This window comes from Pogona vitticeps, chromosome 2, assembly GCF_051106095.1.
Source record: "Pogona vitticeps strain Pit_001003342236 chromosome 2, PviZW2.1, whole genome shotgun sequence".
Taxonomy (NCBI): domain Eukaryota; kingdom Metazoa; phylum Chordata; class Lepidosauria; order Squamata; family Agamidae; genus Pogona; species Pogona vitticeps.
The window spans coordinates 162,314,899-162,376,140 of record NC_135784.1 but is presented as its reverse complement, the minus strand read 5'-3'; the positions used below and the strand labels follow the sequence as shown (position 1 = coordinate 162,376,140).

The window sequence follows — 61,242 nt, the reverse complement described above, 5'->3', positions numbered from 1 at the left end:
AAGGCTCGGGTCTCTCTGAAAGTTACATTTAACTTATCCTTGCTAATCTTTTTTCTCTAGGGAATTCACTAGACACTTTTTGCAACTCCCATGCAGCCTACAACACAGAGTGTGTTCCTCTCTCTGGTTAAGTTCCAAAGCAGAAACGCTGCGAAAGCAGCTTGGGGTGTAATAATTACTTTCTTAAAATAAGAGAATGAGTGTGATCCCAGAGGGTGCCGCCCAGGTGCAGCGTCATTTCTCTATTTCTGCCTGCGTTAAAAGATTATGCCGTCTCATTTGCGTATTTATTCATTAATACCTAAAGAATATGTTTCACAGTCTGATTGCTAAATGATTTAAGCTCTTCTTTGCCTTTTGTCAGTCTTCGGAGTCAAGGATGATTCAGACAGAAAGCTTCCTGAACTAGCATGAATTAGTACATCTGCAGATACAGTGAGCTCATCTGCATAAATTACTACATTTGCAGTGAGTTCAATTCAGATTCAGTCAGTCTTTGAATGCCAAGCTCAAAAGCAAACCACTGATTTTGACTTAGGTCATTACAGTATTTCATCAGCTTCAGTGGATCAACTCGAAGCACAAGTAAGTCTGAATAATACAGAAGCAACTTTTACAGTTACAGCTATGGCTTCTGTTGTTATTTTTTTACCAAAGGAATTATTTCTACCTGGCTCTCGCTGCTATCTACAGATATGCCAAGCTACTTATTCTCCATTTCAGTGCAATCCAGCAGGAAGACTCAGGATTCTCCATGGAAGATGAAACAGTCCTTAGAGATCCATAGATAAAATCTGCAGAAGGATGGTAGGAGACAATATTCTTGCTCAGGATAAGAATCATGGATGTTATATTCTGGAAAGACATTCTGACAGAGATAAAATATAGGCCATTGTCCGATTAGGAGCAGAACACATCACATAATCTCCCTTTCCTCTCTGGCAGTCTCCCTTTTCCATTCTTTGTCTGATCACAAGATCAGTTGAGTAACAAGAGGGTTGTCAGAGCAGGACGAATGCTTATACACTATCAACTTCTGTTCTGATACTGACTATAGAATATTGCGGCTGGTTTTGGCAGGAAGAATTTGGCGGTGATAATGCCATCTTACAAGGGACGTGGTGGCGCTACGGGCTAAACCGCAGAAGCCTGTGCTGCAGGGTCAAAAGACCAGCAGTCGTAAGATCGAATCCATGCAATGGAGTGAGCTCCCATCGCTTTGTCCCAGCTCCTCGCCAACCTAGCAGTTTGCAAGCATGTAAATGCAAGTAGATAAATAGGTACCACCTCAGTGGGAAGGTAAAACGGCTTTCCCTAGTCACGCTGGCCACGTGCCAATGGAAACTGTCTTCGGACAAGTGCTGGCTCTACAGCTTGAAAACAGGATGAGCACCGCCCCCTAGAGTTGGACACGACTGGACTAAAAATGTCAAGGGGAACCTTTACCTTTACCTTTAATGCCATCTTAAAAGCATCAACCCTCTGTTGCCATTTCTGCTAGTTCCTGTTATTTTTAAAAAATTATAGCTATCTCTCTATAGTCCATCACTGATCCTGACAATGTGATCAAGAAACAAAGCTGGAAACACACAGGGATTCTGCTGCTCATCCCACAATGGATTGAGCTTCTGTGAACATTTTGAACATGCACAGCATTTTTTTCCTGAAGTGTCTCTGGGCCCTAGGAGTGGCTACCTTCCCATTGTACTACCTTTCCCCAAAGGCTGTGTTTCTGGAATGCCAAGCAGGACTCTAAACACTACCTAGGATGAGATCGGATCTGATTTTTTAAAAAAAAAATGCTTGTGAAAATTGATGTAAATGACATATTTTATAGCTGTTATACTTGTAGTAAGTGAATAGATAAAGCAACAGGGACAGACATTCTGTCATGATTTATGGCTTTCCTACACTGTTATGCATATCTTTTGCTTATAATCTTTCATGTTGCAGTAATCCATGTGTGAAAGCAAGTTATTATGTTACAGATTATGACATATACATGAACTAATAGATAAATTTACAAATGTCGTCATGGAGTTTCAAAGGCAGGAGGAACATAGACATGGATTGAGGACATTATGCGCTGTGGGCCGTTGTGAGGGTCCGTTATTCTTCACCTCCCCCGAACCAAATAAAACAGGAGACGTCTTTGAACCAAACAATTTGTCTTCATTTATTAACTGGGGTAAAGGAATGGAAACGTCTATCAACTTGGGAACAAACTTCTCCTGTGGGAGCAACGGCTCGTACAGGGGCACCCAATCTTCATCAAACGGGTTGCTTGACCTCGACGCCCATGGGCCAGCCTGAACCCGGGAGGGTTCTTCGGGTTCGAAGTCATCCGGGTCCGTTGTTAATAATGGGGTTGTCTCTTCATGCCCTGTATATCCCCAGGGTACATGGTTCTCTGCCCTGGTGAAGTCCCAGGGTCCTGGTAACAACCCAGTTTCCTCAACTCCTCTAGATGCCATAGTCTCTTTTCTTCTCTCTCTTTCTCTACTCTCTTCTTCTCCTCAACCAACTTGCGTCGCCACTCTCTGGTCTCCCTTTCTCCCCAGTATGAGGGTCGCACCGTCATTTCTCTCCTTCTCCTCTCCTCCGCCTCCCGCTTAGTGAGTTGCACCTGTTCCCACTTGCCAGTCCAAGGGTCTTGGATGGACACCCATTCCCATCCGCCTTCCTCAACCTTAACCACATAATTCTTCTCTTTTGTGAATCTGATGGTGATGATCATATTCAAAAACAAATGATGATGGGTGAAGATTTTATTTTAATTTTGGAAACCAAATTTAATACATTACATATGTGGGATGAAGGTTTTAAAAATCTGAATTGGAGAGTATGAGAAACTGGCTGATTATTATTATTTTAATATCCTATATCTGGCCAGTTGAAAGATGAGAAAATCAGAAGTAGATAGTGAACATAGAAAAGAGTGGTGAACTGAACAATAGCTCTTAGCCACTGAAATGTTCTACAGTATTTCTTTACAGAGGCAATAGGCTGGGCCAGCCACAGGACAGGTTAGATATCCATTTGAGACTTGATGGTGCCATTTTGTCTGGAATTCAACAAACATCACACAGTTGCTAAGCAACCATGAGACATTTTGCCAGGCCCAACAAAATGGCTGAAGCAAATGCCGAGATCTTGGACAACAGCCCTTCTGTCATAACACTACCTCTAGAGGGCGCTCCTTCGGGGAAACCCTGCCATTTCTCCCTGCCTTAGGGCAGCTGTGCCACAAAAACAGGGGCGGGTGGGAGCTGGGAGTGCAAATTACTGGCTTGTCTCAGAAAGATTAAGTATTGTGGATATAAATCATTATCCATCTTACAGGCTATTATTATTCGATTAACATAACTACGCTGGGCTCACAGCCTCTGTAATTTAGAAAGCTAGCAACACTCATAAAATGTCACAAGGAAGGGGGGAATGGCAGGGAGGGAGGCAAATGCTTCCCATGTGTTCCTGTGTAGAAACAATCCTCTTTTTGTCACTTATTTGGTGCCTCTGTGACTTTAGGTAAGGATTTGTTTTATTGTCTCCACACGTTCTCTCCCCCACCCCCGCCCCCCGCTGCCCGAAATACTCTGGCTGGATTACCCTCTTACTTTCCCAGGTTCTGATTTTCAACATACAGGAAGAGATTTTATAAAATCTCCAACATGCAAGCAGAAGGTCAGCATACACTACCTTTCCAAATCCAACATTCTGCAAATATCTTGAATGATGATCATCTTGGACTATGAGCCCAGTTAAAGACCCAGCTACAGGGCGCCATGCTAGGGAAACCCATTGCGCTGCAGAATGCTAGACTAGATTCAGAAGGCCTGGGTTCAAATCCTCAGTCCACTATGAAAGCCATGGATAACCTTAGCCTAATCACATCCTCTCAGCCTCTAACCAACATCACAAAGTTATTGGGAGGGGAAAGTGGGAGAAAGGAGAGCCATGTATGCCATCTTGAGCTCACTGGAGATAACACAGAACATAAAAATGCACATGATTTGAACATGTTTTTCAAATATTTTATGGATTACCACATTAAATTGTTCAGAGAACATAACTTGGTCCATTTTGTGTCTGCATTTCACACCACTATAAAACATCCACTTAAAAAAAAGAAGCCCACATGTCTCTAGAACCCAGGTTTGAAAAGATGGAAACAGTATTTGCAACTGCCGTAAAATCTGGATAATCTCTGTGTGGGGAGTCCCTGTGATTTTCTGTATAATAATGTCACTAATAAATAAATACCCTGAGAAAATGGCTGCTCAAAACCACTGCACTGGCATTAAATTAATAACGTTCAGCTGACAATTTTTCACAGACTGGGAAAAGAACCAGGAGTTACCTCAGAGAAATTTATGGCTTCTTTGTCTAGATTTAGGCTGCTTGGTCATTTTTGGGTACTTTCTCTTAATCACACTCTCCAGAGCACTTTCATAATTATATTGTACTTTGAGAAGTTTTCATTCATTTCCACAGTCTTCCTGCCAGACAGGCAAATGGGTGGTGAAAATAAAGACAAAACAGTTTACCTGGATAAGATAGAATAATGCCAAAGAAAATGACATTTTGTAACCTAGCAGTTTGCCATGCATGCGGTAACTGATGGCCATTCAATTTTAGCCAGAGTTGGATTTCTTATTTTGAAAGCTCATATTTTTTGAGGGAATGTTCTTGTCTCTTAACTCAGGACATAAACTTGGAGTACATCAAGAAGAGATTATACATGAAATAATCACTTCCCAATCACCATCATCATCCTCTACAGATACCAGCATACACACACTGTCTCCTATTTGGGGCCCAACTGGTTGAGAGAGGAAATATTAGATATAAAAGACCCAAGTTCAGAAGGGTGTATGAGTTACAGTCTGTCTCATTTTTCAGATCTTAAATTTAGTTTCTCTCTAAATCAGCTTTGCAATTTCAAAAAGGACTCTGTAAAAAATCATACACATTTTCACATTTGTGTCTCCTAACACAGTGGTTCTTAACCTTGGGTTACTCGGGTGTTTTTGAACTGCAACTCCCAGAAACCCCAGCCAGCACAGCTGGTGGTGAAGGTTTCTGGGAGTTGCAGTCCAAAAACACCTGAGTAACCCAAGGTTAAGAACCACTGTCCTAACACACTTTTTTGTATGCCAGCGTCCTTCCCTAGTACATACATGTTTATATGCTTGTTTTTATTAAGAACTACACAAGAAAATTGGGAAGATTTTTCTTTTGAAATAAATGAAGCAATCAAGCCCAGAATCTAAAATTACCTATAAAACCACCAATAGAAGGTTTGTAGCTCAGTAGTAGAATGTATACTTATTTACATACAGAAGACCCCAGGTTCAATTCTTGGTAGCTCCTGTTAAAAGAGTGAGGTAACAGGTGATGGGAAAGACAGATCCCGCCCTGTTTGAGACTATCAGGAGCTGCTGCAAGTCAGAGTACATAGTACTGAGCTAAATGGACCTTTAGGATGTCACAGAAGTGAGGTACATGGGTGGGGTGGGGTTGGGAGGTGAATTTTTTCCCAGGCTGCCAGGGAACAAGAAGACTTATTGGTCATTACAGTGGTGCTCCACTCCCTGCCTTGCACCAAACAAGAGTACAAGGCCCAACGTTGATACAGCAAAAAGGCAGGATACATGCACGACGTCCCATTGTGAAATCTGGAGCAATACAGAGAGAAAGAGGGACTTCCAAGCTGAGCCGGTGAGCCGCAGTGTCAGCTGTGAATGGGTAGAGATGGGTGGCTTTAAAGCCACCTCGCACACAAAAAAATCAAGCAATCAGCTGCTCCTATCACCCTGAGATTTGTCTCCACACCAAGAAACGCAGACAGGCAGAGCAGTTCCTCTAGTCTCCAAAAGGTGCCCTGATACATTGCAATCATAGTTGAGAATATAATTTAAACCACTTTGTGCACTGAAAACAGTGCTAGAGGAACACTAATAGTTGTATGTGGCTAAGCCATTATCCTGTGGAAACCAACATCTTTAACCTATTGCTTTCATGCACAACTCTTTGCAGGCATTACCTCCACCTATGAACTTTTATACTTCCATTTGTTAAAAAGAAAGAACTTGTTAATTAACTTGCAATAAATTGTCAGAAAGTTATTTTTAAAAATCCTTTAAAACAAGCAAAAACAAACAAACAAAACCCCCCAAAAACTTATCTTGACCTGAAGCAATTATAAGAAAGGAATGTAGTCCTTTTGGTAAAGTAGTCATGTGCTTTAACAAAAAAACAAAACAAAACCCAACAATATCATTACTATGAATCAAAGACAACCAGACAGGCCCTCCCACACACTATACAGTACTTCATTTCATGATGGTTTACTACTCAATTTTAAAAATTCAGAGTGTTTGAGATCTCCTGCAAAGGTTGCATGGTTTCATGCTCCCTCTAGAGGCCATTCACAAATTTACATACAGCTGCCTAACCATGCATTTCACACTCTGATACTGTTCCACTTGGGAGTTTTTACAACCTCTTTACTTATTATAGCTGTATTGTGTTGGGGTTGTTGTTTTTGTAAGAGATTTCTCAGAGCAGCTCACTCAAGATTCACAGCAGGCTCCCACCCAACAGTTCAGATTTATGCATTGTTTAGCTTATTAAGAACGTCCTACAAAATTTCTTTTTAGGGTTAAATTCTTTTTAGGGTTAAATTGATTACATTTTGCTTGCTTGCTTGCTTGCTTTATATCCCAAGGCAGTTGTCCACCTCGATCCTGATGTGTAAAACAGCAATTCTCATCAAGCAATAAGCAAGCTTGCCTTCCTCTTCCACGTTTCACTGAACCTCCAGTTTCAGAAATCAGTCAATAAAACTTCCCAAAATATGTGGATAAATATTATTGTCTGTCTGTTTTTGCAGATCAATCTCCAGGAACAGAAGCTGGGGTCATTAGGAAGTTGGCAACCCATGTTGTGTGGGATATAATTTTAAAATCCTCTCCAAATATATATATATTCTAATTTTAATTGCTATTCTGAAAAATCCAGGTTTATATATAAACCTGGATTTTTCAGAATAGCAATTAAAATTAGAATATTGCGTATTATGGAGAAGATATTGTAACTGTATCCAACACAACATGGGTTGCTATGTTCCTAACTACCCCAGCTCCTATTACTGGAACAGTAGCTTGATCTGCAAACACAGTCAGTCAATAATATTTATCTCCACATTGTCAGAAGCTTTACTATATATATATATTAACTGTACCTATACTATACAGTGCAGTTGTACAGTACACGAAACTAATGAGACTCAGGAGGAAATCTCTTCGATTTTAGTATTAATATTAATAACAAGTTTCCCAAGCACAGTCTTGAGCTTAAAAATAAACTGAAGCCCAGTGCAAAAGGCCTCTTGTTCTGCTGCCAGCAAACGGACTTAAGGAGGCAGGAAGGCTGCAAGGGGTGTGTGTGTGAAAATATGAAGAGACAAGTTTGGGGTGTGTCAGGAATGAGCTTTAATTACAATCCAGGTCAAGCTAGTTCTTGCTTTTTGAATCCATTCCCCGACCACACCTCTTGGCTACTTAAGAGCAGCCAAACAGAAAAGAGCTGGGAAGCAATTCAATACAGGCTTCAATCTAAAGAGGGAGGGGGGAAAATATAACAATGTAAAGTGCAAAGATTATAATAGCTTCAGGTAGGACCCTCAAGATGCCAGGTATGGAAACTCATGCACCTGCTGAATCCCACCCCCACCCCCCTCTTTTGCACACACTATGAAAGAGAACTGTTCCCTTTCGCATCTGGCCCCTTTGTAGCTAAGGCCCTTCTTTAAAAGCATAAAATGTATTCTTGTATTTCAGTCTCCAGTGGAAAAAAACGCAAAGCACCCTACTGGCGCTCACATTGTTTCACATACTTCCTCCAGGTGTGAAAGCTTTGAATTTGGATGAAAACCAAGCAATCCTCTTTATGGCTTGTCTCTACCTACTGGAATAATGCCCACACCCGTTTACTCCAAAGGTGGGCAGAGTGTAGCTCTTCGGATGCTGGTGAACTACAATTCCCAGCATTCCTCATTCTTGGCTGTGCTAGTTAGGGCTGATGGGAGTTGCGGCCCAACGAAAACTAGAGCTACGTATTCCCCACCCAATTGACACCCTCAGTGTGGTTCTCTGCGTATTTGGTCAGAGGCTAAATTCAAATGTGTCCCATAGGTGTCACTCCCAATTAAGCATGATTTAGTATATAACATGTCAGCTGCCATTTGAATCTGATACTGGCTTTTAATTCAGTAAGTGTGCTCCATGATGACATTTACTCCTAGTTAGTGGACAGAATGTGGCTATACCGGTCAGGGGAATAAACTACAAGCTGAATGCCAATGCTAAACTCATAAGCAGCTACCTGATAGTTGAATAGCAAGCGTCTAAGCATGGGGTTATTTCCCATTGGGCTATACAATGCAGTTACAGGCATATTTATTAACAGGTAAGGTACAAATTACATAGCATAAAGAGAGAAGTGGGCACCCTAAACACATACCTCCTTGGTAACAAGTAGCCGAAAAAAGAACCCACACATATTCCAGCCACTCTCACATGCAGAAAGCAAAGAAGCACAGAGCCACTGGGCAGGTGCCAATATGTTGACATCACACTGATACTGTGGACACTTATATAAACAACACACTCCATGGAGCGGTAAGGGGGGAAGCCCTTTTGTGTCTCCCTGTCATGCGTATTTGGGGTTTAAGCCCTATTGAGTATGAGATATACCCTAAGTAAGGTAAAGGTAAAGGTTAAGGTGAAGGTTCCCCTTGACAATTTCTGTCCAATCGTGTTCGACTCTAGGGGGCGGTGCTCATCCCCGTTTCCAAGCCATAGAGCCAGCGTTTGTCCGAAGACAATCTTCCGTGGTCACATGGCCAGTGTGACTTAGACACGAAACGCTGTTACCTTCCCACCGAGGTGGTCCCTATTGATCTACTTGCATTTGCATGTTTTCGAACCTCAGGCCAGGTAGGTGGGGCTCATCAGCCATGGAAGGCAGCCCATCTAGGAGAAGGAAAACTCCGATTTCAAACCTCCACTGCCTTGTGGCTATATCCACTTATGGAAAAGGCTTCAGAAGTTAACCTCGAGGCAAAATCCGGAGCTGGAGTCCCGAAGGCAGCATGTGTCATTCTGCCAACTCCTGCGACATTGCTGGAACCAGTTGTATTGGCTCTTGCCTTTCCATTGGATCATTTCTGCAATGTGGAGAGGGGGGAATCTGCTGCTTGGGTAACAGCCTATCCTCCACATTACCTTACCCGGGCTTCGTGAGCTGGAGAGGACACTCCTCGATTTAGAGCATGTTACCATAGTCTCTTGAGACTGAAGGATGCCTATGACATGAACCGCTAGGTTGGCGGGAGCTGGGACAAGCGACGGGAGCTCACTCCATCGCGTGGATTTGATCTTACGACTGCTGGTCTTCTGACCCTGCAGCACAGGCTTCCGCGGTTTAGCCCACAGCGCCACCACATCCCTTTATACCCTAAGTACATGCACATAAAACAGCAGCTTTATAATCTGGTCAACCCCATTTGTATGAAACGCCTTCTGCAGAGGATTACAAGTCCGCAGTCCTAAATATACTTACTTGGTATTAATTCTAGGACATTAGTGATAATGACTTCTGAGTGGACATATTTAAACTGGATTATAAAGCATTTAAACCACCAGTAATGCCACAAGATAGGATTATACTTACAATTGTGGTTTATGGTAGGAGAGGGGAAAGTCCCTCTCTCACTCGCTTATGAACAATTTCCTACCTACATGATCTGCTATTTTGTTGCAATGGGAGCAGGCTCCCTTTCCCCCTCCCCATTTCCCCTTCCCATTGATAGCAATGCAAACGACTTCTCTATGCATTCTATCCCTCTTGTCCCACTTCCTACAATGGCTGCCATTCCTCCCGTAGTTCAGGGCTGCCATGCCAGAAACAATGGCTGATCCTGTGGGCCAAAGTCACAGACAGCCTGCGTGTCCACATCCTGCACCTACACTTCTGTCTGTTCACAAGTATCAGCGTTATGTTTTTAAAAACAAGATATAGTGTTTTTCTCTATAAACGTTTGCCAGCCTGTTCACAATTTGACGCATGAAGAACAGCCATTTCTGTTTGTTTTTACGTCACCTTCCCAGGAAAGGATTGTATCCAGATCTGGTTAATAAAGCATCAGCCTGCTCTGCCTGCCTCAGTCAGGTATGGATATTAAGTGAAGAGAGCAAGTGGCTGACCCATCAGACTAGAACTGGGTGCTGTCATCAAGGGGTTTGATGTTGTAGACGAGTTTCCATTTCCCACCTGGGCTACTGAGAACATCCTCACTGGCTTCCAAATCTGCCCCCAAGACTGAGTAGCGGGCTAGCCTAGAAAACCTAAAGACAGCCTTTCTATAATTCAGTGCTCCTGTGACTCATAGCCAACTCTGGATTTGGACAGCAGAGACAAGAATAAAAGCCACCAACAAATGCTATTGGTAGAGACGCAAAACTGTAATTTATTTATTGTTTCAATTTGCCAATATATATATATATATATATATTAATATCTTTTGCACAGGCAAGGTGAACAGCTGCACTGAGCTTGCAAAGAGTCTGACTGCAAAGGCAGGACAAACCCAGGGCGGGACGTGAATTCCTTTCATGGTGTTTTCTTTTGCGGAGATTTACTGCTGGGTGGGGGACCGGAGGCTGCCAAGGGAGTGTCTCCTCACATCAGGAGAGTGGGAAGCCACCGAGCGAGGTTCATGCCACACCTAGACGCTGCTGCTGCTGCCGCCGCCACCACCACCACCCCTCTCACCAGAGGCCCTGCCGCTTGGCCCTCCTCCGGACCAATCACCTCGGGTTCCCAGAGCCTCCTTCCTTATTTGGGTGCGAGGTGGAGGGAATCTGCTTTGGTGTTAATGTCAGGGTATCGGTAGCCCATTTTTGCATAAGCAGAGTGCCTTGTAAAGAGGTATTCCCTGTCCCATAAGTGTGGGAACAAACAGTTCCCACGGTGTGTAAATGTATCTCTGGGTGACCCAGTGGAAAACAGGTAACTTTCCAACCAGCTCAGCAGCTTTACACCCTATATCGCTATGGAAACAGATAAACAGGCCTGAAGATCAAGGGTCTTTCCACATGGCACGGCTTATAGTGTACATAGGGAACAGTGTGACCTATATCAACATACTGAGGTAGAATCAAGGTATGTTTCTCTACCCTCACAGGCACAACATTTAAGCTTGGAATATGCCCTATACTCAAACAATGCACAGATGAGAAAAATGCATTGTACTGTCTCCCTGGGGTTGCAACTACTGTACTGCTACCACTGTATTTAAATAAATACAAAAAATTAAAAAGACACTGACATTGTACGAAGTGCCAGGTCCTACAATCTGCCGCCCAGTAAACAAATCATGCAGCATCATGCTACACATTAGCAAAGGTCTGCATGACATGGACTCAGAAATACAGAAATATGTTTCTGCTGGGTGTCCTTCAAGGAATGGACCTGGTCTCCTACCTCCCAGGGTATCCTGAGCCTCCTTTCCTCTCCTCTTGTTCCAACACTCCCTGGCTCTTCTAACTTCCTGTACCTTATCATTCCTGCTCTCTGCATGTACCCTACTCTGGGCTGGATTGCCTGCTCTAATAGAGGGGTCAGCAAGGTGCCACCCTTTAGGTATTGTTGAATTACAACTCCCATCAGCCCTTGCTAGCACCGCCAATGGAATACTGGGAGATGCAGTCCAATAGCAACGCCATTTGCTTATCCTTGTTTCAAACAGAGCACAGAATGGATGCTCTTTGGCCCAGCTCAGTCAAACTCAATCTAAGTTTCCAGATACAATCCTACTAAATTAATGGCCAATTGCCAAATGTATTCAGAGAACAGACATTTTGTATGCGTGACCAGCATGCCTGTCCTGGTCAGTCACATGATAAATATCAGATGACGCAGTTCCTGTGTTGAGGGGTGCCACTCTGTGGATTAGGAAAACAATACTCCCACATTGCTCAGGATCCATCTCTCCCAGAATAAGAGTTCTCGTTTGGCATTCCTCTTTTACTTTTAAAATTTGAGGTACTTTTGCCATGAGAGGTAATGAGGGAACTGAAATCTATCTAACATGGTGGAGAGCAGTGTGCGTACCCTATGGAGTCACCAAGAGGAGGGCATGGCAGGTGGTAATCTATGAAAGGGCTTAACATGTCAGGGAAAAGCTCAGCCGTTGGACAGTATGGTAGCCTACTGTGCACCGCACAGCAGACTCTGATGCAAACATGGCTTGCCACACGTGATCAAGAACCAGCCTGAGAAATTTCTCCAAGCCAGGAGCAACCTGGCATTTTCTGATTGGCTGAACAGGCTGCAAATGGAAGATCCAGACCACTCCCTCCGGGATTAATGGAGAGCTTTGCTTGGTCCTTTGCACTAGGACTCCAGAACAATTGCCCGCCCTTCCCCACAGGGTGTCGTGTGGAATCTCACCGTGACTCAAAAGGCCTGGCAGCCTGCCATAGCCTTCCCTTTCCCCTGCCTAGCCAGGCGTTTTCTGCAAGGTGAACAAGCTGAGTCAGGAGCTTTGCTCTGACTCAGGGGCCCCCACCCTGCTTGTGCAGCCAAAAGGAACCAGCCCTGCAGTCCATTGTCAGCAAGATAGGAAAACACAAGCAATTGAGCCTTGCCACAGGCCAACAGAAGCTCCACATGAATCCCAAAACCTCAGCAAAGATGGCCCATAATAATACTTTGGTGCTGTCAATTCCAATTTGTGATTACCCTTTCCAGGGTTTTCTAGATAGAGAGTAGCAGAAGTGGTTTGCCATTCCCTTCCTCTGGGGGTGCTTCCCAGGCTCCCTGAAGGAGCCATTTTAGCCTCCTATACTGGGAGCTGGCATTTTCCTCCTCAGTTGTTTCTCAAACCAAAGCTAATAAACATGCCATACAAAACAACAAAGAACAACGCTCTGTCTTGAAAGTCTGTCATAATTCAGTCCTTACCTCTGATAGTGATAATGAAATTGTATGAATCAGGGGCAGATGGTCCTAGATTTTGTCCTTAGGGTTGCCTGCAGTACTCCTTGGATTTGGCGTGGGGCTCCTCTGTGTATTGGAGACAGTCTCCTCAATTTCTGTAGAGCACCAGCTTGTTGTATGGGTGACAAACACAAAGGGCTACGTAGTGAGCAGCTGTTCTCAACCTTGTTTTGGCCACGGCCATAGGCACACTAGGAAAGAAATATAGGCCGAACCAGGATTGTATAAGTCGCATAACAAGCCTTATAAGGTGGTGTGTGAAGAATTGTTTCCAGTCTGTGCCCTCCGCCCTTTCAAATGTGCCAAGGAGCACTCATGGGATCCCATGGCCCTAATTGAGAATGGGTGCCCTAGAGTGTACCTTGCATTCCCCTTATTAAACAAGCTGCAAGAGAAGACAGGCAATGGTCAGAAAGCTTTCCACAACGTTTTGTCACCATCATGCTTTGTCTTTTGAGAACAGAAATCTACATCTTAAAGTAACAGAAATTCATTCTGCCTGGTTTTGGATCTCTTTTTTCCTTTAGACCACTGTGGCCACAACAGTCTATCTCATAGTATAACTACAGGTAGGTACCAAATTCTGAACAGCTGGCAAGTTTGCATAGAAGTCATCAGGCCATTAAAAAATCTGGACATTGCCCAGTTCAACATTAAGACTACAGGTGCAATGGAGGAGGAAATACATTTTGGACTGTTTGTGGCACAGTCCAGTGTCTGCTGTTTCCCAAGAATTAGACAATGTACTCCTGGTTGCAAACTAGCCTAACCCTGCTACATGCCCAAGTCAGACTTTTTTGGTCCAGTGGCAGGGCTAGTCTTGGAGGGGTGGGGTTGCCCTGGATTCCTGCACAGATGGAAGTGTCACTTTAAGTGAGACCACTCCCAGCAAAGCAACTCTTTCAAGTGGGACCAGAAATGATCCTTTCTCACTGTCTGATCTAAACTATTCAACTAGATCAATCCACACTGTGGTCATCTACAATCAGAAGATGAGGAGGGTCAGAGTGTATTGTACCAAATGCTTGTAAAGCAGACATTTCCAGATGAAAAGAGGAGGTTGCCTATAGAGGAAGACAACAAATTAGCATTCTCCTATTTGGCTTGGGAAGAAATGACTCTGGATCCATGCATAGAAGTTAGTCACACTGAACCATTTTACCTCTCCTGATGGGTCAAGGCAGCTAAAAATTTGTGTCTTTCTGTCAGAATACATTTTTCATGTAAACACTCATAGTGGCTTGACCTTAGAATGTAAGTCAAGAGCCACCCCACAAATAGGTAATGAGCCCAGGTCAAGCCACTATGAGTGTTTACATGAAAAATGTATGCTGACAGAAAGACACACATATATATACAGTATATATATTGGCAAATGCTTTTTATTCAAAACATGTCTTCTTAAGGACAAGAAACTATGCTGAGCCAAGTTTCTGTTGTCATTTAAAGCCCCCATTCAGAGGGATCTGGATAAACACAGGCTATCTTAACAATGCTGTCAGAATTACTATCTGAAAATGTTTATACAGACAAGATCCAATACCTTTTCAAGCCTGAGGACATTGTTGAGTCCTCAAAAATGATCTTACTATCTCAAATTTTATATTCTGAGTTACTTGTTCAGCTGTATATCAACTGACATGTTTATGCATTAGAAGGTTCTCCACCTGAATTGTGAGGTGATACAATATGGTAGGCCAGGCCAGGCCAGATCCGTCTGTCTGTCCTGACAGGTCAATATTCTGAAACGTCCCTAGAATCTCCAGGGCTTTGTAAGTGGATGGTTGCCATTAAGAAAGGAATGGATGAGGGAGTTATCTGGACAGGTGGGGGAAGGAAGGAAATTGAGATTGACAGCATTTTCTAGGCCTAAAAGGGACAGGTTAGATTCAAAGAGGCTTTTTTGGCCCTTTAACATGTACTGTAATTGCATGGGAGGATGTTCAATATCTGAACTGATTCTCAAGCCTCACATTATTTACTGTTTTTTAGACAGTAAGTGGGATGGGGGGAGTAATAATAATAAAGACATCCTGTGTACTTGTTTGACAGTGCAGGTATACTTTCTTTCCACTGTCTCTTTATTGCTAAAATGACTTCCTAAGCTTCTCTTTCCCTTTCTCTATGTTACATTGTCCAAAATGGCTTCTTCTCGAAAGCCCACCCTGCTCAACTCCTCTTAGTGCTCAAGGAGCCACCACCCAGTTCTGACAACAAAGCTCTATTCTTACTTTGAAAACTAATAATCATCTGGTTGGATTCTCTTCTCTCTGTGTTCAGGCTTGCTCAAGCAAATCGGCCTCTCCCCATGGCTCAGATGCCTGGATACCGGCCAAAAATGCTGAATTGAGCTGGGAAAGCAGGCCGCACATTTTTCGAAAGCTCAGCATAAAGGTCCCACTCCCAAAGCTTTTCTCAGTACATGGATGGAGGACAAGGGAGACCCAAGTCCATCTGGGACATATTCAGGGAGGTAGTACAGCTATTTGGCTGTTCATTTTCGCATAGCTAAAATGTTAAGTCCCCGGCGATCTCCTTTCCTCTTTTTCTATTTCTTCCTAACAAATCAATGTTTATTTCAAAAGGTACGGAACCTCTTGTTTAAGAGCCAAATAAAACTGAGTGCCTCATTCTAAGTCATGCTTCCCTAGAACCTTATAAAGCCAGCAGCTGGCAAGGGGAAGAGAGTAGAGGGCCAGGACATTAAGCCAAGATGCCAAACCAGAAGCATCTCGATCCCTGAGATTTCACGACCAAATCTTGAGAACTACGTAGGGTGGGCTAATGTGCTAACTCGATGATAAATGCAAAGGCTACTGCCTGAATTCCAGCAGCAGCAACAATACAATGTGCAAGATAGTGGAAAAAGCAAGGGTGCTTCTAAGCATGTCTAAATGGCAGGTCGTAAAAAATGAACCACCAAATCTAGGCACTGCCGGGCTGAGATTTCCAGGGGTTTTAGCTCCAGACTCTGAGACTTTGAGAATGGACCCAAATGATCTTGAATAAACCTACATCCCAGGGCCAAAGCCTGAGACCTGACAACTGTAGCATAAACAACTTGCTGCAAGGAAAAGAAAGTGCTAGAGCAATGGTTCCCAGCCTTGAGTCCTCAGCTGTTTCTGGACTACAACTCCCAGAAATCTTGATCACCACAGGTAGTGGTGAAGGCTTCTGGGAGTTTTAGTCCAACAACATTTGGAGACCCACGGTTGGGAACCACTGTGCTGGAACCACTTATTATAGATAAGGAACAAAAATATGTGGGAGGATGATTCTCATTTCTCATGCTGCTATTGGAGTGTATCTACTGCAGTGGCAGAAAAGTATAATTATCATCCTTCCCCTTTGGAAATCTGGGGAGTTACACTTCTACCAAGGGGGCTGAGCAGCCTTAACTGAGTTCCCCAGCAACTTCCATAAATTGCCCTTCCTAGGATCCTTTGAGGGAAGATATGGTAGTAAAAGCAGTGTTAATAAGACTGTAGTACATTTAAATGTATGAAGACGAGGGGAAGGGGATGACACATTCCATGGATGCCCGAGGGGGCCCTTTATTTACAATAAAGATTGCCAGATCAGCTACAATACACTCCTTACACTCAGGAACAAAACCTATGCCAAGGACTTGTGACATTAGAGAAATTGAACAGAAAAGAATTAGAAGGGGACACAAAACTAATACTGAGCAATTGATTATGGAAACCAACATAAGGAGAATGCGGGTAAGAAGGCTCAGAATCCATGTGGAACCAGGCTCACCAGGCAATATGGCACCCCAGAGCCAAGGTGGGCTAAAGTGCCCTTACGAGCTCAGTCCTGAATCGTCTTCCTTCTCTCCTTGCTTTTTGGTTTGCATTCAACTTACATGCAGACACCTTCACACCGAACCAATAAGTCTTGGTGCCAGGGTTGCTCACTCTAAGACTTATCTCCTTGCCTTGAAATGGAGGGAAATAACTCAGTTTCCCGAGACTTCAGCTGCTTCCCTGAGAACTGGCAACCCTCTTTACAACTGAGCGTGCATTTTCCATGAATTTCCCCTTTTGCATCACGCTTCATTTTGAAGCCTGGTGTAACCTGCCACTTGCTAAGGAGACAGCTGTTAAGAAAAATACACATGCCAGAAGGAGGAGAGAAATGAATTCCTAAAGACATCAGTCTATGTCACAGAAAGCTAGAGAGACAAAGAAGAGTGAAATACTCAGATTACCCTAGGACTTTGACTCCCTTATTGACAAATAACGATAATTGTGGCACGCCGTGTTACTTCCAACACTCTAAACAACAACAACAAAAGCTAGTGCCTCCCTGTCCCCATTTAATTAATTGACATCAGCTCAATACAGATTGGTCTAATGCTGTGATGTCTCTTATCTTTTAATAACGTGACTGTCCGTGACTATTTCCTCCAGGTCATTTCTCCCCGGCCTCACTGTTTACAATTCCCTCACAATGTGCACCATATATATACCTGAAATTTTGGAAACCCCTTTATGACTTGGACCAAGAAGGCCATAGTCCATTAAAGCTTATCCTATAATAACATTGTTAGGCTTTAAAAGACCAAGACTTTTTATTGTTAATGGAGCAAACCTCCACCATTAATTTATCTTGGGGAATTGTAGGCAGAGAGGGTGCTGCTTATCTCCCTGCCACCGTTCCACACACATGAAGGGGCTGGTCCTGGGATAAAAAGTCCCATTTGCTCTATGGGTGTGTCACCTGTGAGTAGAAGGGCTGGGCACCTTTTAGGCAAGCTTAAGGAAATTCATTCTGACCTCAGTGACACACGCACAACACACATACACGCTCGCATACCTGTAGCTTTATCTCCACCCTGCCATACTATTTAATTGGAAGCTGCCGGAATACTTTATCACTCCTTTAATTAAATTAAATTACCACCTTTGGCAAAGCTGTGTGTCTTTTATATGCTAGAGGCAGGTACAGAACATTCAGCTCTTTGCCTACCTGTGCTAACAAGAAAACAGCTGCCTGGTTTCCTGATAGGCACAGAAAAAGCACAGAGACAAGAAATCAAGGAGCTGCCACAATCCTTTGATGCTTTACACTCACACCTTGCCTTTAATCAAAGATAAAGGGAAATGGCTAGTTTTTATGCTCAGGGGAGGTTTAAAGGCAATGCTCAATAGCCTGGTTCTTGAAACAAAGCAGTGGCTGGCAAAGAGTAGCAAGCCACAACTAGAGTAGGCCCATTGAATCAGTGGAGAATGGGTGAATCAGTACCTAGGTATGTTCAATTGATTCAGAAGACTTATTCTTCTTGCAACTTACTACTGGACTTCAGGCATGTGTTTAGCATTTCGCAGTCAGACCTCAAAGTAAGAAAATGCCTGCTTCCTCATCTTACAATATTATCCTTCCAGTCTTGCAAATCTTTCAGGTCTAAATGTCTGAGAACTAAGATTTGCAAACAAAGCCATGCTATGCCCGAGTACAGTGGTCCCCAACCTTTGGGCCTCCAGATGTTCTTGGACTACTACTCCCAGAAGCCTTCATCACCACCTCTGCTAGCCAGGATTTCTGGGACTTCAAGTTCAAGAACATCTGGAGGCCCAAGGTTGGGGAACCACTGCCCCATTGGATCAGCAATCATCCCCCTCTCCACAGATGTGCCTAGTACCTTAAGTGAAGGCCATTCTTCACTTAAGGCTTGCAGCAGAAGAACATGAAGCAAGTCTGTCATTACAGCGGCAAAACAGGAAAATATATTTGGGAGTCACATAAGGCTTAAAAGTAAAACACAGCCAAATAGTAGTCATGTGTACTGGACATTTTATTTTATTTTATTTTGGTCTCAGTTTTATTTCTGTGGAAGGACATTTTTTTGTATTTGCTGTGAAAATAAAAAGAATTCTCTTCTTGATGAAGCTCTGCTTCTAAGTATGTTTTAAGTGTTATCACCTCATATGGCCCTTAAATAGCTCATGCAAAGTTTTCTACAACTATTATCTCAGTAGAAGTCCATATAATGGCTTTTTAAGACAATATGGGGAAAGGAAGAGTGCCTAAGATAACAGACTAGTGGCTTGCCTATGGACATCTTTTAAATCAATGCTGACTGTAGTGGGATTTGGGCTCCGTGATCATACCCGTGTTGTTATGTGCCGTCACGTTGCCTCCAACCTAAGTCAGCCCTATGAATGAGCAATTTCCAAAAGGTCCTGTCTTCAACAGCCCTGCTCAGCTCTTGCAAACTCAAGCTTGTAGCTTCCTTAATCCATCTCATATTTGGTCTTCCTCTTTCCCTGCTGCCTTCCACCTTTCCCAGATAATCTTGAGAAATCATGATGTGCCCAAAGTAGCCTCAGCTTCATCATTTTTGCCTCCGGAGATAGTTCAGTCTTTATTTGCTCTAGGACCCACTAGTTTGTCCTTCTGGCAGTGCAGAGTATCCACAAAGCTCTTCTCCAGCACCACATTTCAAATCAATCAACATTTTTCCCTGTCCACTTTCTTTACTGTCCAGCTTGCACACCCATACATAGTGACTGGGAATACAATAGTGCAGATTTTCTTAGTCTTGGTCATCATGGCCCACCAGAGAACCAGTTCCATGGAATCCAACCAATACATTCCAAGTTCTCACTGTAAACTGGAAAGGGGTTATATTTCATTTACAGCTGATGGGTGAAGCCATTGCATCATGTAGCCTTTAGGTGGCAGCAACAGGCCACAGAACCTCAGCTTTCTTTGGTAGGGAAGGTCCTGGAAAAGCTTCATCCAAAGTTGAATCTGGGCTGTTGGGACTCACTCTACTGAGAAGATCCCAATTTTACCAGGGAATTTTCTTTTAATGAGACTACTATTATAGTTTGATTACCAATCATTTCTAGGAGTGGAGACTTCTTCTCTTTTTGACACTGGGGTATTTGTCTAGTTGCTTCACAACAAATCTGTTACTTAACAAGTCCACCAGGAGGTCAGCACACGCCCCTGATAGAAAAAAGTCTGTGCCTATGAAAGTCTGTGCCACAATAAATGGGTTTTTAAGGCACTGTAAGAACACAGAGTATGATATTTACTGCAACAGATTGAAAGCTCTGGAAATCAGGAGTTGAATTCCTTTTCCTCTGCTGCCCCCCAGCGTTTAGTGTGATTCCTGCAAGTGTACATCCACTATTGCTTCATAAATTAGCTTAAAGCAGTTGCTCCAAAACTTTGTGAGTATGTTAGTTATCTAGAGAGTGGTTTGACCATTGCCACCCTCCTGAGTTTCCACAGCTGAACACGGATTTTAATTGAAGTTGTAGTCTGACACTCTATCCACTACACCACATATGCTCTCAAAAATCCCCTTTTAATCCACCACCCATTCATAATTTAATATTGAAAATAAGAGGAAAACGTAATTAAAATTCAGGTACATTAAAAATTATCATAACTTTTAAAATAACAGTACCACAGATTTTATAGCAGATTAAAATATTTTTTTAAAAAATCTCAGTACTGCATCCGTAATGGAATTTTTTATGCCATGGGGTGTGCTTTACTTGACTAACTGTCAAAATTGGCGTGGATCTGCTTATTTGATTTGTTTAAAATATTTAATTGCTGATTTAAATTGTTGATTTAATTTTTTTTAACTTTTAATTTTTTTTAAAAAAAAGGCAAGACAACAAGTTTGTTGTCATTATGCGCTGTCGAGCTGCCCCCAACGTATGGCGACCCTATGAATGGGAGATCCCCAGAATGTCCTCTCTTGGTTCAGCTCTTACAAACTCAAGCTTGTGGCTTCCTTTGGGGGAGGCAATGCATCTCAGATTTGGTCTTCCTCTTTTCTTGCTGCCTTCAACTTTTCCAAGCACGATAGTCTTTTCCAGAGAATCCTGCCTTCTCATGATGTGCCCAGTTAGGACAGCCTCAGCTTAAACACTTTGCCTCCAAAGATAATTCAGGATTGATTTGATCAAGAGTCCACTTATTATTCTTTCTTGTGGTCCATGGTATCTGCAAAGCTGTCCTCCAGCAACACATTTCAAATGAATCATTTTTCCCCCTGATAGATTTCTTAATTGTCCAGCTTTCACGCCCATACATGGCGACTGGAAATACAAGAGTGTGGATGATCTTGGTCTTGGTCTCCAGTTACCCTTCTTTATACATGATGATCTTTTCCAATTCCTTCATTGGAAAACCTAGGAAGGCGTGCTCTTCCCAGTCTCCGTCTGCTTCTGATTTCTTGACTGCAATCATCATTGGGATTGATGATTGAACCAAGGTACACAAAATCTCCAACTTCTTAGATTTCTTCATTGCCAACGCCAAAGTTGTGTAGTTTTTCAGGAGTCAAGACAGGAAATATAACTTCCGCAGAAGAAAGCAGCCTTTGCTCACCTTGTAATAGGAATGTGATAGTACTTTTGCGCCACCTGCTGGACAACGGAAGCAACACCAAAGGGCCAAAGGCAGGCAGGCAGAATAATATCCAAAGAACCATTGGCAAGTTTTACTCCTAAAGGTCCTCCTGATAGTATTGAAATAGACCTATATTATTATGACTGAGGGTACCCAGTGTGGTGTAATGGACAAAATAATGTCCTAGGACTCAAGAACTTGGTTCTGCGATGGAAATTCACTGGGGCAAGAGAGGAACTGGTAAAAGTACTCCTTAAATAAATATCTTACTTGCCTTGAAAACCTTGTGGGGGTTGCTATAAATCACTTCTAACTTGATGGCACATAACAACAAATTATGACTGAATTATAATGGAGGGAGTAACTCCTGCTACTGGTTTATTCTATGTGCTAGTCTATTTATTTGCACAGAGCAGAACATCTTACACGTCGGTGGTTCTCAGCCTTTGGAGCTCGGTTTCTAAAAGTTTGAGAGACCATTGCCAATGGTAAGCATTTTGGAAAGTTGGAATCTAAAACAACTAGATGGCCTAAGGGTCAAAACCCATTTTAAACTGCAGTTACTCTAATCCAACAGAATGTACACAGAGAAGCCAAGTCTGTCCACACTGAGCTCCTTTTACAAAAGCTAATATTCTTTTAAAAATCTATTTTCATTTTAAATCAACAGAACAAAAATACAAGAGTATTTTTAAAAAACCTCATCAATAGCTACAAACATAACAATATCATCTATACAAGTAACTACACATACTGCTTAACATTGAGTGCTTCCCCCTCCCCACCAGGACCTTTTGAAATATACTAATTTTATTATTCATTCCAAGCCCTTTGTTCTTTCCAAAATTCCTGTATTTCTTATGCTGGTGCGTAACCTTTCCCTTTCACCAAAAGAAATTCTATAAAATCTCCCCATATATCATTAAATCTATTCATTTTTGACAAACCCTTTTTTACTTTGATCTCACATGTCAACTTATCATGAAAAGCTAAAATCCATACCTTTTTTTTATACCATTCACTTTTTTGAAAGGTATATTTAACTTTCCAAATTTTTGTTACAATTAGTCTTGCTGTCACAACTAAATTTGTTCTTTTTTTCTCCATCCTCATGGATCGTTCTCAAAGATAGAAAATAACACAATTTGGAGGCATGCTTCCACATTAATACATAGTATTTCATTAATTTCCTTAAGTGCCACCTTCAAAGATTTCAAACTGAAAAGCTAACATTGCAAAACCATCAGCTGTTCAGCCACAAATGGGTGCAGGGTTGAAGGGAATGGGGAAAATCCATTGCTCCTCTTCCAAACCTAAGAGTTGGCATGATTTAGCTTTTAATGCATAAGTACTGCCCTGCCAAATATTTGAACTTCAACTCCCAGAAACCCCAGCTTTGCATAGCCAATTAGAGAATAATCAAAGATATGTAGAACTGGAAGGGATCCTATGGGATCATCGAGTCCAATCTATGCATGTTCATCAGGGCTTGCCCAAGATATTTTCCTCCCTGTGGCGACCGTATGTGTTAGTTAGTAGGCATCCTTCAGTCTCTAGAAATTATGGTAATGTGGTCTGAATAGAGGGAACAGCGTCTAGTGCGGCTGAGAAGGCCATTTGAGAGTGACAATCTCTTCCACACTGAAGACAAATACAATCTGTCCCCTGTCCAGCTCTTTGCTGGTTTCAGGACTGCCTCTTTGCCTCGGCCTGCTGGACAAGGGTCTCTTCAAATTGGGAGAGGCCATGCTGCACTGCCTGCCTCCAGGCAGAACCGTATGTAACTACTCAGAAAAACACCCCAATAGGTTTAATGGAACTTGTTCCAAGGTAGGTAAACATAGACCTATAGCCATAAGGCCCCGGGCAGCAATCCAGCCAAAGCCATGAGCCCCATACCAAATAGGAGATCTAAGCATACGTCTTTATTTACTTCAACAACAATCAATAGGATTCTAAATGTCCATAGCTTTTAAGTTGTATTGTGTCTGTTGCTCGTGACAGAAATGTGTCTTAAAGAAACAGCTGTAACCCAAGCCTGTGGGATACAAGAATTAATAAATCCAATCAATCTATCAATCGACTAGGCCTAGAATGTGTTGCCATGTGATCCATTAGAATAAGAAATTAAAGACATATTTAATTTTTTTAAAAAATGTTTTCCTAATTTATTAGGCAATTGGGATTTTAAAAAGCATTTTAGTGTAAATGTGGAATAGACAGCTTGCTGTTTTCCAAATGCATCATCCCTCAGCCCTCGCCCACATTGGCACTAGTAAAAAGGCTGATGAGAATGACAATCTACTATCTAGAAGGAAATAACTTACCTGCCTCACTATAAATATTTACAACGTTATGCAATCACAACATGTACTTTTTCAGGGCATCAATTCTTTGCACACATACCAGGGAGTAAGAGCCCTTGGTTGTATGGAGGCTTACTTCTTAGTAGATATTTATTTAAATTATTTATTTTAAAATATTTTTACCCTGCTTTTCTCCTTAAAAAGGAACCAAAGCAGTTCACATCATTAAAAGACAATATTTGAAGCTAAAAGCAGTAAGTATACAGATACTAAAAAGGATCAAACAAATACCATTCTAAGAAACAGGAAACAAAAGCAATAACAAAAACACATTCAAAGCAGTAAAGCACAGAAGTCCATTTAACAAACTCCACTCCGGTTGCCGGTCACTGAGGAAAAGCTTGCCTGAAGAGAAAGGTTTTTTCCTGGTTGTGGAAGGACAGCAAAGATGGGGCCAGCCGGGTCTCCTGTGGCAGACAGTTCCGAAGTCTGGGAGCAGCAACAGAGAAGGTCTTCTCCTGTGTACTCACCAAACACAGCTGTGGTAGAACTGATAGAAAGGCCTCTCCTGATGTTCTTAATATCTGAGCAAGCTCAATACATGATCCTTGAGATAGATACATTGAGTTATGCTATAGAGGAGGCATTCCCTTATGATGATTCCTTCCACAAGGCATGTGTGCATCCTCCAGATGCCACACATGTGTGCTTTTGTTTCAGGCCAATGGGTTATTCTTATTTTCATACATAATCATCTGATTCATTGATTCGGCCACTATAGCTGCAGTCCTAAACCCATCTACATTTGAATTTAATAGGATGTATTTCTGAAAGAACACATTTGTTTGTTTGTTTGTTTGTTTGTTATACTTTTATCCCATGCCATCTGACCTGGGGCCACACTGGGTGGTGTCTGACAGAGAACTAAACACAATTAATAATCAGATTACAACATAACAAATAGATATGACATGATAAACTAAAATAATCAACAGAACAAAAAAAATCAGAAACAAAAAAAAAATTAACTTACTAACTACAGTAAGTTAAATTGATCAACAAATATAATTTAAAATTAAAAACAGGTTGTGGTGACAGGTGTTAAATATGCATAATCAGCAGCTATGAGATGAAATGGATTGAAAAGCCTGTCTGAATAGAAAAGTTTTCAAAGATTTCTAGAATGTTACCAAGGAAGGGGCCAGGTGGATCTCGGACGGAAGTCCATTCCGCAGTTGGGGGGCAACCATTGAAAAGGCCAGGTTCTTGTTTTTTCCTTCCTGGCTTCTCTAGAAGTTGGCAACCATAAAGGTCAAGCATAGCTAGGACAGGCAGTTCCACTTGGAAGGAGGCGGTCAGGCATGTACTGAGGTCCCAAACCATTAAGGGCTTTACAGGTCAAAGCCAGCACCTTGAACCTGATATGGATACAAACTGGTAACCAGTGCAGGGTAGCCAGTACTGGGGTGATATGCTGATGTTTAAATGATCCTGTAACTAGTCTGGCTGCCATGTTCTGGACCTGCTGAGGTTTCTGGATCAGTCTCAAAGGCAGCCCCACGTAGAATGCATTGCAGTAATCTATCCATGAGATTAACAAAGCGTGGAGCAGTGTGATGAGCGACCTGCAGTCAAGGTGGGGACACAGCTGAGCAATCCGCCTGAGATGGAAATAGGCTGACCAGGCCATAGAACATTATGTGAGATTCCATCAACAGCACTTGGTTTAGAAGGATGCCTAGACTGTGAACGTCATCTTTGGTGGAGAGTGTGGCCCCTCCAAAAGAGAGAGAGAGCCACCCAATCCACAGACTGCAGGAGCCCCCACCCAGAGGACCTCTGTCTTGTCCAGATTCAATCTCAGCATGTCTGCTCCCATCCATTCCTGCACTGCAGTCAGGCAGTGCTCAAGGGATGGGATGTCATCCACTAGTGGAAGGAGAGATACAGCTGGGTGTTATCAGCACACTGATGACATGACACTCCAGACCTCCCAAAGACCTCCCCCATAGGTAGATGCGAAAAAGCAAGAGGGAGATGACGGATCCCTGCAAGACTCCACAGTTTAGAGTCCAGGGGTCAGAGACCATCTCCCCCAGGCTGGACTTTCTGGGGCCATTCCTTGAGGAAGGATCAGAGCCAGGGCAATGCCAGGCCAGTGATCTCCAATCTGAGAGCCTCTCCTGGAGGATACTGTGGTCAATGGTATCAAAGGCCACTGAGAGACTGCGGAGAAGGAACAAGGACACTTTGCCCCTGTCAGCCTCCCTCAGAAGGTCATCATGCAGGGCGCCCAATGCTGCCTCCGTGCCTAAACCCAGACTGGAATGGATCAAGGGCACATGGTTTCTGTGGTATAAAATCCATAATTAGGAGATATTGACTTGGGTAGCAGTTCCAAAATAAAGAAATACCCGCACAGCTAGAGAAGAAATGGGCATCTCTGACATAATACACAGTCCAGAAGCCCTGTCTTTTGCAGGACAGTGGGCAGAGATGACCTCAGAGAAAGGACAGGAAACCCGTCTGAATGCTGCATCTCTTTGTATCAGAGCTTGCCTTGGGAATTTTTTTAAAAAAAGAGCTAGCTAAACTTTCAGTTTTCAGCTCCTCTAAATATTGTTGCAATTTCAGTTTTAACAGTGTCTATTTACTTCCTTATTGTTTGAAAATAACTAAAATAGTTCCCTTTGGTTACCTTTCCAAGAGAGCACTAAGTTATAGGTCTTCAAGTAAAAAGCACAAACCTCAGTTTTGAGCCTGTCTCCACCCTCTATAACGACAAAATCCGCTAAAAGCACTTACACCCCGAAAGGGGTGAAGTACTCTCATGGCATTACAGATAGTGATATCTTATCCGTTGCAAGAGGGAATTGCTTTTTGCAAGTCATTCATGACTGGTAACTAGCTGCTTTCAAACACTGATCTGACCAAGTGACTTGTACATGTTGTATACACACCCACCAGCCGAGATGCCGGCAGGAGAAACACTAGAACTGGTGCCTCCTGTTCCAGCTGCAGTCCAACAAATCTGACACTAAAGAGACGACTGCCTGCCTTGATCAGAGGATAACAACACGGATGCTTCCGACTGCCACCACATCCTGCCATCATCATCATCATCATCATCAGGAAGTCCATCAATCTGGCCTTTTTCCAGGAACCCTGCTGAAATGCAGGAATCTTGGCACGCTGTGAAGACAATGGGAGGAAGATCCTTGGGGCACGGTGGGCAAGGGATGCATAGGCTGGCGGAAGGGGCAGGAAGCCCTGGGCGGCTCGAAGGGAACAGAGCCACAGAAGCCAAAGACACCTTACTAGCCCCTGGGGGAATGGAACCGGAGAGGAGCAGGAGGCAGCTCTTTCCCTCACAAGTAGGCTGATGGGCGGGGGCAGGGGAGAAAACCACAGAAGGCGAATGAGCAAAGGGGCGGCCACAGCTTTGTCCCTTTGGACCTGTAGTCTTAAAATGCAGCGAGGCATATTGGAAGGAGCACCAGGGGAAAAAACAGGAAGGAAATTGGGGTGGAATGTCAGGCTTTCTATTCACAAGACTTGGAACAAGAAGTTCGGGAGGCAAAAGCTCTCTGCTAGTCCCAACTAAGTAGGCCCCCTAAATTAACTTGTGAATGGCAACTCAACACTTGTGTAAATCCCACTTAATCAATGAGTCTACTCTGATTGGAACTAGCAAGAGGATATGGGCCTCAGTATCGATTTGGCTTCTTTTCTCCAGATCTAACCTGCATTTTTCCCCTGACTTTATTTCATGACATGCTGTAAGACTTTGGTTTTCATGCACAATTTTGATGGATTTTTGAGAGGTATTTATGAATGCATTTTGCCCAGTGTAAGCTCTCCCCACCATTGACTAAACTTGCACTGGTTCTTAACCTTGGGTTACTCAGGAGTTTTGGACTGCAACTCCCAGAAGCCTTCACCACCAGCTGTCCTGGCTGGGGTTTCTGGGAGTTGCAGTTCAAAAACATCCGAGTAACAAAGGTTAAGAACCACTGGACTAAAGCATTTTTTCCAATTGTGCAGTTTTAGCCAGTTGCATTTTGAAACGAGCCAATTATTTGGTGTGGATGTTCTTTCTCTGGCAAATCAAATGCCTGTTTTGTGTATTCATTATTTGAAAATCCCTCCCCTGTTATTCCAATTCTGATTTGCCTGCCATAGGTTGCTAGTTCCCTTCTGTGCCAGGTTCAAAGAGCTGGTTTAACATACAAAGCCCTAAAAATGGCCTGGGGCCTTGCTAGTTGTCCGAATGACTTCTGCCATGTCCTCACAGACCTTGTGCCTGTTAATATTAACACCTTGAGAGGCATGGAAAGAAAAGAGGCATGGAAAGAAAATCAAAATAAATCCTGAAATACACTCAAAACAAGCAAAATAGACTTTTCTTTTGAAATGAAAGAAAATTTCCAGGAAATCAGAGAACATTTTTTTTTGGCACAGAAATGCAACAGAAAACAGAAAAGAAAAGTTGACAACAGAAAAGCAATGGCCAGCTAGTACTGGAAGCCACCTGTCCAAAAGCCGCCTGGGATAACATAAGATTGTTGCCATGTCTTGAAGGTTGACCAGATGCTTCAGGGTCTTTGAAGGAAAGACTCGAATCTCCGGCCAGATGAGACAACAAAAGTGAAGCAGGCAGGCCATCTTCTGCCTGACATAGAGAGCTTTGCTGTTGGTTCCCTCTCTCCAGTATCCAGAAGGCTTCGCTGCTGAGGCACAAGCCATGGACAGGATCTTTTCCCCCTCCGTTCCCAATTGCCCTGCTGGCTGGGGGAGTTATACTTTAAAAAAAAACACATTTTTCAAGCTCTGACCCTCTCTATCCTGTAAGGTTCTACTCCTCGCTTAGGAGACATCATGGCTTAGTTTTCAGGTTCCACCCTTCTGATGGCATCGCCCGGGTTTTGGCAGTGGCCAGGAGAGCCTTTGCACAGTTAAAACCAGTGTGCCAGCTGTGCCCGTTCCTGGAGAGGTGTGATCTTGCCATGGTAACACGCAGCTTAGTTAGATCCCAATGGATTGCTGTAACATGCTTTAGATGGGTTTGCCTTTGGAAACTGTTTGGAAACTTCAGCTGGTCCAAAACACTACAGCCAGATTGTTAACTGGGGCTTGTTCACAGGGATCACATAACCCCCTTGTTAGAGCAGCTCCACTGGCTGCCAGTCCAGTTCCAGGCTTAATTCAAAGTACTGGTTTTAACTTATAAAGCCCTAAGCAGCTTTGGTCCAAGCAGTCTCAAGGACCACATTTCCCTTTCTGATCCTACCCAGATCAGATAATCAGAGGAGGAGGCCTTATCTCAGTCACACCACCTTCATAGGTGCATTTAGTGGGGTTGAACCTTCTCTGCTGCTCCCTGACTTTGGAACTCCCTCCCACCAGAGATCATGGTGGCCCCATCTTTATTCTCCTTCCATAAGCAGGCAAAGACCTTTCCTTTCAGGCAAGCTTTCCTTTGGTGACTGGCTGCCTGAGAGGAGTTTTTTTTTTAAAAAAAAATTGTTTAATTCTTTTAAAATATTTGTATACTTGCTGTTTTTAGCTTTTTAAATAATTGTCTTTTAATGATATCATTCACCTTGAGTCCTTTTAAAGGAGAAAGGTGGGTTAAAATATTAGAAAGAAAGAAAGAAAGAAAGAAAGAAAGAAAGAAAGAAAGAAAGAAAGAAAGAAAGAAAGAAAGAAAGAAAGAAAGAAAGAAAGAAAGAAAGAAAGAAAGGTATTATCAGGCTGGGGAAGACATGCATCCCATTGCACCAGAAAAAGTCATTTTTCAGGGAGCCCTCTCCCTTAAAGTGACTCTTGTGACAGCTGGGGAATCACTCCACCCTGGCCCAAGAAGCAGTACCCTTTGGACATGGATCAGGATCAGTCCGGAACACAATTCCACATATATCATGGGGTCACTAGGAAATAAACGGCACCAGACCACTCCACAAGCAGTCCAAACTTCAATCTATTTCTTCATGTGATCACACCCTAACTCAAGCCTTGTTTTGATTTTCAACACGACCTCTACCCAGCGGCAGAAGGAGAAGCCGAGAAAAGAGGACGAGCGGAGCCTGGAGGCATATAGCAGATAGTGGGAGTGGAGCATAGAGACAGGTAGAATCTGATATGGATGGAGGCAGCATATCTCAGTTGAAGGTATGGCCGGAGCCCGGCAGAATCTCATAGAGCACAGGATTGATTGCGTAATAAAATTGGCACCAGCCACAGAGAAGATCTGCTCTTCTCTTGCTGTTCTGCTCAGACTAGTAAGTTGACGGTCGAGACGTGGCCTTAGGGCACATCTGAACCGAACCTCTGTGTGCTCTCTGCGGAAAATATGCGGCACGTGAAAAGGCCCCCAGAAGGGAGTACCAGAGACTTTTCCTTTACAGGATTTCACAGGGAACCAAAGTGCTGACCACATCTGATTTGAGGGAGAGTGGGTGAAAGACAAACGTAGGCGAGTGAAGCCACTTTCCTTCACCTCTCTTATCAGCTTTTCCTTTCTCTTTTCCTGAAGCAGTTTATATAATCTGCTATCTGTCAGGGCCTCAGAAAGAACTGTTCTCAAGTAGCTTTCCCATAACGGAAAAGTCCTTATCTTCACTCCAAACAAAGAGAAAAGGCATTCCCATTCTCTGGAACCAGGAGGAGCCTCACTTAGAAAGCTATTGAGGGAAGATTATGCATAACAGGACAGGGATAAACAGGGCTAGAAAGGGCTAGACCTCTCAGACTCGGCATCCTGAGAGGATGAAAAGTTCGGTCACCGCCTGTCAGAACATAGGAGGGAACTGCCCACCTCTCCTGGAGACTGACTAGAGGAGCAGTGAAACATGCAGGGACATAGTGGGCACCCTCCTCTCTGGACAGCATCACTGGAGACCCATGTTTTTCCTAACTGGTTTCCTGCAGCATACCAGCATTTCCCGCCTATCCCCTGAGTGTCACCTTGTGCAAATTTGGGAATTAGCACTTTAACCACTGACCAGGGACACAATGCAGCAATTAAGTTGTAAGTGGTATACTCTGATTCAGAAGTATGAAACCTGGCATGTTGATATGTGTGGCACATGTTAAGATCTCCTTTTGATAGGAACCTCTTTGAGAAGTGCATCCTGGCATGGCAGGAAGAGAGGAGGGTCGCTATTTTGCCCTTCAGTCCACAAGGCAGGACAAACATTCATACTATGTAGATTTTAAAGAAGACCTACAGTCCATGAGCTTAAAAAAATAAGCAGCAGCAATGATGTGGCATCATTCGCAGTTATAAATTTTGCCCATTGGCTAAGGCATAGTGAAGACAGTTGCTGAAAGCAGCCCAGCGGAGGCAGAATACAAGATTCAGGGTGTGCTCTGTGGTCATATTACCATTGCGGTGACCTTTGTGACAACCTGTGATAATTCTCTTGCATTGCATAGCATGCTACTGTTGCTCAGAAAGAGGCTTTTTGAGCTGCGGTTTGTGCGAAGTGTGGCATTGTGGCTAGAAAGCAAGGTTTTGAGCAAGATCCTCCCAACGCATGTGTGTCTTACAAGACCAACCAAAATGCATCAGAGATCCGAAACAGGAGTGCACAGAAGACAGAACAATAAATAAAGAAGAGGTAGTTCACTTCCAGTTACTTTTATGGACTTTGCTGGGCAGCAACCTGAGTGAGTCTGTTATGCTGCTGTACTGTGGACTCCTGCACAGGCTGCACACTTTGCTAATACTGCAACGCTGCAGGGCTGTCCTTTTTTAAGGCATCCTTCAATTTCGAGAGACTATGGTAACGTGCTCTGTATGGAGGTCTTGGAACAGCGTCTAGTGTGGCTGAGAAGGCCAATTCAACAGTGACGATCTCTTCCACATTGAAGACAAATACAATCTGTCCCCTGTCCAGCTCCCTGGTTTTGCTTGTTTCGGGACTGCCTCTTTGTCTCGGCCTGCTGGACAAGGGTCTCTTCAAAATGGGAGAGGCCGTGATGCACTGCCTGCCTCCAGGCTGAACGCTCAGATGTCAAAGTTTCGCATCTGCTGAGGTCCATTCCTAAGGCCTTCAGATCCCGCTTGCAGATATCCTTGTATCACAGCTGTGGTCTCCCTCTGGGGCGATTTCCCTGCACTAATTCTCCATACAGGAGATCCTTTGGAATCCGATCATCAGCCATTCTCACGATGTGCCCAAGCCAACGTAGACGGCGCTGTTTCAGTAATGTATACATGCTGAAAAATCCAGCTCGTTCTAGGACTACTCTATTTGGAACTTTGTCCTGCCAGGTGATACCAAAAATCTGTCGGAGGCAACACATATGGAAGGTGTTCAGCTTCCTCTCCTGCCATGCACAAAGGGTCCAGGACTCACTGCAGTACCGGAGTGTGCTCAGGACACAGGCCCTAAAGACCTGGATCTTGGTGTATGCTGTCAGCTTCTTATTGAGCCATACTCTCTTTGTGAGTCTAGAGAACATGGAAGCTGCTTTGCCAATGCAGGGCTGTCCTAAGAGGATTCATTTGGGAAAGTCTGTCCCAGGCCCTCACACTGCAATGTCTCAGTACCAATGCTTGCCATTAGCCCTTGTTCTGCCCTTGCCACACTGCTCACTCAAATTCTTCACAGTTTTCATTAAAAAGAGGAAACTGGATATATCAGCGTGTGAGAGAACACGGAATCTCAATATGTGTGCCATGTTTGTTTGTTTGTTTGTTTGCTTGCTTGTCTGTCTTACTTATAGGCCGCCTGTGTCCCGATGAGGGGACCCAAGGAGGTTAACCTCAGTTACAGATATTTTAGAGATAGCCGTGTTAGTCTGTGGTAGCATATCAGGCAAAAACAAAAAGAAAAATAACAAATAAACAAGACAAAAATGTTGTGTCACCTTAAAGACTAACTGCTGTATTTTAATGTGAGCTTTCATGGACAAGTCCACTTCCTCAGACATATGGTAAAAACAATTATATACACACAGAGAGAATGAGAGAGCAAGCGCAAGTCCATTTATTTTAAAATAGGAGCACATTTTAGTAGAGGGAGACCCATATCATGAAATAATGCAGCATCATTTCAAAGGGGATGAGAGAGAGAGAGAGTAGAAGATTACTAGGAAACTTAATAACACAGACGCAGCAGGATGACGAGGGAATCAGGCAGTACAATCCTGAGGTGATAGAACAGGAATCACACATTGACTATTCCTATGCATGTGTGCACATCATTTTCTATCCGATCCTACTACCAATCCCTTTTACCCTTGCAAAATCCTACATCTGCACTTTTGTGAATTTGCAGAGCTACTCTTCGCTGCCGGCCATCACAGAAGGAGATATCAAAAAATCAGTGCTTACGAGAATCTGAAACACCCCAAAATACGGTACTCGAGCTGTTCTCTGAGCCCATTATGATGCACTAGAGTGAAGGGAGGGGAAAACAGCAGCAAGCAAACTGGCCAGATGAATGAATACCATATCTCGGGGCCATTGTTCTGTCACGAGCCAAGGATACCTGGCCTCCAGGCTACGTTTGTTGTTGTTTTAAAACCCTGACTTATCTGTGCTACTGCATTTCCTTGTTCCAGATGGGCCTTCCTTCCGATCTGATTGTTGGCTGGACCTGAAATGGAGACTTCCAGCAATTGTTATAAACGCAATGGCCTTTTGCCCTCTGACTGGAGCCAGGCCAAAGTGTTCCCCCTCCCCACTCCCTTCCCCTCCAGAAAGTGCAGAGCCATCATCTTTGGCTGAGAAGTGATATCAAAGGAACCTTGATATACTTTTGGCTGAGAAGTTATCAAAGATATCAAAGCAGAGCTCTATTTCTGCTCATTCCAAAAAAACACAGATTTGTCTTCCAGGGCCAAGGCTGACTCAAGACAATTTGCTGCCTGAGCTGGAATACAAATCGCCTACTTTGCACGTTAAAGTGCATAGTACTAAAGGCAAATCTGTCTGTCTGTCTATCTATTGTGCCTGACCTTCCACTACACCCCATGGTAATGGCCAGCATCCTATTCAGAGGGGAAAGGGCACTGCCCATGCATTCCCCCACTCTGGTATGTTCCCTATTGTGTGACCAATCATACAACCCGAAAGATCTTGCAACCAGTGCTGGTGGAATGCTTACCTGGTCACCCACATATGGGCTTCCATCCGCAAGCGTGTAACTCAGCATGATATGGCCAATAAAAACCTTGCCATTCTCCTTCCTCCAAATCAGCTGCCTACGGCACCTGCTTCACTCTACCTAATGTGAGGGATGTCCCTCTCGAGGACTACCATTAAACTCCATTTCCCACGAACCTGGACTTCCCAGATGTGCCATGCTTTCAAGGAGATATAAAATGAAATTAACAAAGAAGCATTCTCTGTTAAGTGATGTCCGCTGACATGCTACCTTCGTGTTTACAAGCAAGATCATGGAATACCACTAGCTGAGGAGCAAAAGCAGATGGTTACTGCCTTCATGCCCTGTTTCCTTGAGGCATCTGGCCAACTGCTATGTATAATGGAACACTGGACCTGATAGACTCAGAGCTGACGTTTTTACTTTTTAAGGTGACAACTGGACAATTTTACAGCTGGCTGGAAAATTCTTCCAGTTTCCATAAAACTCCCCTAACTTTTCCAGGTTTTCTTGGATAGATCTTTAGTTAAGGCAAGAGGCTCTTCTTTACAATCTTATGCTTGCAATGACTCACTTTTCCCCAGCAGTGTTTACTACCAAAATGTATGTGCCACGAAATAACTGCCAGTGTGTCATGCAGTGCAAATAATCCTAGGCTCCTGCGAGTCCATAATACCCATATGCAGGGGAGCCAGCCAAGCTGCCAGGGGACAGATAACTCCACCATACCTCTGCATCAGGAGTGACTGGAACATCCCAATCACTCCCCAAGCAGAAACACAATAGAATTAATCAAGCCATCTAACAAGGCTATGCAATCGGTCTCTGTGGGTGTCCGCTCTTCCAATCAGACTTTCTTATCCTTATGTTGGCCAAAATAAATCCCCAGTCTGGTGCAGAAGTAAAGTATATCTCCCATTTTAATTAAAAACAGTGTATGTTATTTTCCAGATGTTTGCTACAGCTTTGCTATCTGGCATCTTGGTATGGGGGGGCTGGTTATTAAATCTGGAGTCCTTAGTCTGCAAAGTGAGCACTCTGTGATCGGAGGGTAGAAACATCATTGTATGGGACTACAGGTCCCAGAAGCCCCCAGCTAGGGGGGCATATTTTTTATTTACAGTATTTATTTATTTAATTTACAATATCTAAACCAAAATCTACTCTGGGCAGCTAACCCTGGGCATATTGCCTGGGGACGTCTCAGATTTGTAATCCAGGACAGTACGTTTTCCAAGTACTACCTCTGGCATCTAGGTTATAATGCCATCTATCCAAGATTGATTGAAGACACCATGTGGTGTACAAGCTATGAGTATTTGTCAATTTAATGTGTGTTTCTACTGTACTTACCAAAACCTAGACTCGGGCACTTTATTAGGACTACCTAGTGTGCCACAAAAGTCCTGTGCATGTTTTTGAGTTCTTCAGCACTCTTTGCTAGGGTGGGAGATACAGAAAAAGGAGGGGGCAGGGGGGAAAACAGAAAAACATCCACATAAGACCAGCTGCGTGGCCCAGAGGCCCACAGTAAGATTAAGTCCCAAATCCCATGATTACTAATCCCATGATTCTCCATTCTAGGAGTTCTACCTGTCAGACCCATGCCTACAGATGCCTAAATGTGGCTCACCTGGAGAAGAGGCCTCGCTGGGAAGGTTCTGTGGTTTAGCCTAGGCTGTTCAGAAAGGAAGCTCCAAGCTAGGCCTATGCTAAGACATGAAGCCTTCCCTGCTAGGCCTTTTCTTCCTGTGAGCCACATTTAGGTATCTGTATGTATAGGTCGTGGTGATGCTGTGGGTTAAACTGCAGAAGCCTCTGTGCTGCAAGGTCGGAAGACTAGCACTCGTAAGATCGAATCCACACAACGGAGTGAGCTCCCGTCGCTTGTCCCAGCTCCTGCCAACCTAGCAGTTCGAAAGCATGTAAAAATGCAAGTAGATAAATAGGGACCACCAGGGTGGGAAGGTAATGGCATTCTGTGTCTAGTCGCACTGGCCACATGACTACAGAAACTGTCTATGGATAAACACTGGCTCTATGGCTTGGAAACGGGGATGAGCACCGCCCCCTAGAGTCAGACATGACTGGCCAAATTGTCAAGGGGAACCTTTACCTATGTATGGGTCTGTCAGGTGGAATTCTCAGAATGGAGAATCATGGGATCTGTAGTCTAAGAACTCTGAAAACTCCATGCCTAGTACCAATTCCATAACCTCATGCCTATTTATTTATTTATTTATTTATTTATTTATTTATTTATTTGTTTGTTTGTTTGTTTGTTTGTTTGTTTGTTTGTTTGTTTGTTTATTCAGTGTTTGATTCTTTTGGCAATCCTCATCTTGTGACTGCAGCCCTATTCCTTGGTCGTCTCCTGCATGATTATCAGTGTGGTTTGAGGAGATGTGCTAGCTCTGTCCCTTCCCCATCACTCCACTCACATAAAGGGGGGGCAGTCTGAAAGAATCCCGGAAAATCTGGATTCTTGATCTCTTGTACAGACTACACTCAAGGAGGACCTTCTCCCCTTCAGACTCATCACTGAGACTAGGTAGAATATAATGGGGTCAGGGAGCAGGTCTAAGTGCTCCGCTATAAGCACGTCTGTAGAATTAGGACTAGCACAACTATAACATCTGGAAGATTATTCTGTTTCTTTCCCCATCCTGCAAATTACTTTACTGCAATCCTTTACTGGAATTACTTTATTGGAATTGAAGTTACTTAGCCCACAGAAGAGACTCTGGGAAGCTGACAAGGGGAGCAGAATAATGATAGCTTTTCCATAAACAGACATTTAGTGTCCAAATGTCTCTCAACATTCAGGTCCCATGTTAAATATTTTAATAAAATGAATAAACATTGTGAGTTGTAAACATTAATAAATTTATCTCTAGGATACAAAGGAATAAATAATCTCAATCCAGCACTTGGATTTTTTTTTTTAGCAGCATACCTTCTGCTACATTTAAGAATATTTCTATTTAGATGGTTTGCTTTTGGTAAGGCTTTGACTCTTAAGGAAGAATGGGCAACATTTACCACCTGTGTGGAACATGACACTTTCCACCCTGCCCTGCTGCCCTTACGATGAAACGTTCTCAGCTGTCTTGTTCTCCTGTTCAGTCAAGTGGTTCCGGACAAGGGTTGAACTGTGTAACCATTTTGATTTGTTCATGGAAGTTTACTAGAGATCCTGAATTTGGAAAAGTGGTCCTGCTGGGCTGGGGAAATTTGGGAGTTACAGTCCAACAAAGTAACTTCTTCTCCAAGCCATGGTCCAGAAGACATCACATTCCATTTGCCGCCCTTTCATGTGGCCCAGTTGCTTGGAAACTGCCCCGGTGTGACTCTTCCTGCACCATTCCGTTTCTTCCTTGTGGTTTCTACACTGTTAGAACTACAGTGGACCCTTGACTTACAGAATTAATTCATATTGGAATGGTGGCTGCAGGTCAAAAAGTCTGTAGGTCAAGTCTCCATTGACCTACAGTGCATTGAAAACCGATTAATCCCGTAACAGGCCGTTTTTGTTCCATTTTGGTTTTTTTCTGGTCTGTAAGTCAATTCTCAGGCTGCAAGTCAAACCTAAATTTTGTGGCCAGAGAAGTCTGTAACTCAAAAAGTCTGTAAGTCAAGCTGTCTGTAAATCAAGGGTCCACTGTACCAAGGTGGTCTAGGTAGGATATGAATTAAGTATTAGCTTCGGTTATGAAGATAAGGTAACGCATGGCATAGTGATACATTTGGAAGTTCAGATGCTTGTTGTAATAATCTGCATAGCCACTAGTCCCAGGAATTTCACAAATGCACACAATGTGGAATTAGTCCATATCAACATAAGATCTGTGGTTTTTTGTTTTTTGTTTTTATAAGGCCAATGGCTATCATTTGCCCATTTAAGACCAAACCACCCACAAATAATTTGTATTATAAAAGATATAATTCCTGGGGGTTGCGGAATTCCAGTTCTCTCCCAGCTACTATAAAATGTGCAGCTAAAATTAGAGGAAACAGGGAAACTGGAGGAGAATAGCAGATGATGCCATAGTCCCCACTATGCAGAAAATCTCAGGGCTTCAACCCTGCAGGCTCTGTGGCTCCACTACACCACTGTATGGCAAGAGAGAGGCCAGCCTGTAGTGCAGTCTAAATACAAAAGCAAAGTGTGCTGCTTATATTATGTCCCACAGTGCTTAAAGCACCCTCTGGGCAGTTTTCACTTTTATTACACACGTTACGCATTGCCCCTACCCCCACCCACCCCCTGTGACCTGTGTACTCAGTTTACTGACCTCGGCTCAGAAGTATGGACAGTCGAGTCAACTTTGAGACAGTTTGCTGAGCCTGTCTGGATCAAACTCAGGTCATGGGCAGAGTCTTGGCCACAGTATTGCAGTTTAACCACCAAGCCATAGGGCTCCAAACAACATATGAGGTATAATTATCCGGTCCCCCATTTTGCAGAGAAGGAAATGTAACACAAAGTGAAAGGAGGCATCTGCCCAAGACTGCCCCCCCCCCCCGTGTTGACTGTCGCAAGTGCTCTGGCTGCTTTCTAGCTGCGATTCGACTGCAGTCCCTGGCCTATCAGCTCCCTCCGCCCTCTTGTTCTCTTCTTGACTGCTCAGCCTTTTTGTGACCTGGCTGCCCTCCTGAGCAGGGAGGCTGGTGGCTTTTAAAAAAAAAAAACCAAAAAAAAAAATTTTTTAAAAACAGTGGCAGTGTTGAGAAAGGAAAGCCCTCTGAGGAAACCCCACGTCCTCTGCCGTTCTTCAAAAATGTCCATGGTCAGGACATATTCCAGGAATGATCTGTCCCTGGGTCTCAGCCATTGTACAAACCACCGTGCCTTGTTTACTCCAGCCAGATCTTGGTGGCCTGGGATGGGACCATGTAAGATCACTTTTTTTTTTTTTTTTTTTTGCACCAAGGCTGTGCTTCCAGGGTAACCGGGTGTGATGCTCATTTCCTGTGTAGAAGGTGATAGGAGGGAGGAAAAGCGCCCTCCAGCCCACCGGCCAGTGCAGTCAGCAGCAAACACACATTTCTGGAAAAGCTGCACCCCACAGTCCAGCAAAGCTGCCAAGGAGACCTCTGGGGCAACACATCTCGGATCTTCCTTTGTTCCCAGTAAGGTAAGCTCATCCAGCTGATGCATTCCAGCCTCCTCTTCAGAAGAAGGGGGAAGGGAATCCACTCTACCTGCTAAATGTTTATTCCAGAGAGAGAGAGAGAGAGACTTTCAGAGCTGCCCTCTTTTACAGATGCCAGATTTCCTTCTGCTTAAGATGGAGCACTTTCTCTTCCTTCCTCCAAAGGGTCTAGAGAAAGTGTGAGAATTCTTCTCAGCCCAGTGACTGATGCTCTGGAGTTCAACAGGCTGTCAAGTCACTGATCCTGCCCTTCACAGCTACATGGGGGTCTTCTCTGTGGTTGGACTCAGACAGACAATCAATCCGTATTCTTCTGGTAGTTTTAGAGAGTTAGGGGTGGCTCAAGAGAGGAGCTGCTGTGTGTAAAACTGTACACTCATTGCACTTCTGTCTGTTCAATAGGTCTGGCAGGATTTTGTACTGCTTTTGAAAAACCAGCAGACCCTGTTTCTGGAAGTGACAATAAGCCAAAATAAATACAGGTATCAAGTAGGAAGCAATTTTTTAAAACACCAACCTGTTTCTTAGAAACAATTGTCTCTTTGCAGCCTGTGTTTTAATTTAACTCATGGTGTAGGCAGGATAAAAAAAGCTTTTTTTGTGTGATTTCTCAGATTCTTTCTTTATCAAACTAGATCCTACTCCCAATTTCTTATTCTTATTCGAAGAAAGAGTTCTCTGCAAAATGCAGGAACTCTGCTACCCACCAGTTTAATGAAAAGCTGTCATCTGGATCATTTTAGAATATGATTTGTCTGTGGCTGGGACAAGTGTAATCACTGTTCTTTTGTCAGCTCCTTAAGAACAAGCTCCGCGTGGGAAAGTTTCAGGAGGACCAGAGTTCAGGGGCAAAATACCTTCTCCATGCATATAAGCCCCCCCCCCCACGGCATCCCTTGCAGCGGCTCTGGTTAATGGATCTTAGGAATCGAGGATGCAAAAACCTCTAAAAATGTTTTAACCAAATTACTAATAATAATAATGCCAAGCTTCTCTTAAGCTATATGTGTGAAGGAACAGTGTGCAGTATAGTCCTTTGTGTCAGCATCTTGTATGCACCAGATCCTGAGCCGAATCTAGAGTCTGGAAGCATTACTTCTGGAAACTTAAATTATGGAATGATGGCCATCCTGGCTGGCAATTTTTTCAAGCTCTTGTTCAGTCTCTGGCATCTCCATGTAAAGGATCACTGGATGCAGGGCTAGCAGAAACCTCGGAGAAGCACTTCTAATGCAACCAGACTGTACCAGATTAGGTGGGCTAATAGTTTGTCTCAGTGTGCATGCTCAAATGAAACCTACAGGCACCTTTGTTTATCCTCTAAACCCCGTTTGGATGCCATGGGTATTCTAGCTAATGCAGCCGCAGTTTTACAGGCTGAAACTCTACCCACCGGAGGACATCGTGCGTTGTTAACAGAACCAATAGGAGTATCCCACTGGGAAATAAAAAGAGGGCCCAGGCACATGGAAGAGTGAATGTTTCCAAGATAAGGAATGGTGTACCAAAATGGTTATACATATACAAAATCCAGCTCTCATTCTTTCTCTCTGCTTTTGTAATGGTATTATTTTCTTAATCTGTATTTGTAACCTGTTCCTTCATCCACCTCCAGCATCAGCCTTTCCCTTTCCCTGTGCTCATCCCCTAGTCAGCATGTCTCCCTTCTCCAAGTCCATTCAGCATTTTCCATGCTTGGGATCCCACCAGCATGCCATCTGCTAATGTGTTTTCCCTCACCAGTTGGTCTCAATCCTTTAGTGTAGCTTCCCCAAATCTGGTGATGCCCAGATGTGCTAGAGCATATGTGTCAAACTCAAGGCCCACCGGGCTGTTTCATGTGGCTATCACAGGGTTTCCTGCTACTGTGCAGCATACAATACGCAGGCGCTTACTCGGTCACCCATAATGCTCCGCAAAGATGTGGGGAATCTGCCCAGCGGGACTTCTAATCTTAGGATTCCAAGATGCGAAGAGTCAGAAAGTGCAGCCGCTTGGGCGGCATACAACACCTTGGGAAATGTAGTCCTAGCCATTGCCTACTCCCATTCTTACGGCTCCTGGCGAGGACTGTTTGATGGTGTCGCCTAGCAGCGGCCATCTCTGCCTCCTCTTCCTCCTTGGCTACAGACGTGAGTGAGGAGCCAGGTGGTAACGAGGGCCATGGCAAGCGAGAGGGAAGTGGCAAGCGAGTGGGAAAGGTGGGAGACTTCTGTGAATAATTAACAAAATAAACAAACACAGATGGGGCTGGGAACAGGCGACAACAGGTGTCACTAAAATTCACTTTTCAATAAATTGTACAGTAATTGTACACTTGAATATCTGCTTGCCCTTATTTTACTTATGGTATTTATTTTTTTATTACTTTGATCAGAGATGTTTACTGTCTGAGCTAGTTATTACTTATGCTATTACTAAAACTATAATAATCAAATGAGGAGGATTGTATTGACATATGATGAAGAGCAGATACATTTATATAGTCCTACAGATACAACCGGCCCTTTGAGGGCAACCCTAATGCCGATACGTCCCAAGATGAAATTGAATTTGACACCTCTGTGCTAGAGTGTCACTCCCAATCTTCTCAGCCAGCAGAGTATCAGGAGGGCCACAGGTTGGAAGAGAAAGCTACCATACTGTGCTAATTAGTGGCTGTCTACATTATTATGCAGCAAATCCATGCATTTGCCACACATGCCTGCTCAACCCATCCCAGCCTTCTTAGAAATCTATCAATAGGATGCCTGTGTTTGCCAATGTGTGTCTACCTCATTTTTCTAAACTTCAGTCTGCAACATCATGGTATTACACAGTTAATTTTGCTGTTTTCCCAATTCAAAGCAACATCAAAATAAAAGATGAGGCTGATGTCAAAACAAAACAAAACAAAACAACAACAACAACAATGCGCCGTCAATTCAGTTCTGACTTACAAGTGTGTAAAAATGAAAAGGTGTTGAATTGGCACTTTCAAGGAGGTCAAGGGAACTCCTGAGTGTCACTTTTGTCTAATCTTCTGTGCTACCCAGGAAAGGCCACAGCACCACAGACGTCCCATGAGTCCCACCATTTACTTAACTTACTTTATTTGTCCTATTGACACCCCATGTTTCCTCCAAGGAGTCTGCGGCACTCTTGCCCTTTTATCCTCACACCAAACCTGTGGGGCAGGTTAGCAGGGAGTCAGGACTCAAGCTAAGGCCACTGGATCGGTTTCTGCTTTTAACCTGGGTCTCTTCCATCCAGCACTCTAACAGTCTAACCGAATGTGCAGTTAGTGACCTTCCAAAGTGTGGCCTAACTCTTTCCCAGAACAGAACCTCTGGCAGTAATCCAGAAAGTCACACTATCAAGTAGAAAAAATAGGTGAAGGATGGTACATAAATTTATTTGTCTCTCTTCTCTCCCTCCCCCCCACTTCCATTTTCTTTTCCTTTGTACCTTGTCAATTAGATTCTAGAGTCAGAAATATTCTCAAGGACCATCTAGTCTAATCCACTGCCAGTGCTGGAGTAAATATCAGAATTTAATACTAAATAACCTTACTATAAACTGTTGTTTTACACTGTAAACATCCAGAGTACATGTGCACAAAGGTAGCACACAAATTTAGATATTGCATATAAATATACCGTACACATAATATATGGGATTAGTTTTTTTTAATAACTAAGTTATTTAAGAACTTTGTTATTTAATTCAGCAAAACGTCTAAAAGCCGTTTAGGGCTTTTGTCTAAATGGCGCTGCATAAAAAACCTGCAGGAGAAGCAAGTACTTAAGCTATAGTAGGCAGGAAGTGGTTTTGTTTATCTTTCTAGAATGAGTGCATTGTTCAGAGTTTTCCAGTCACCTAATCCCGTTTTCAGTACTGAGGTACTGTGCATTGAAATGAAAGTAAAAACAATACTCAAGATGCTATCTATGAAATTACTTTTTAGAAATGTCTCTTTTTTTTTCCTTTTCTGTCTCTCTCTTTTTTAACTATAGAGTACATTACTTTTCCGGACTATGACTTCCAGAATTACTGTGGTACTCTTGGAGTGGCAGTCCAACATTAAAAAGTACCGTTTTTAAGTCCTGCAAAAGTTTCCTTTGTGAGCACCCTGCCTGAAGAGGAGGGGATCCTCCCAAAGAATTTGGCAAAAGGTAGTTCTTGGGAATGTGCAGAGTTTTTGTTTCAAAACAGAGCTTTCTGAGCCTTTAATTTAGCTGTATGTCACAAGGCTCCTTAGCTGGGGGAGTGGTGACATCTAAAGAGGGCTAGAATTTGTTTAAAATAAATAGGGTTTGCATACGATGACTTAACAATAATTTTTCTCACCTCTAAATGATGCTACTGGGTATTAAGGATTGCTTGGAGGAGCAACCAGAAGGACCATGAACTGAAAACAAATTTCCATCAGTCACAGTGACAGATAATCTCTCCCTCCCCTCCCCTCCCTCATCACAACAAAAACATGCTGATCAGCCTATCTCCTGAAAAAAGACAAAAGCCATTCCCACAGCTATAAATACTATCCAACAAACACCAACAGAGCATGGACAGAGTTCCTACTCCAGCCCTCTGAAGATGCCGGCCACAGAGACTGGCGAAACATCAGGAAGAACAACCTTCAGAACACGGCCAAAGAGCCCGAAAAACCCACAACAACCAAATTTCCAAGTCTCAGGATGTCCTGGGAAGCAGCTTGTTCAAGTCAAAGTGTACATTTTAACACCAGGGGTGGGTGGATTTCCTAATTCCTAGGCAAGGAAAGCCAGAGACGAGCACGCCCTCAATGGAGAGCCTGTGCTAAGGTCCTCTTCCCCCTGTCTTCCACCAGAGGGAGCATAATCAGGTAGGGAGCAGGTGGGGCTGGGGGATGCGGGAAATCACAGCCTCATCCAAGGAGTCCGGAAAGGTCAATCCCAGAGTCCTGGCAGGCGGCTAAAGCCCAGCTGAAGACCCAAACCAAGCATGGGCAAAGTGTAGCTGCTTTTGTAACTCCCACACCTGTTGTTGTTGTTTTTTTATAGACTCCGGGAGTGCCAATTCATCTTTTAAAGAGGCCATAGCATCTCTGCCACACTAAGCCCTCACATAGACCCCCAAATACCCATGTTTTCTAAATGGGAAGAGAATGCCTAAGCACTTCCAGTTTTATTTTATTTTGGTTTTGGCACTGGCTCTTGGATCCAAGAAAGGTCCCCACCTCAGCCCTATTCTATGCCACATTTCAAAGAATAACACCAAAAATGCGTGACCATTAAGTTTATTTATTTATTTACTTAACTTATATGCCGCCCACACTACCCAAAGGTCTCTGGGCGGCTTACAACAATTAAAATACAATTAAAAAGATAAAACAATTAAAATTAAATTATATTATTAAATTATATACGCTAAAAATTGCCATCAAGACTCACCGTTGATACTATTTCAATTAAAAGCCTTCTGGAACAGGAAGGTTTTGACCTGGCGTCGAAATGTCATCAAAGTCAGCGCCAGACAAATCTCACTTGGGATGGCGTTCCATAGTCTGGGGGTCAGCTGCCGGAAAGGCCCTTTGTCTACAAGCCCTCCCTCTTACCTCCTTAAGGGACGGTTCTTTCAAAAGGGCCCCCTGGCTAGATCTTAACTGCCAGGTAGGTTCATATGGAAGGAGGTGGTCCTTCAGGTATACAGGGTCCAAGCCGTTTAGGGCTTTATACATCAAAACAAGCGCTTTGAATTGGGCCTGGGCAGCAACTGGTAGCCAATGTAATTTGAACAGAATCGGCTTGATATGACCCCTATCGGCCCCACCACTCACCAGCCATGCAGCTCAGTTCTGAACCAGCTGCAGTCACCGGACCATCTTCAAAGGCAGCCCCACATAGAGCACATTGCAGTAATCTATGAGAGATGTTACCAGTGCATGTTTAACTGTCATGAGACTCCGCTCATATTAAAAGGCAGTCTCCGTACTAAAACCCGGCCTGAAACCCGATTGAAATGGATCCAGAAAATCAGTTTCATCCAGCAGCACATGGAGTTGTGCGATCACAACCCGCTCCAACACTTTGCCCAAATAAGGGAGGTTTGCCGCTGGTTGGAAGTTAACCACCATGTTTTATTTAAATTTGTTTTATTCCTAGGCTGCCTTTCTCCTGGTATTTTCCCTTTCCTTTATTTTTAATCAATTATATTAAAATATTTGTTATTTATGTATATTATTTTAACGTAGATCCACACATCATTGAAGGCCATGAGATGAAATTTAATTAGCTTGTGCATAAATCCAGCATTGCTCTTCATTATGGTTGAGCCAATTACTTCTTCAAACATGACATCTACTAATCTGAAAAGGATCCTCTGCTTTTGGTGGACTCTTCCACCTTCATCTTTCACCAAGCATCTCTCTCTCTCTCTCTCTCTCTCTCTCTCTCTCTCTCTCTCTCTCTCACACACACACACACACACACACACACACACACACACACAGAGAGAGAGAGAGAGAGAGAGAGAGAGAGAGAGAGAGAGAGTATAAAAAGCATTGAAGCATCAGTAATATTGCCATGAAGGGCCTGAGATAGTGCTAATGAACTATGCATATCATATTTCCCCATGTAGACACTTCACCACCCAGTTATTTTGGCTGGATGAAAAAGATAACCTGGTATATACTAGAATTCAATATTCAATATAAGAGCCTCATGGCGCAGTGGTTAAAACGCTGTACTGCAGCTAAAACTGTGCTCATGACCTGGGGTTCAAATCCCAGGTAGCCGGCTCAAGGTTGACTCAGCCTTCCATCCTTCCGAGGTCGGTAAAATGAGTACCCAGCTTGCTGGGGGGGCAATGTGTAGCCTGTATAATTAAAAATTGTAAACCGCCCGGAGAGTGCTTGTAGCGCTATGGGGCGGTATATAAGTCCAATAAATAAATAATAAATTTCTCTCTTCTTCTTGCAGTTAAAGTTCACGCTCAAAATGGAAGACTCCGATGCCCTCTCACTGTTGCATGATGGGTACCACAACTTGACAGAGCTGTTCCATCTGCTCAACTCCACCTTCACCTACTGCCACCTAGGGCTGGATGACAACATTAAGCGGGTGTTCCTCTTTGTCCTCTATCTCATCATCTTTGTGGTAGGGTTGGTGGAGAATCTCTTGGTGATTTGGGTCAACTGGCAGACCCGAAGCCACAAGAACCTCGTTAATCTGTACATCTTCAACATGGCCATTGCAGACTTAGGAGCGATCCTTTCCTTACCATTTTGGATGCTGGAAGCCATGCTTGATTACGCCTGGCACTGGGGAGACTTCCTATGCCGCTTCACCCACTACTTTTACTACGCCAACATGTACAGCAGCATCTACTTTCTCACCTGTCTCAGTGTTGACCGCTATGTGTCATTGACAACCTCTTCTCCCTTTTGGCATCGACACCAACACCTTATACGACGCATCGCTTGCTGCTGCATATGGGCCTTTGCTGCCATTGTCCCTTTACCGGAGGTAGCACATATGGAATTAACTGGGACATTTCAGCCAGTCTGTTTCTTTATGGCCCCCCTTGAGACCTACAGTGCTTGGGCCCTGACTCTCACTATTCTTACGGCCCTAATTGGATTCCTTATTCCCTTCTCGATCATGGCAGTCTTCAACATACTGACTGCCAGGCATATCAAGCACTCCAACAAGCCAGAGGGCAGGAAGCACTGTCGCCTCATCTATGCCTATATTATTGTCTTCCTGGTTACTTGGCTACCATTCCATCTAATGTTATTCGTGTTCACACTGGAAGGTACCAGCATTTTTCTCCACTGCTACTTGCTAGATTTTCTTTACTTCTTTTATGACATCATAGACTGCTTTGTTCTGGTCCACTGTGTGGTCAATCCCATCTTATACAATTTCCTGAGCAAGAACTTCCGAGGAAAGCTTATCTCTGCTGTGGTCAGGTACATCCCCAAAGACCAGATTGAGCAGAGGGGTAAAGAGGGCTCCTCCAGCACCCAGCACTCTATTGTCATCACAAAAGAAAACATATCACCAAATTAAGGCTTATGATGGTTCACTGTCACACTGCCACTACAAGATCTTGCACGTTCAGAGATCTGTCATTGGAAAATGGAAGACTTTGCTAAAATGCTCTCGCACCGTTTCCAAGTGTTGTCAGTGCCTCTTGCTTGGAACCCAGGGAATTGGAGATACAGGGTGAAATAGCAGGGATGTAATAGGCTGCTGTGTCAAACCTTCTGAATGTAACCAACTGAGCAGTTAAGCTTTCTATTGATCCTCTTCTATATCACCTCCCAATTCCTTGCCTCCAAGTAACTTTGGCAATGAGCAATGTTTTCTACTGCCCTGAAATTCTAGTCATGAAAATACATATTTCTGTTAATTTTCCCATTTATTTGTGCAGTTTGGGATGACAATTCCATTCTGAATTTTCATTAGAAGAAATGGTCCATATACATTTATGCAGAATGGTATACCTTTGAAGCAGTCTGTGAAATAGACATTGCCCATGTCTTTTATGAATGTGCTGTTGCTTCTGACTGGGGGATCAGGAGACCAGTAATTCCACCCCTGCAGTTTGCGTACAAGCATTTTCCTCCCAACTGATAAAATGCACGCGGTGTCTTCACAGAAACATACACACACAAGTGGACATGATTATGCATTTGGAAGGGTATCACAAAAATACCATTAGCCAGCTTAAACCTACTCTGGGACTTTGAATCATCCCCCATCCCCAAGGTATGCATGCATGCCCAACAGTATTACTTTGTATATAGAAGTCCAAACTCTGTCTCAGCTGTCCTTTGCATCTATCTTCCTGTTACTAAAAACATTTGATTCCTTCCTTCTTGTGTCCGGGGCATCTAATCCCTAACCTCCAACAGAATCAAAGTGTTTTCGTCCTACCTTGATTTTCAACAAATGTGACAGCCGTATTACAAATATTCTTTACAAAGCATTAGTTATTTGTGTGGAGAGTTGTATAGAACATAGGACACAGCAGTCTTGCTCATGAGATTCACATTACATGGTGAAGCCAGGAGAGAAGAGAAGGAAGAAGGCCTGACTTGATAAAGAATGGATTGCTGGCTGTGGAGAAAATATATTCCTAGAAAATGTATTCGCCACTTTAGGAAATTATCTCCAGAAGCATGATCCTCCCATTTAGAGGTGTTGGCGGGGGGGGGGTGCCTTTTAAAAAAAGATAATATGTATTTTCCAGGTTGCAGGAGGAAACTGACTAGCAAACTAGCAAACTGACTAGCTGAATCTTCCTCATCCCTTACGTATGTAACCAGCACATGCTGTGAGACAACACACAGAATTTTGTTTGTTCTCATGGCTGCCATGTGCACAAACAATAAAAAAGTAAGAGCCGATACTTCTGCCCTAGAATCTTCCACAAATGTGACATGACTAGGGTTATAGGCTTTTGGGACCCCTCATCAGGACCCTGAGAGATGGTCAGTGGATTGCAGTGCAGAACATTTAGTTGAGAGGTTAGAGTGAAAAATGAGAGGACGTGCTGAGCAAAATGTTCTCAACACTTCCTACCCTGGACAACGCTGACCTATGTATGAGAAAAGCACAAGTCCTTTTAGGATACAGATTTGAGCAAGTTTAATACTAGAACAATATGGACAGGAATTTGAAGAGGAGGGTACTGGAACTGACATAAAATTAATAAATAATTAAAAGGAAAGAAAACAGGATATTTATCCAGGTCTCAAGGGTAGACATACATGTTGCCCATATTAGGAGAAAGAAAGAAAAATCCTGGTATAGAGTTCAGGGAAAGACGCTCAAGGCCAGGAAGGCAGGATGTTCAGGAGGTGCTCACTTAACACGAACAGTCCTAATTTATCTACAACAAATTAATTTAGGAACAAAATGCATGGACGATTTTCAGGAAGTCTTTATATTCAGGACAAATTAAGCCAAATCATTCTCGATCAGAAACAATCTAAGACAGGTTAGTTCCTGCACCCAAAGCATAAAATGTATATATTTTAAAGATCACTCAATAAAACAAAAACAAAAACAAAAAGGCCAAATGTTTTGCCTCAGATTGATGCTATCTTTCATTTCTGGCAATCCTAGACATATTGTTTCCCCACATCTTCTGGCTCCTAAGGAAAACGGGACACAAGGAATAGGCGCAGCTTCTGTCTTTGTGCTGGGCTCCTGCAGAAGCAGTGAATGAGTGAGAGAAGGAGAGACTACCTTTCATAAAGTGCAGATCAAAGCCAGACAGAGGAACACCTCTTTCCCACACCCCCTAGCCTGTTCAGGCTCTGTAGAAATACTGGCCTGGGATCCTAACAGCTGCCATATTCTTCAGTGCTTGGCACAGAGACTGTTTCTTTCCTCAATACTGTACATATCATACACTGGACTGGAGTGAAATGCTGTTGTTCTTGCCTGCAAACACAAAAACTGCAAAGAACAAGAACTGTATCAAAAATCTTCAAGTTTATCATTTTATTATTCTAAATAAAAAACACACTTTTGTGCCAAACGATGGAGTATAAAAGAATCAGATGTACAACCATTTTAGACATCTACTTTTTTTTCTTTGAGGAAGGAGGAAAGTTTTACAAAATATACAAACTTTACAGCAAATAGATAGCAAACACTTAAATAACCAGGAGGTTGGTACCTACAATTAACTTAACCAAAACGGTTAGACAGCAATCACAATGCTCTGCGTATTTTTTTTCATTCTGTTTCGTTTCAAGACATCTGGATCTTTGGAGGAAAGGGAGAAAGGTATGGTTTTGAGTTTACAAACAATAGTAATACTAAACATTAGCCTCAAAAACATTTCTTTTCTCCCAAAATGTTCTGCCTTAGATTGGAAATACCTGTTCCATGCCTGAAATCTCCCGTTCTGATGATAATGGGAGAGATTCTTCAGAAGTTAGCATGTCACTCAGTGAAGCTATTTAATTACAATGCAGTACATTGTCTTTCTTACAAGCCTAAGGGTTCCAAAGCACTTTACATTTACTACACCTCACAACTTTTTCCCTGTGAGGTAGTGTTTTGTTTTTATAGTACTGTATTTCTCCTACCCATGTGCATTCTTAAGAGACTAGGAGAGGGTGTGTCTGAGATGGGCAGATGATATTCCTTGGCCAAAAACAAACTGAAGAAGCAGAAGTTCAGAACCAGAAACAAGCCCCTAGTCTTCTGGCCCTCAGCACTCTAAGTCCAGTGATTCATAACTTTATGTGGTAGACTGCTTCCATAAATTAAGTTCTGAAGCTGGCCATGCTTGCCAGCAGGACAAGTTTGGCACTGGAAAACCACAAGAAAAGAGGTCTAGAATTCTGTTTCGGCTTGAAGATAAAATCTTTACTACATCAGGTTACATATAGCTCCTTCTCTATCCTTCCCAACAGATGCCACATCCTGATCATGGGAATATGGTTCAGTTCAGCATAATGCCATGTTGCAGAAACAGAAATGATTAATGATCTCCAGAGCTTAAACTAGGAGGCTCAGGGTTTAAAGGTAGGGCCTACCCTAGTGAGCTTTGAAGGACAGTGTGCTCTGACCTCTTCGAGCAGAGAAGGGTAACTGGGCCTCAGATATGACAGTATTCCCTTTACTTGATAGGTAGTATGAAGCTTCTTGCCCAGCCAGGCTCCCAGAAATCCAGCCTTCTGCCTTTGGTCAGCAGCATGAGAGAAGCTTGTTGCAGTTTAGGCTCTAGCTTCCTGCTCAGGCCCTCTCACGTCTAAATTCAGGCAGTCCTGACCCCACCATTAAGTAATCATAATACTAGCAGTGATGAAGCTCTGAGGCAGCTCTTAGGTTTTTACAAGCAAATCTGCCAGCATGAACTTGTTTTTGGAAAGAATCATCTCTGCCAATCAATGTTGAATCCATTCCTTAGGGTATCTTGTTTGGTGGCTGACAACTTCTTGTGCCCACAAGAAGAAATGAAGAAACATGCCTGAATATTTGCTAGAGCTATGTTAAAACAGTAACATTCTCATGAGATAAGACATAAATAAGTGATCCCCCTCCCACCTTCCTTGACACACATCAAAACAATTAATCTTCACAATATCCTAAGAGGTAGGTACTGTCAGCAGAGGGGCAGATCAAAACTGCCCAAGGTTGCCCTACTGGGACTGTCCAAGCTGATTCCTGGGGGGTTTACATGTGTTTCATTGTCCCCCTTCGTAAGTCAGGGCTAGAACAATGCTACGTTGATTTCTCTTTTAATAACAGTGCTTTTCTATACAGAAGCCAGAGAGTCCATTTGTACACAATTGACTTGTTAAGACTCCAGGTCTTCATCTTGATGAGGTAGATTGCATTATATCTAGAGGTGGATTTCAAGCTGGATGTGTCATCATTTTACTCATCCATCCCACTCCCCCCCTTCGACCATTGCATGGATTTCACTTGGGGAGCATCCTGTCTGCAGTCTGAAGCACAGTGCACAGGACAAAGCCATAACGAATACAAACTGGTTCAAGACCTATATCCTGTGATCTCCTTCTTGTATTGCAGCCTTCCCATAAGCACTTGTTTAGCTGTAACAACACGAAAAACTGGAGGCAGGAAGAAAAGCTCCAATGTTCGCCTGAAGGGTGGTATTTATTGTTCCTTTAGCAAATGCTGACTTTTACTGGCATGGGGCAAGTATTCTTGAGTCTTTTCGGGTAACAAAAAAACTACTGTATAGTATTAGTTCAAGCCCAGACTCCAGAAGCATGATCCTCCCATTTAGAGGTGTTGGGGGGGGGGTGTGCCTTTAAAAAAAGATAATATGTATTTTCCAGGTTGCAGGAGGAAACTGACTAGCAAAGAATTTAAAAACAGAAATGAAACACATTTGCTGCTCAGAGGAAGAATAATAGCTTTTTCTTATATTAACCACTTCTTTTACTAAACAGCTAGACAAGCATTCAAACCGTGGGATAATCAACTCATCAAGATTTTAATGATAATAAATTGTTTTAAAAGTTGCATATCAGCTCTGCAACATGGATAGCTGGAGTTAATGCTGCTCAGTACTAGAAAGGTAGCTGACATTATCCAAAAGTAAAGAGAGACTTGCCATTTCAAAACCATTTGAAGTTCTTTATCCTTCCACCCTATCAATGTGCATCACAGACATGAAGGCTATTAAGACAAGACAGATGAACTATTAGTGTTGTTCCTCTCCACATGCTTCAGATGTGATATTTGGTTTTTCAAGCACTATCTGTACAGTTCATTCTTTATATATTGATCCTTCACCTTTTAAAATGGAAATATTTCAAAGGTTCTACAAACTGCACCAGGGTTTGGAGCTGGGTGACATACTGGGTATTAGCCAATTAATATCACCTGCAACTGGCATTTGTTGCAGATCGGCAAAGCAAAGCATTCAGTGTGTGTGCACTGTCAAAGTTCAGTCCTGGAAAGAAAGGAAGGACTGTGTGTGTACTGCACATAGTGTGGGCACATTCAAACCAGATCCACTTCTCTACATGTCACACCAGTCCTCACCCCAGTAGGCTACTTTGACACAATTGCAAAGGATGTGGGAGTATAGAGAGAGAAGGAGTAGACTATATTTCTCTGTAAAATAATGCTGTGGTTTGTGTGCCAGGATACAAGATACGTAATAAAAGTGCTTTTTTGAGAAGGTTTATGAATCCTTCAAAATGAATGAATAAAGATGGTGTACATTTCCCCAAAGACATGACCTGCAAAGACCCTGAATCTTTTATTTCTCCTCCTTTCTTTAAGGCAACAATAGATCTTCAAATACTGTACATCTGTGTAGTTTTAGACATATCTGTTCAGAAGCTCCACTTTATGTAAAGGGAACATTCTTCTAGGTTAAGTATCATACAATTACAGCCCCAAAGGAGGATTCCTAGCACTGTTTAAACAGCGATGCCAGACACCTTCAGAAACCTGAGCTATTGGGCACTTCCCTCATTGAGCAGGGCAGGCGAGTGGCAGAACCCTACAAAGCATTAAGATACTCATGGAGGAGACAAGGAAGAAAAACAGAATTGTACTCTGATGACCCAGGAACCTTTTTTTTTTAAAGAGGGTGTGGGAGATGAAGCTAAGAGTTGTTTCTTAGGACACTTTCACCTTCATGCTCCCCCACCCCAGAAAAACATGAATTTGATACGTTCTACTTCCCCACATTTCTCTGTACAGTATTGCCTTTTGATTTTGTTCTCCTTGCTCCAAAGTGAAATTTTATAAAACTAACTCCCCAGTAAAAAGGGGTGGGGGGGAAAGCTAAGTAAGGCTGGGTGCAAAGTAAGTTTAACAACTGAAAACTAAAAGCCCAACTTAAACTTGGTTTTGTGCTATTAATGTCAGCTTTACCTATAGAAATCAGAAGCTGGGGCTCTTCATGGCATGGAGATTATCACTACCACCAGAAATGATGGCACATCACATGGCTGTTAAAGGCATGGAAGCAAAGGCTGGTAAATGGGGGGGGGGGAACCTAGCAGCACTGATGGGAGAGAAATAGATTCTCTGACAAAAAGATAAAGCTAAGAATCCTAAGCACACTTACTGACCAGGGAGTTTAGACCCCCTGAATTAAGTGGGGCTTCCAAGTAGGCATGTTTAGAATAGCTTAGTAGATTTCTCTAACTGACATCCTCCCAACAACCGTTCAAAAACAATCCTTTTCACCTCTCACCTTCTCCCCTGCTCTCTCTGCTGATGTGGAGCATCAATATATCTTAGTAGCAAAACTCTTTTAGCGATGGTAATGGCAGAGAGAAGAGTCAGAAGAAGGAAAACTTATATAATGGAAAGGGGGGAAAACTAGTCTGTTTCCTAAATTTGAAGCAATGGGCACTGGACTCAGCAGGAGGTAACACAACAGGTTTCTTGAGAACAATAACACTTCTAATGTGCTATTGTTTTCACAGGACAGTACTGGATTTAAGAAATCCTCTAACAAGGCAAAGGGACATAAAGTTAGGATGCTGATGATGCCTAACCTTTAAAAGCAATGTTTTGCTACTATCGCAAGTAGCACTGGCTTCCCTGATACTGTTATATCAGCTGTCTGTGTTTTTTTCCGTATCTTTGGAATGGATGATGTACATGAAAGTTTGTTCAATGGTGAAATCAGGAGGAAGGCTGCCTTTGTGTACACCTATATGCTTGCTCATAAGGTTAAGAGTAGAGCTATAGTGACCACACACTGTGCACCGGTACATGAGAGCCCCAGAGTGCGTCTTCAGATGGCACTTGATGGTGGAACGTCCACGGAAGAACTTGTGACACACTTTGCACTGATAGGGCTTTTCTCCTGTGTGGATCCGCCGGTGGTAGTTGAATTCACTGGTATGAGCAAACCTCTTCCCGCACACCTTACAGCTGTACTTACTGTTCCCAGGTTGGTTCTGGAGAGCCATGTCTTCACTGAGGAACTCTTCTGTCAGCTTCCTCTTCTGCAGAGCTTGCTGCTGGAGTCGGTCACCAAAGCTCGGCTGCACCAGGTCCAAGTTGGAGCTACACTTGTGCTGGCTCACATGGTAGCGGTAAGCAGCCTCCAGCTTGAAAGCCTGGCCACAGTAGTGACACCGAAAGAGGGCTTCCTCCATGCTTTGGTGGACTGCCATGTGCTTCTCCAGAAGGTGTCTGTCCACAAAACTGTTGGCACAAATAGAGCAAGAAAAAACAGAAATCCCCAAGTGGGAAAGTGTGTGCCACATCAGGCTGCAAAGATTGAGGTGGCGTTGGTCACACACCCTACACATTTGGCCTTTCAAGTTCACATGATCCAGTATGTGACCCCGAACCACATGAAAATCTTTGGCCACCAGTTTCCCACAAGTGGCACATGCCAAATCCCCGCTGAAAAAGTTTACTTTCCCTATCAGTGGGTCACTGGGATGAATGATAATGTTGTTGTCAAATACTCCTTCTCGACGGTGAAGGTTGAGCTGCCACTGCGTGAAAAACTTAGTCTCACACATATCACAGGAGAAGAGAAATATCCCTATGTGAGACAGGACATGAGTCACTCTAGAGTTCCTGTCCTGGAAATGGGTCTCACAGACCTTGCAGTTGCCGGTCAGGAGGTCTACATGGTCCCTAGCATGCTGGCGAATGAGTTGAATATTGGGTTCTAGTACCTTTTTGCACACTTGGCAGGGCATGGCCTTGCTATCTCGGTTGTCATTCTCGAAGGACAGTTCCTCTTCGCTATCATCACTCAGCTCAATCACCTCCTCAGCGGCACCCAGCTCCTCACTGGGGTCTTCAAAATGTAGTGCCTCTTCCCCAAGGTCTTCTAGCTGTAATTCATCCATTTGCCCAAATCCCTGGTCTTTGGAATGGTCACTATTGCTAGGGCAGGAATTGCTGCCTGTGGATATATCCAGGGAGGTATCAGAGGGGGAAAAAATGCCTTTTGTATAATCCCCATTGCTCTGGATCTTATATGCCTGGCAAGAGTTCACCGCTGTTTGAACAGCCATGCTGATATTGTTGAGCCCAGCCTGTGCCATAATATTCATAGTGCCAGTGAACTGCGCTGGTGTTTCCTGCTCTTCCATTTTGGGGCTCTGTGGACGTAATAAGTTATGACTAGCATCACTTGCAGAGTCTTCTTTGTAGCCGCCTGTTGCTTCACTATGCATGCTGCAATTGCGCTCTGCTCCCAGGTGTTCCCCACTGTTTCGGATTTCACCCAGAGTTTGACTTGGCTCAGGCAAAGCACCGCTTGACCTGCTCCCACCCGAGACAGAGGGCTGTTTGGTGATGGCTGAGTTTTCCAAGTCTGGAAAAGTGGAATGGCAGGCCTTCAGCAAATCATCCATGCCCAATTTTTCTGCTACCTCATAAATGACACCCACGTTGATCAGGTCTGTAAAAAGCTCTGAGGTGTAGACAAAACTCAAGATCTTTTCAAAGTTGGCTGGAGTGATAAAATCCACCACGTAAGTGCGGGCAGCATCCAGTCCTGTATTGAGAAAAAGGTTTTGGAAATAGCCTGCTGCACATGCCAGCACTGCTTTGTGTGCAGGGAAGGAACGACTACCCACAACAATGGTAACATCACACATAGTTTCTGACAATCTACATTTGTTAAGTTCTTTCAGCAGGTTATTGGGGTGGTCGGTACTGTGTAGTTTGATCCTCATGCCCATCTTGACAGCTGCCAAAAAAACTCCTTCTCCTGCTCACTTGGTGTTTATACCTGCCTGTTTTGTCCACTGCATCAGAGGGGGCCTGCAAGGCGCTGACTTTCACTAGACAATGAACTCTAGAGAAAAAAAAGTAAACAGTTTTAATTTAGACTCATACTTGTTTACAGTGTAAGCTTGCTTGGGCATTTTGTAAGCAGAAAGACTGGGTGACAAGTGAGTTCAGTTAATACATAAATAGATTTTTTAAGTAACAAGAAAACATAACTGCTTTGGAGGAAATGCTTTTTCATAAAACAAGTAGTAAGTGTGGCAGTAAAGCGTGTGTATGTGAGAGGCACATACTAGCAATCAGAAAGCATTGTCTTTTGTTTTAAACCAATGCATTTTCATGCTTTCTATCTGATAACGTATATACTTTCTTCCAGATGATTTTCCACTTACATGTATTTGCAGTCCTGCAGTCTGCTAAACTTATTTCAGATGTAGATTATTTAATTCCTCTGAATAAAAAAGCGGGGTTGTCAAGTCATACAATTTGTGTTCACTTGACCCATGGGTTGTAATTTTTTTATCCAATTTTTTTAAACCATCTCATTACCTTCTCTTTAAGGTACATACTGTAAAGTCATTTCAATGGATGGGCTAAAATTAGATAACATTGTCAGCAGTAAAACAAAAGACTAGGAATCTGAAGTCCTTTCCATTAGCAACAGGAACAAATACAACGTGTTGCATCTTTTGTTCGTAAATCTTCATATAAGATTTGACTTTTAACCCTGATTACCAATAAAGTACAGTAAGTAACAACAAAACTGGTGTTATAATTCCCTTTTTCTATGATGCTGCAAGTAAGGCAGACAGCAGGGGTGCTATCTTAGCACAAATTAAGTTTAGCACCCAACCAACTACAAATAGAGAACAACTAAACTTTCTCACAGTAACATGAAAAAAAAAAAAAAAACAGAGAAGCTGGACACTAACAGAGGAGACTACCTTATGCCAATTCTTTACGCAAAAAAACCCCACAAAAAACAAAACCTGAGGTGATGGAAATTGCTTCATAATCAAAGGAAGTGATACTAAAAACCCAGGCTTTATAGAGAAAAGCATGCACCAAAGCAATATATGCCACCTAGATGAAAGGAATAAGGTCAACCCAGAACATGGTTTTATTGGTAAATCAAAAAGTCATGAAAGGTTGTTAAAATGAGACAGGGATAGCAAATATTGTTCAAAGAAGTCTCTCATTTGAGTTGTGGGATGAAATGGGAAAATTAGCTAACGGAATGTAAATTAAGGGAAAGGTTAGGGAAAGGGAGGAGAGCTAAGAGAAAAAGTTTTAATGTCGAGAAAACAGGGCAATTCAGGATGCTATGGTGCGGTGTGGGGCGAGAGAGAAAGAGAAAGCCGCACGTCCCATAGAGCAAGAGGTAGGGAGGGACGGAGGGCGAACAGAAGAGAGGTCTCTGCTCAGGATGGGGAAGTGGGGCCCGAAATATTAGGGGAAATATTAGGGGGAGCAAAGAAGTGGGGTCCGCGGGCTTCCGCTCGACATGAAAGGGGGCACCGAGAGCCCCTGACCTGAGAGGGCTCTGGGCGGGCCGGGAATGAGAGCTAGATGCGAGGAAAGGGGGGCTGAGGGGAGCGAAGAGAGAATTGGGGGGGCAGGTGGGGAGAGAAGCGGGACGGGGAGGGGGGAAAGCCCCCTTGTGTGGCGGGGAGACGGAGCCTCAGACCTTGGGGAGTAGAAGCGAGTCTCTTTTCCTTCAGAGGGGAGGGAGGGCTGCCCCTTACCCGGGAGGCGGCGGGCACCACCATCCCCGCTCTCGCACCCACACAAAGGGCTCCGGCGGGCTCCCCTCCACCTCGGCCCGGCCTCCCTCCCTCCCCGCCAGCCCGCTCGCCCGCCCGGCCTCGCCGAGGAGGTGCTGCTCCGGCCCCGGCCAAGAGGCTCCATCCGGCCCCGAGACGGCCGGGCCCAGCGCCGCCCCCAGCCCCGGAGGGGGCACTGCAGCGGCGGCGGCAGCAGCAGCACCAGCCCCGGCTTCAGGGGATTCGGGCGGGAAGCGAGGAGCTGAGGAAGGGGGAGGAAGGGGAAGAAGACAAGGGGAGGGCGATGGGGCTGGGGCGGTGGGGAATAAGGGAGTGAGAAGATGATGGTGAAGAAGGGGCTCTGCCGGCTGCGTGGCGCGAACGGGGGAGCCCAGCTTTGAGGAGACGACATGAGGATAAAACGGGAAATGGGGGTCCGTCGTGTACGGAGGGACGCGGCTGAGGGAAGGGGACCTGCCTGTGACAGCGCCGCTCGCGGTCGAGGGCCCTAAATAAGCGCGTGTGGAGAGCCCTGAAGGTCTCCGGAGTCCCTTTGGGACGCGGACCCTGAAAGCGGGACGCCCTGCCGGCCCTAGACTCTCGGGGCGCCGTGGAGGGGAAGAAGGGGCCACTGGGCAGCGCTGCCTTTGGGGACGCCGGGCTCCCGACTCCTGAGAAGGCATCTTGTGCATGGCCGTGCGCGCAAAAGGGTGCGGGGTCTTTTGTCTCCCTTTGCATGGTATTGTACGCCGCCCCTCCGGCGAGGGGTTGTGCACGGCAGCCGTGCTCGCTTCGGGATGCCTACTTCACCAAGACATGGCTCGCTCTTCGAAAACTGCTTGCCCCAAAGGCACGTTTGCCGGAATATAGATACTATATTTCCCCCCCATCGGTCCCAGATTCTACTATTGTACTCTGACATTTCTTATAGATGCGTGTTTGGGATGACGGAGCTTGTTTCCAAAATATGATGGACTAATTCTTCTCTCCCAGAGTTTTTGAGTGATGACCCAGCCCAAACTGTTTATTTATTTATTTATTTTATTTATTTATTTATTGGACTTATATACCGCCCCATAGCGCTACAAGCACTCTCCGGGCGGTTTACAATTTTAATTATAAAGGCTACACATTGCCCCCCCAGCAAGCTGGGTACTCATTTTACCGACCTCGGAAGGATGGAAGGCTGAGTCAACCTTGAGCCGGCTACCTGGGATTTGAACCCCAGGTCGTGAGCACAGTTTTAGCTGCAGTACAGCGTTTTAGAGGTTGTGGTAAGATGCTTATAGCTGGAGGATCAAATGAGCATCATATTCTAATTACATAATATACATAAGCTTTGCTCATGTATATTATATGCATTGCACTGTTATGCATTATACATATGCATTGCTCAGTTTTTGCTTCCAATCTAGTGAAATGTGGAGAAAGTCCAAGAGAGAGAGGGAGATAAGAATAGAAGTGAGTGTAGCTGGTGGGGGGGGGGGGACGACAGACAAACACTTAGGGGGAAGAAATCCTATCTCCTTTACTTTGAGTCTCAAAAGGTATCAGATGAAATTGGAAACTGGAGTGCTTACACAGAATGCTTTTACTCTCAGACAGTCACATCTTTCTTGTAATGCTTCCCATATATGTTTGAGGTGGGTGTGTTCATGTGTAATACCGTATATATTTTGAGGCAATTATCCCTTTGGTGTGTATGTACACCCTGCCAGAAAGGTTTAAAAAAAATTCACCAGCCAGGCTGGTGAAACTGGTGAGATCTGAAATGTACCCACCTATCTGTACTTTGATTTGAGGAATCTGTGTTTTGGGACACCCTGCTATGAGAAAAGGGACGTGGTGGTGCTGCGGGTTAAACCGCAGAAGCCTCTGAGCTGCCAGGTCAGAAGACCAGCAGTTGTAATATCAAATCTACACAACGGAGTGAGCCCCCGTCGCTTGTCCCAGTTCCAGCCAATCTAGCAGTTCGAAAGCATGTAGAAATGCGAGGAGATAAATAGGGACCACCAGGGTGGGAAAGTAACGGCGTTCTGTGTCTAGTCGCACTGGCCATATGACCACAGAAACTGTTTTTGGACAAATGCTGGCTCTATGGCTTGGAGACGGGGATGAGCACCACTATGAGAAAATCACTGTAACCAAGAAGTAAACAATTTCCAGTGAATGATTAAATATTCAAATCAATGATGTCAAAGTCCTATCACCTGGAATTTTGTGACTGAATCAGTTTCTTTCCTAGCAATTTGTGACTGCTAGGCCTTAGTCATTTTCAGCTCCTAACAGGGCTTTAAGGGGATAAGGTCTGAGGACCCCTGGTTTTGAATGTGATGCTAAAAAATACCATGGGCATAAGTTTAATCGAATGTCTTTTTGTTTTGTTTTTGACTTTCATCCCCCAGCCATTGTTTTAAACATGGGCTATTTATTATTCACCTTGAACTATAGTTTTCATCTCTCCTACATGCTCTTTTGTTAAATTTCATTTTCACCATATACTCTTTAGTGACATTTCATTTTTCTATTTGTACTGCTTTTCCTGTATTTGTAAGTTGAAGACAAAACCTGCATTTGTTGTAGTTGCTAATTTATTTCAAATATACCTAAAATCTACCAAGCACCATGGAAAGGTATCATTTTAATATCAAGGTAATATTAATGGTCTTAGTGACTATATACTACTTCTAAAAACTGAATAGCACTTTCTGAGGAGCATTTATTTATTTATTTAATTTACATATCACCCTATTAGTGTGACACATTATTCTAGGCAGTTTAGAGCATGCTATGAGCAGGATGTTGCTTTTGCCATCCTGGGTTTTGCCTAATGACATTGTGGCAAATTTATAATGATAGGACCTGATCACAATAATCTCTATTGCCATATTCCCAAGGAGAATCTAAAAATGCAAGCAGTGGTGTCGATGCACATCAACACAAGTTCCAGCAGTTTTCATCTCCACTAGGAGTGGTCTATTAGGCCAGATAGGCGGGATATAAATTAAATAAATAGGAGGAGGTCTTTTGTAGAGCTAATGGATCTTGGTTGCCCTTTGAAGAGCAAGACACTCCAAAATCTTTTGCATAATAACAGAGGTAGCTCAGAAGAACATATTGGTTTTGTTTTCTATTCCACCACCATCTCTCAGCTATTCTAGAGTCAGAGGAAAATGTGGGCTTTGGGTCCTGCCACTGTAGGAGACAAAAACTGGAAATAATAAATTGGAAATTAACATAATTAGGTCCCAAATGTG

At 43.5% G+C, this 61,242-nt stretch overlaps 2 protein-coding genes across 5 annotated transcripts; one reads left to right on the top strand and one right to left on the bottom strand.

Moving 5' to 3' along the window:
* The first annotated feature begins 38,585 nt into the window (after window positions 1–38,585).
* ACKR5 (atypical chemokine receptor 5) lies at window positions 38,586–49,074 on the top strand. Of its 2 annotated transcripts, none has more exons than XM_020815453.3 (2): window positions 38,586–39,012; window positions 45,972–49,074. In XM_020815453.3, exons 1-2 carry the CDS (start codon window positions 38,836–38,838, stop codon window positions 47,061–47,063), a joined length of 1,269 nt encoding a protein of 422 aa, XP_020671112.2. In that variant the 5' UTR covers window positions 38,586–38,835; the 3' UTR covers window positions 47,064–49,074. The 2 variants fall into 2 exon arrangements, with proteins under 2 accessions (XP_020671112.2, XP_078240716.1); XM_078384590.1 differs by lacking the exon at window positions 38,586–39,012 and adding an exon at window positions 39,515–43,184.
* A 419-nt stretch (window positions 49,075–49,493) lies between these two features.
* On the bottom strand, window positions 49,494–58,153 carry ZBTB39 (zinc finger and BTB domain containing 39). Of its 3 annotated transcripts, XM_078384589.1 has the most exons (3): window positions 57,910–58,150; window positions 54,406–56,289; window positions 49,494–49,775 (listed from the first exon to the last, which is right to left on the bottom strand). In XM_078384589.1, exons 2-3 carry the CDS (start codon window positions 56,171–56,173, stop codon window positions 49,711–49,713), a joined length of 1,833 nt encoding a protein of 610 aa, XP_078240715.1. In that variant the 5' UTR covers window positions 56,174–56,289; window positions 57,910–58,150; the 3' UTR covers window positions 49,494–49,710. The 3 variants fall into 3 exon arrangements, with proteins under 3 accessions (XP_078240715.1, XP_020671108.3, XP_020671109.3); XM_020815449.3 differs by having other exon boundaries at window positions 49,494–56,289; window positions 57,910–58,153; XM_020815450.3 differs by having other exon boundaries at window positions 49,494–56,289; window positions 57,968–58,152.
* Window positions 58,154–61,242: the final 3,089 nt, after the last annotated feature.

Excerpts from the sequence above, each read along its gene's own strand:
- ACKR5 (XM_020815453.3), top strand. The coding sequence starts at position 38,836 with ATGCTCATTTCCTGTGTAGAAGGTGATAGGAGGGAGGAAAAGCGCCCT. Across the intron at positions 39,013-45,971 it reads CTTCCTTTGTTCCCAGTAAG|TTAAAGTTCACGCTCAAAAT; the intron begins GTAAGCTCATCC and ends TTCTTCTTGCAG.
- ZBTB39 (XM_020815449.3), bottom strand. The coding sequence starts at position 56,173 with ATGGGCATGAGGATCAAACTACACAGTACCGACCACCCCAATAACCTG.